Genomic DNA, 72,089 nt, shown 5'->3' on the forward strand with positions numbered 1-72,089 from the left:
TTTTGTTTACATAATAAAGTTGAGAGAGAGAAGTAAAAAGTTAAGGTTTTGTCAAAGGCCAACATGTCCAAAAATTTATTTTTACAATAGCCCCAAAACTATGTGAGGTATAAAGTTAAAACTTTTACAGTTTATAAATTTTTCATTGATTAACAGATACAAAGTATCACTTGATAAAAAAAATACTTGGAAAAAATATTAATTAAGAAAAATTCTTCTTAAAATGCATATATTTTCAAAAAAATAACCTAATTAATTCATAGATCTTAGTGAAAAGCATTATTGCAGAAACAAAATATGTTTATCAATGAAGGGCAAGTTGGACTTGGATAGCCTCTGGAAAGTTGTTTTCCCTGTTTATTTTGTCCAAATGTTAAGACTTGAAAGTGAAAGTACAATGCAAATGGCAGATTTTATAGGGGTCTTGTCTTTATACTTGTCATGCTTTCAATAACAGCCTTTCAGAGACCATTCAAGTCCAACTTGCCCTTCAATGATAAACACATATTATTTTTTCAATGATGGTTTTCACAAAAAAGACAGAATAAAGCAGGTGCATTTTTCTTAAAATATGCACATTTCCTGATACAATTTTTCTCAAAAAATATCTTTTTAAAAATATTTGTCATCAAGTGATACTTTCTATCTATTAATCAATGATATATTTAAAAACTGTAAAGGTTTTAACTTTATACCACACATAGTTTTGGAGCTATTGTAAAAATGATTTTTTAGACATGTTGACCTTTGACGAAACCTTAAGGTTGGAAGAGTATAATTATGTTTATGGTTAAAATGGATTATCGAGTAAAACTTAACCATTCATTTATTAGATAGAGGGTAGGATGAATTAATTAAGATTTTTTCGACATGAAAATATATAAACTTAAACTGAGAATATAATACAAGTTAAGAACATATATGAGCTCTTTTCGAAACTTTTCACCTTAACACAGATATCTTATTACAAGTACATATAGAGACGATCGATCGATTGATTGTTAACTTGTAGTTTAATGTTCAGAGGCCTCTGGAGAATATTTCACTCATATGGAGACGCCACTACTTGCCGATGGAGAGCTGGAAATTTTGCCCTATGCTCGGCACTTATCCAGGGTCATTGAGCAATGAGGTAATTTTTTTTTCGTGTCTACTACGACGCGGGAACTCGGTTTATAAGGTCTCATCTGAAGAACCTGTCTCCACGTCCCACAGTGGGATTCGAATCCGCGACGCAAAGATCAATTCCTTACTACGCGACTCTATAGAGCATAATGCTCTGTCTAACCACTGCAATACGCTGCTAAGTGTCAATTTCTTAGAAAATATATAAAATGCGTGTCTTAATAAGGATTTAAGTTTTGCAGATGCTTTCTTGGAGAATTTTTATTTATTTATTCAATTTGACAAAATCCACATGTGGCGCAAGTCATACATACAGTAAACAAATATAAAATATATATTCACATAGATGTTCTTATATTACAAGCATCACGTATGAAATTACAAATATTTCTTGTAGGTGTAACATCTGCTGGATTAAGAATTTCATATTAAGATTTGATTTACATGTACAGAGGCGTAGTCACAAACTTAAAAGTTGGGGGGGGGCTCAACTTCAGAAATTCTTTGACAAGCAAAAAAAAAACAAAAAAACAAAACAAAACAAAATTGAAAGTTTTCCAACTCGAAAATCCTATTTCGTAGGTGGGAGGGGGGGGTCAGTGGCCAACTTTTTTCAAAGGCAAGTTACTTTCAATTCCAATTTTCCAACAATTCTTCGATATCACTATACTATGGTCTAAAAATGGGGGGGGGGGGGGCAACTATCCCTTTAATGAACATCTCCTATAATAAAGGTTATGTTGGGGAAAAAAGTGGGGGGGGGGAGGTCTTGACGATTTAATTACTATATTACATTACTATATTATACAACTATTACTTCAAGAGAAATGCTTACTCAGTTGTTGAACTTTTAAAAAATGCCATAAAATGAGGCTTAATATTATTTCAAAGTAGCTGTGATTTTGTTCTTCATTAAAAAGTGGGGGGGGCACAGACATACTCTTGCCCCCCCCCCCCCCCCCGATCTGAAAGTGGGGGGCTAATGCCCCCGCTCCCCCCCCCCCCCCTGTGACTACTGACTATGCCTATGATGTATTATCAAAAAGTATACAAAATTCACTTCTTAGTTGTTTATAGAGAGGACATACAAATAAAGAATTATGTTCATCTTCAACGACATTTTGACAATTATTATTAATACAATATCTTTCATCTCTTTGGATAGACATAAGGATAGCATAGCATAGACATAAGGCGCTATAGGTCTATGCTTGGACCACATGCATACTTTGTGATTCTTGACAATAAAAATGTATCTTTACATTTTCTATCCTCTGCCCTTTTGTTATTACGATAAAATGTAAGTATATATTGCTTACGCTTCAAAGGCCTATAGATCTATTTTAATATAAAAAAAAATGTTACACCCCCATTGTGACGTCATTATTTTTAAAAATGACGTACTTGCATTTCTAAAATATTTTATCGATAAGGCTTTATAGACAAAGACATTGCAACTAAATGTATAAAATAACATTGACTTGATATTCATAATATTGATGTGAAGAATTCATCCTATAAAATTACGATTTTTCAGCGATAACTGGCGAGTAATATTTCGTCTTATAGCACCATTCCGTCTTATTCATGTGTGTTGGTGGTTTAAAAATTTACACATTTTTAAAAAATAAACATAGTCCGCAAAATAACACCATCGTAATTTTTTGTATAAAGAATGCTTTTAAATCAATATTTCATCTGAGAAAATTTCAAAGTGGTGTTATGATGCGGACCTATTGAAAAATGCTTTTAAGTAGTTGATTTTTAACGATTTTTCCGGAAATACGTATTCCATGCATGTTTTGACCGCCATTAAATTGTTAAATGGGGACACATTCTAAAAATTTTGGTTTATATTTTAAGCAAGCATATATCCAACATTTATTTCCACTATAAAGTTTTGATTCATATGAAACTTAAATTTTTGAAAATTCTCATGGCCAAATATAATAAGAAGTGAATTTTGTTCTTTACAGCACATCTGCAGCCAAACACTTTTCAGTGTTGACTTTCCTTTCTCTTTCTTAAAAAAGAAAACATTTTTGCTATGTAAAAATGAAACATATACCTGTACCATTGTTTTAGAACCCTGCTCCCACTGCTGGACATGAGAGTGACAGTAATGGCATTGACTGGAATGAGGTCGTAATAGTGGACAAACCCGATTCTGCAGGTACAAAATCTCAGTAAAATTGTTAAAACTGGTGAACTACATGTATATTAAAAATATTATTGTTATTCAATTATGGTGAGGAGATTTGAATAGTTTGGTATTATTAATGATTATTTATCTTTTTAGAAGGTGTTGCCAAAGGAGAAGATGCCATGTCATTATTGGACAATCCACGTACAAGGACATTGTTTATTGATGATCTTATGGAGGTAAGCTTTTTACTTTCAGTGATCAAAAACCAGTCCATTATTGCAGAGTTCTTGAAATCTTTTTTCCACTGTCAGTCATTTGGACTGACTGCCACAGCAAGTTTGTCGGTCCAGACAGATTTCTATCAGTCCATTAAAATAATAAAACATAATTTTAAAAAGATTAAAACTGAATTTGAATTTTATTATCAATACATTTGGCACCCTCCGTCAATACACACTGCATACTTCATGCGAATTTGATCATCGTATAACAAATTTCGTTGAATTCCCGTGGGAGGTCGATTTTCTTAATAGGTTTTTAAGGGGGCCGACTATAGTTTCCATTGCGCAATATTTCGCGCATCATAGTAAAATGAAGCGTATTTACTGTTTTAATGTAACTTTTTTCGCTTAATTATCAAAATTAAACAAAATTAAGATTTTATAGGTATAAAAATGTAATTGCATTTTGATATAACTGATTTTTTAACCGATTTTGCAAATGATAGGTAGGTTGACGTTGTCGCAGTGTGTTTTTGATGTTATGATAATCTGTAGCTCTTAAAGAGAGGGGTAATAAAAGTATCATTTAAGAAAAAGTAATAAACATACGCTCTTGAAATTTAAAACATAGAGATTTGAGAATATCTCCAATATTTCTATTATGTTTTCATGTGAATACATTGTGTACGTCATATTTTGTAATACTCTATAAAAATAGTAAAATTTACTAATTTTTTGCATTTTGAGATGCCCCCTCTGGTAACAAGACGGTAGAATTTTGTGTCTCTTACATAAATTGTATAATATAGTATTACTCATCAAATATTATAGTTTGAACAAAATGTCTATTGTAGTATTTGTATAATTTGCTTTCAAATGCTAAAAATTGGCATTTTCCTATATAACCCTATGGAAAATGTACCTGTATTTTGAGACGGTCCTTAAGAAATACCTAGACGGTAGATTTCCCCTAAACTTTGCATGTACACTCAAGTTAATATAAGTTATATATGGTATAAAAATGAAGAGTTTCGCTATTGTAGTTTTCACACAATAAAACTATAGTCGGCCCCCTTAATTTTCTCACCTGGCTAATGCCTTATCGGCGTCAAAAACTTGTTAAAACAATTAATCAATCATAGTTTGGTACTTGCGTTCATCGAAGAAGCCATTACGAGATACTGAAAAACGTTTAACAGATTACAATTGGTCGGTTATAGGGAATTCGTACGAAATTTAGTCGGATTTTCGTAAGTTGCGCTCTCAACATCTACTGGTCATTTGGACTGACACAGAACGTAAAGTTATCAGTCCTTGGTTGTTTTTATCGGTCTTGCCGACAAGACCGAAAGATTTCAAGAACTCTGTTATTGTTGATTAATATATCATATCCAGATAAAAAAAAATGTTTTTAGATGTACATCTACATGTAAAAAGGATAATGATTGATGATAATGATTGATGAATAATTTTTAAATACATGTACCGTATATACTCGCCTATAAGTCGGTCCGTCTATAAGTCGGTTGTATTTAATAAGCTTATATATCAGAGGGACTGGCCTCATATAATACCATTCATTTAATAGCTCGCCTAAAAGTCGGACATAGAGTTTTGGACCAGAGATTAAGTCCCAAAAATCCGACTGATAGGCGAGTATATACGGTATAATATTATAATAAAATTAAGTGGATTAGAAAATGCTTTTCAGTTTTTCAACAATTATTTGTAAGACTAAATTCATTGAAAAAAATATAATAAATCTCAATTTATTGCTTTAAACAGTGTTATTGGTGAATTAATGATGGCATGATTATAAACCTACATGTACATAATGATTCATCATCTTGTAACAGTAGGAATGTTTAACTACAATATAACAATGGTAAGACTGCACTAATTACTTTGGAATCTTTTGTAGTTGGAGGCGTTCTTGTCCCAGCGGTTGTTTGAGCTGGAGTCGGACTCTGTGGGTGGAGATGTCCTGGTCAGCGGTCAGATGCAGGACGCCCCTCCCTCCATACAGCTCCACCAGGACACAGTGACCAGTATGATCGGTCAGGTCAGGGATGTTATAGCGGCATTCAGCACGGTCAAGATGCATCACCTTCTGTCCATCAGGAACTCTCCCAGGTGTGTGTAGTGATGGTCTTAACAAAGACTTCTTTATATAGTGGATCCTCATTTATATGGACGCTTTGGTCCCAGTTAATTTGTCCGGATATGTGAAGCATCCGGATACCTGAATCACCAGTTAAATAAGACATAACAACGTTAGAAAATTCTGTTCCAGTGAAAAATTGCCCGGATACTGAAGCATCCAGGTATCTGGTATCCGGATATCTGAAGGTCCACTGTACATGTGAATCTAATATCACATGTTCAAATTCAAATGTTTTTAGCTCTACTGGTCAGAGACCAGAAGAGCTTATGCGATAGTAATGCGTCCGGCGTCCGTCCGTCTGTCTGTCTGTCTGTCTGTCTGTCCGTCTGTCTGTCCGTCTGTCTGTAAACAATTTTTCAAAACGCTACTCCTCCTACAATTTTAGTCTGATTTCAATATAACTTGGCACACAAGTAGACTACACTAAGATACATAGAATAGTGCATGGGTTTTTAATTTCGATGAACGGTGTTGCCATGGTTACTAAAAATAGAATTTTCTGTGAAATTCCTTTAAAACGCTACTCCTTCCACAGTTTTGGTCTGATTTCAATATAACTTGGCACACAAGTAGACTACACTAAGATACATAGAATAGTGCATCGGTTTTTGATTTCGATGAACGGTGTTGCCATGGTTACTAAAAATAGAATTTTCTGTGAAATTCCTTTAAAACGCTACTCCTTCCACAGTTTTGGTCTGATTTCAATATAACTTGGCACACAAGTAGACTACACTAAGATACATAGAATAGTGCATCGGTTTTTAATTTCGATGAACGGTGTTGCCATGGTTACTAAAAATAGAATTTTCTGTGAAATTCCTTTAAAACGCTACTCCTTCCACAGTTTTGGTCTGATTTCAATATAACTTGGCACACAAGTAGACTACACTAAGATACATAGAATAGTGCATCGGTTTTTAATTTCGATGAACGATGTTGCCATGGTTACTAAAAATAGAATTTTCTGTGAAATTCCTTAAAAACGCTACTTCTTCTACAGTTTTGGTCTGATTTCAATATAACTTGGCACACAAGTAGACTACACTAAGATACATAGAATAGTGCATCGGTTTTTGATTTCAATGAACGGTGTTGCCATGGTTACTAAAAATAGAATTTTCTGTGAAATTCTTTAAAAACGCTACTCCTTCTACAGTTTTGGTCTGATTTCAGTATAACTTGGCACACAAGTAGACTACCCTAAGATACATAGAATAGTGCATCGGTTTCTGATTTCGATGAACGGTTTTACCATGGTTACTAAAAATAGAATTTTCTGTGAAATTCCTTAAAAACGGTACTCCTTCTACAGTTCTAGTTTGATTTCAAAATAAGTTGGCACACAAGTAGACTACACAAAGATACATAAAATAGTGCAATGGTTTTTGATAAGTACATACCAGTAGAGCTACAGTCTCGACAGAGACTTCTGGTTTATATAAATTTTCAGCCCTTTTGCAAGAAAAGTTAGACATTTGTTTACTATTTTTCGATGTATAGATAAGTGTAGTGTCATACCTCCTTATCTCAAACTCAATGCAACCTAGAAAAAAATTCAAGATGTTTAAGGATTTGAAATATGGAGTGTAAATAATTGATAAGGAGTTCCAATTCACTCTGACATATCCATGGTATTTGAGATATCATTGTTGGAGATATCAAGGTTCAACTGTTCAACTTTATAATTATATTAAGGTAGAATTTATAAAATTTACTTAAAAGTTTTTAGAAGTACATCAGTTTAATTTTAAAGCAAAAATTAATAAAGAATTGAAAAATTTTAGGTATGTGGAACGTTTAAAGGACACATTAAAACAGATGTTAAACTTGGCTGACAAGATGGTGTTCCTGGAGAAAGAGATGGTCGTCAAACATAAGGATGCTGAGACTGAGCAGTCAGAAACACAGCCTAAACTAGAACTAGTCATCAAACGCACCAAAGAACTGCAAAAACAGGTATGTATGCATTAGTCATCAATCTTGCCAAAGAACAGCAAAAACAGGTACACCATACATCAAATGTACCAAAGAACTGCAAAACAGGTATACAATACAGTAGACATTAAACACACCAAAGAAGTAAGACAAGTCATCATTATGTCATTAGATTTGTAAAAACAGGTTATACACTTGACATCAAATGCAGCAAAGAACTACTATAATGGGTATACATTAGATAAGAACTGCAGAATCAAGTAAAACTTGTCATCAAATGCTCCAAAGAACTGCAAAATAGTAAATCTAGTCATCAGTAGGGGTGGGACGATATACCGATACACCGATACATATCGATATTTTCCTCTAAGATACGGTTTACGATACAAGCATTCAAATATCGGTACGAAACGATACACGAACGACCTATCCAAAATTGAAAATGAAAGTACATTTCTTGGAAAATGGCGGCTTGTACGAAGCGAAAAGATGATGCTGATTATTGAAAACACACTTTAGAACTAATAAGTCGTTGTTTAATAGGGGTAAAATGTTTTCACTTTTAAGCAGCCTCGTAAGATGGGCAAGAAAAGTTCAGTATGTAATGCGTGCTATACACAGAAAGCATCGTTTCCAGAGCATTTGATATTATTAAATGTTAGTCCATCTCGTATTTTTTTGTAATCTCAGCTTTGCTACAGACTTTCAGCAATTAATAAAAATGTAAATGTGATGTTTTTAAACGAATTTTAGTCTGTGTTCTCTGATGAACTACACAAGTATTAATTTGTAAACAACTTCTTAAATTAAAGTACATGTAGTTTGGTATGTACATGTATTATTGTTTTTGTAAAGTTTTAGTGAATGATATTGATGAACTTCACGTATTAATTTCAAAGCACACAAGATTTGATGTAGAATAATTGTCAAGGCAAAAAATGAAATAAAATACTAATTCTTTTGAATAGTTTTGCAATTTATCATGTTGATTTAATGACAAGACAAGAAATGAAATAAAATACTAATTTTTTAAAATAGTTTTATAATTTATAAAAATATCGAGATACGTATAGTAAGGTGCCAGTATATCGAGATACGTATCGTATCGCAAGATCTGTGTATCGTCCCACCCCTAGTCATCAGATGCAGTAAAAGACCAAAGACCTACATATAAAACAGGCAACACTAGTCATTCAACACTCGGAACTGTATTAAAGATACATGTGTAACATTAGTCGTCAAACGCACCAAAGATCTGCATAACCAGTTGGACCAGTAGATAAAAGTTTAGTTAGGATTGTCCTGGGCTGTGTTCTCGATCATAGTGGCTAACATAGCAGCTACACGTAAGTGTTAGATATCTATCTATAAATATCTATTTCTATTGAATGGACAGCTAGTTTAGCCGCTAAGTGTCAGATTTTGGATAAAACTACTGCATATATGAAAAACCTTATTTTTGGAACAAAAGGAGTTTATTTCAAGCAAAAAAATATATGCAAAACATTTAATTCCCTCAGATGAATAGAAAATAATACACTATTTTGTTAACATCATGTGTTCTGAGTTGTAACTAAGAAGGCCATCTTAGATTTGGTACTTACAAAAAAATGTAGCATCAAATACTTATGCTGGCTCTCCCTACATAGCGGCTAACTTAGCTTTCGGTTCAAAAGCAAAGCTTTATGTATAGCATAGCAATTAATGCTGTTGAACACACCCCTGTTATCACAGAAGAAGCTTACCCCAAACACGATTCTATATGGTACTCAGTGAAATTTTAAGAAATAAAGTAACTGTTAGAATGAAGCACATTTTAAGATCTTTAATCAGTTTTCAAATTGCATTCAATGGGATTTATTCCAAGACTTGAAAGTTCTGGGTTCTTTTTTGAAAATTACATTAAGAACATTTGAACAGGAACATTCTGTTTTTGGTGTTAAATTTCAAGTATTCAACCTTTTTCGAAACATAGACTTATCACATGACCAATAGATGTGATTTTGGGGATTGTTGTTTCTATACTCTTTAGCAAAAGTTCCAACTATTGTAGTATTGATGTTGATTATTAATTAAAACCGTTTTTGTTCACTTCAGATGGAAGCTGAAATATCGAAGCGATACAAGGACCGAGTGGTGAATATAATGGGAGAAATAAACACAATGTGATGATAGTCCTAGTTATAGACCACACACAATTGTGATAACTAAATCAGATGTGATTGAAGATGTCCATGGACCAAGTCAATAAAAAGTATCACATAATATCATAAATGTGTATACAAAGTGTAACAGGCACTCATAGAAAGAGGGAAGAGCAGGTTTATTAAATAAAGATCTTGTTTTCCATACTAGATTGAAAAAATTGTCTAGAGTGACAATTTAAAGCTGAGATGGAGTATATTGTTAACTTTTTCTGTAACATGTGATATTTATAATAAAATTATGGGAAGGCATTTCTACATTTGTCTTTGAAATGTGAAGTTTTTTCCAAGACTAAATACCGGAAGACATGTAGAAAGATTAAGAATTCCAATAAATTGTCATAGATGTTTTTATGGTAGACTTTCCACATTTTTATCCTCTCCAGAAACACAGAAGAATTATTGTATTCTAACTAGTTTATGATCTAAAGAGTCCATTTTTTACGCAATAAACACAGGTACTTGTTTCTGTAATAATATTTTGAATCCGTTGTATAAAATACTAAAGTTAGAAAATATTACAGAGACAAGTGCTTGTGATCAGAACCCCTCTCCCTGAGACCATGAATTTATAATTCTGGTAGAGGGTTCATTGATGCCGATAGTTTAAGTGATTAATGTCCAAAAGTCTCAGGGACAGGGGCAATGAAAATTTATATTTGTTTCCCTTATAGTAACCTAATACATAGTTGCTATATGCCAAGGTTGGTTGAAATTGGTTCATTTAGGTGCCTCGGTAGGACCATTTTCAAAAGTGTTATAGCGCGTTATTACCAAAGCATAATGTTCCACTTTTGCAATTGGCAACACGCTAGTACTTATTCACATCGCACTAACGCGTTATTCCTAACGCATTGTTGCATTTTTGCAAGTGACAACACACAAACGCAACATTACACAACATGCCGTCACGCTAACACACAGCAAGCAATCACGCTATACACAACGTATTGTGTGTTTAGATTGACGGCGTATTATGTGAAGTTGCGTTATAGCTTGTCAAAGTGTTGTGTATTAGTGCGATGGCGTGTTTCGTCAAGTAAGACTTTGCCGTGACCCACTGTGTCTAGAAAATTGCAAAAATATGTGGTAAAAAAATCACGCGAATGGAGAGAGAGAGGAAAAATCAGATCATGAAGAGAGTTCAGTTACTCAGGTGAACCTTGTGGCAAAAGGGGGTCTCTTGCTGATGTATATGGTTGTACCACTGTCATGTGATGTCTGAAGCAGACACGTAGGCCATGAGCTAAGGAGGCCTAATATGCATGCAAATCTCATGCGCATCTGTCTCTGTGTCTGACGCTAAGGAGGTCAAATATGCATGCAATTCTCGTGCTGCTGCCTTTGTGTTTGACGTCGGTGGTCGAGGACAATTGAAATTGGCAAATCTAAATCTATAATTTTATTTTACAGTGAAGTTGAAATATAAGGAATCACTGTCTAGTTAATATAGTATGCCAGGGACATCAACGATAGTGGGAAACATGGGATAATTTATGCATAACGGGCTTCGCGCGTTATGCAAATTATTCCATGTTTCCCACTATCATTTATGCCCTGGCATACTATACTAACTAAACAGTGATTCCTTAAATATTTATAGCATAAATATAATTTTTCAGTATTGTAATTAGGAATTTAAGGATGGGGAACTGTCCTTTTTTATGAACATTTTCAAATCAAACTAACTACTGTAAATCACTTTTTATTCGCCAGAACTTCATTTTCGCTTAATTACGCGAGACGGTATTCTCGCTAAAATTTCATTCTCGCATAAAATAGAATTCCTTAAAATTCGTGAAAATTTTGTCTCGCTAATAAAGACTAAATAACTATCTCGCGAAAATAAGTTGTCGCGAAAATTAAGTGATCTACAGTATTCATCTTGAAAAAAAAACCGGGGGGGGGGATCCCAGTATGTAGATGCAACGAAATGGTGTTACCGAGTTATTGTCCCCTGCTGAAGTGGGGGATATTAATTTTGGTCTGTCCGTCTGTATGTAACACTTTCGTTTCCACGCAATATCTCTAGAAGCCTTTGAGTCTTTGCAATGAAATTTTACAACTTCCTATGGCCTAAGAAATATTGTTTTGAGGTTAAAAGGTCAAGGTCATAAATTCAGTAATTATTTCTGTTTTAACACTTTCGTTTCGGGCGATATGTCAGAAACCTTTGAGCTTTTGTAATAACTTTTTATTCCACAAATCCCAATGGCCTAAGGAAGACACCGATTTATTTTGAGGTCAAAAGGTAAAGGTCGTAAATTCATGTATTCTGTGTACTTGTAAAACTTTCATTTCCGGACGATATCTCAAGAAGCTTTTGAGATTTTGCAATTATATTTAATATCATAACTCTCTTTGCGCGCGCCCCCCCCCCCCCCCGCCCCGCCCTTCTTTATGTGCTCCCTCGACACCCCCTCCCCTTCCGACCAGCGCATTCTATTCTTTATTTCTTTATTTAAGCGGGAGACACAGATTCTCTGAATTCGCATGTTTAAAATGTTATCTACATGATCAATGTGTATGCTATTGTCGTAAGTGAATGTGTCCTCGGAAAAGAGATAAGCCAAGATGAAATTTTCTGTACCAATATTCGCCATTTTTTGGTTTCTGGAATTCATAATAGGTAAGATGATTATGAAAGATGTTTCAAAACACATCTACACAATAAGCAAACAACTGGTTTATGTTTTTGCATTGAACCCTATGCATTGTAATTTCTGAACAGGATCTTGAAATCATATGTAAAATCGTTATCAAGTAACATAGACAAGAATCTACAAATGGAAAGTGCTCGGTATAAATTTTACCTTTTTCGTGACACACTAACCATCTTAAGTAAGAAATAAGACAAAGTGAGGTACTGATCATTTGCATATTGGAACATCGGTATACCAGTACGGTCACTACTTGTCTTGAATCTAGTTCATGTTCATTTTAATAAGTTACCAAATCAATGCTTTAGTAATAATGCTCGTTAATTTAACAGTCTTTGCTAGTGGACCTTAAATTCAGTAAATTATAAGAATAAAATTTAAAAAAAACCCAGCGTACTAAGTACTATATTTTGTGAAGGAAGGTTATTTTAGAAGAAAATGACATACTAAGACATTTATTTTTAAAATACTCCTATTTTTACATATAGTCTGCACACAGATTTATTTTATGCAGTGATAATATTTTATGTTGGCCCTAAAATATATTTTAAATTTTTAAAACTTATATAAATTCTATCATCATATTTTATTAATTAAGAGTGTTTCGGCAGTATTAATAGCACATGTCATTTCATAATTGTGATAAGGCCTGCCATCATCAGGGGTCCACCTTATGCATAAATCAATCAATTTCTTTGAACTTCATTTGATTTTCATTTAATTTAATAGGTCGAGGTAGTTCCAGATTAGAATTGTCTGCTAAATATGCTTTCTCGACAGAATGTAGCAATTCATCAAATCACATTTAAAAAAATCAAAGATGAAAAACAACAAAAAGGCTGTACCCAACGTTTTGGTCACCAAGTTTAACTCATGTATAAAGGGGTTAAGGAAACGACTTATGAAATATTGGGAATTATATACTAGATGACGATGTATGCAAAGAATTATTCACAACACCCCCTATGGTGGCATACAGCAAACACAAGAATATAGGCGATCTTATCATTAGATCCAAATTAAAATCAAATGAATTTCAAAGAAATTGATTGATTTATGCATAAGGTGAACCCCTGATGATGGCAGGCCTTATCACAATTATGAAATGACATGTGCTATTAATACTACCGAAACACTCTTAATTAATTTTTACAAATGAGCAACTGACCAAATGCTTTATTAAGAGTGTCGGATTCTAATAAGTTTAAGACATGTCTGGATGTTAGGATGCCGTCTTTTTTTGCACAAAAATGAGCTAAACATAGTTTCACAGTTGATAAACTAGGTTTATCGACTGTAAACTATAATTTACAAACCGTGAGCTATCAAGAAAAAATTCATTAACTATAGTTTTCATCTGTTAAACTATATTTAACGGTCGTTAACTATAGTTTACGAATGCTAATCTAAGTTTATCTGTCTGTAATAAAACGCTAACAATAGATTTTGTTGATAAACATAGATTCACGTCTGTAAACTATGATTTACAATCGTGAACTATAGTTAAGAGTTGTTAATCATAGTTTCACAAATCTTAAAACTATATTTATCAGATTGTTAACCATAGTTTACAAATCGTGAAACTGTATTTATCAGCTAATCTTTGTTTTGAAATCGCAAATGAATGTTTTCAGTGTTAAGTATAGTTTACGGTTCTGAAACATAGGTTATGGCGTTAACTCATTGTTTACATATGTAAAATGTAGATTAACGTTGTAAACTATAGTTTACAGTCCGTACACTATAGTTTGCAACCGATAAACCTAGTTTTTCGACTGTGAAATTATGTTTATCTCATATTTTTGAATTTGGCGTGCCATAATCTAGATTTTTCTTCCTTTGCCAACGATTAAGTATTTTTTGCAGATTGCTATGGCGCTATACCCTGTACAAATCATGATGATTGCGGAGGTATCCAGTGTCCTGCAGGATACGCGCCATACTGCGCTACCATTTTATTCAGCCAATGTAAATGCAGCCAATGTGAGTATTAAAAAATGTTCAGTTTAACTGTTTCTGCGCCCTACTACATGTATACATGCAACTTTACCTAATTAAGACATGTATTGTAGGCATTTTTTTTCTGTTTAAGTAAAAAAACCATTGAATGCTAAAATCTTTTTATTTTTAAAGCTGATGCAATTTGGTCGACGTGGACCGCATGGAGTCAGTGCAGCGTAACGTGTGGCGCTGCGTCGGGTTCGCGAACAAGGCAGCGGAATTGTGCAAAGAGCGGCACCACCAACGATTTTTGTGTCGGTAACCACCTCCAAGGAGAAGTGTGCCGTGCAAATTCATCACATTGTCCACGTGTGTATTGACCTCAAATCGGTTAACTTGCTCACTGCATGGCAATTACAAAACTTTAATATATTTTTCCATATCAATTAAATCATATACCGTATATATTAAACAGAAAGGATGTTGAGATCCCTAAAAAAAAATACTGGAAACAATATATTCTGCAATATAGGTTACCGTTATCTTTCTCTGCACAAAAAATCGCTAATGTTACTTCTCGCTAAATTATGCTGTGATTTTAAGGACATATCGCTAAATTTTCTTCTCGCTGAAATTTTCATTTAAAAACAGTACGTAAAATATATTAAGACAACGAACAGTATTCAATTTCAGAAGTCTATTCAAACAGTACAAATTAGAAGCAGAGCAAACACGGACCTCTAAAACATCTGAATTGGGATCAGTTGCAATGGAGGAGTGAATATCCCTTGATATATTTACCGTTATTTTTATTAATCTAAATGAGTGTATATTTAAAGGGGACGGTCACTGGGGACATTGGCTTGCCTGGTCTCCATGCAGTGTATCGTGTGGTAAAGGAACGAGACAGAGACTCCGGCAGTGTAACAACCCTCCCCCAGCCTATGGAGGATCCTACTGCTCGGGTTATGTCAGAGATAACCAGGCTTGCTCCCATTCTTGTACAAGTAAGACCATAGCAAAATACGACATGGTAACGTTGTCCTAAACATGCGGGTTTTTTTGGCCAAAAGCTAATCAAATCTGGTGATAGTTTATTTTATGTAGAGAAACATGTTAATTCCGCTTAGGTTATTAAGAAACTGAGTACTGAGTATTATTTCCCTTTTTGGTTTTAGCCACTTCCACAACATCAACAACAACCACTTCAGCTACCACTAATGTACCAGGTACTGATCTATTTCCTGAAAATATGCTTCTTTATACAGTAAATTAATGTTAAGTCAGCGGAATTACATACATTTATATACATTGTAACAAAATACCCTGTGCCCCTAATTTTGATTAGGTAAACCTTGTCCCTCATGCGATGAAAACCTGAACTGTGTTTGGAATCAGACCTGTTCAGCATCAGAATCATGCATGGTGAGGGCTGTAACAGGTCACGGATTTCAATTCACTGTACATTGTATCCTAGTAAGTAACTCTTTACTTAACGGTCATGGTCAAATTATATTATTTATGAATAAAGTCTGTTCTGTAGTAAATAATTTGCAATTTTTGAGATGAATAAACTTGTAATTTCATTACAGAGTCAAGACTGTCACTTCATGACCACATTTTTACACAACTCAGAAATCTACTGCTGTGATGATAGAGACTGTCTTAGAAAATATATTGGGATATAGAGTGTAGTTCTGTTGTTTCTGCTGTAGATATTAGATACGCAGGTCTTGGAAAAGAATAAAAATGCACTCTTTCACAAAATAAAATGTGAAGGTCAGAAATTCATACTTTCTGTGATTCCAGTTTGTAAAAGTTGTGCTTTTTGCAAAAGAAGTATGTATTACAGTTTGGACTTTTGCAAAGAAAGTACTAGTATGTTTTACAATGGACTCGTGCTAAGAAGGTATGTATCTCAATATGGGCCTTTGCAAAGACAGTATATATTACAATTTGGGCTTTTGCAAAGAAAGTCTAAATTACAATATGTATTTTTGCAAAGAAAGTATATTTTACAATTTGGGCTTTTGACAAGAGAGTATGCATTACAATTTGTGCTCTTGCAAAGAAAGTGACTGTATACATGTATTACAATTTGGGCTTTTCCAAAGAAAGTCTTTCAAATAACAGTTTGGACTTTTGCCAAGAAAGTGTATATTTAAATTTGTGCTCTTGCTAAGAAAGTATAGAATAAAATTTGTGATTTTGCAAAGAAAGTATAAATTACAATGTTGATTTTGCAAAGAAGGTATGTATTTCAATTTGGGCTTTTGCATCTAGTATTTGGAACTGGACAAGTGTTGACAAATGAGTTGATGAAACAAGCGTGAAAAGATGGAGATAACGAACAGTTATTCGTCTCTTAAAAATCTACAAGTAATTCAAATCCGTGAACAGACCAATAAAGCATGTGTTTTTGGAAAGCAGACAAAAAAATATATTTACATTTTGAACAAAATATGTGTTGAGGAAGATAGATCATGCCTTTCATTTTCATGAAACATATGGAGATAACGAACAGTATTCAAGATCAAAGGTCCATAAAACAATACAAAGTAGGAGCAGAGCAATCATGGACCTCCGAAACATCAGAGGTGGGATCAGGTGCTATGGAGGAGTGAGCATCCCCTGCCGACCGGTCACACCCGCCGTGTGTTCCTTGTCATGTTCGGGAAATAACGGAAAAAACCCGTAGTCAATTTAGTGTATAAATAATGGACTAACAATAAGTATGAAAAACGTCAGTCAGCATTTAACTCAATGATAAATTGTATTTGCTGACAAGGTCATTGTATCGACCATAGAAATTACGAAATGATGACTTTAAACGAGACAGCTGAAATTCTTGTTTCATCAACTTGTTTGTCAATAAATTACCTCGTTTTAAAAATTGTTCATAAGTAGGGCATGCTCTTCCGTATCGAATCAACTGAGATATATAAACTCCGTATGCAGATGAAGGTATATTGCTGCATAGGTAAGGGAAGTTGACGATAGAAAAGTTAAAGTCATCACGTTTATCACAGAGCATGGTTGTTAGATTACCATTAACGTTTTTTTTTCAAGTAAAATATCCATATATGAAACAAATGTGTCAGACTCTGTGGTATCTTTAATTTCATCTCAAGCTCACAAGGATATATCGTATCGACACAAGAATGGAAATGACCATTGTTAATTGACAGTACGTCGTCGATGTATCTAAATGTCGAGATGAAGGCCATAGCAAGTGTTACTTCTTTTCACGCATAAGATCTTGCACAAATTCTGCTTTATAGGAATATAAAAAAGTCTAATGACGGGGCGCAATTGGTATCCATGGGAATTCCAGTAGATTGTTGGAAGACCTGGTCTCAAAAAACGACATAGATATTGTCAATCAGAAACTCAAGCATCTATTTAATGTCAACTTCAGAGTACTTGTGTGTACAATCAGAATATTTTTAACAAAATAATTTTGCGAATGACCAATGACAAGGTAAGTAAATTTACGAGTTCCATTTTTATTGAAAAAGCAGCTGTCAATGAATATCAAAAAGCCTGGACTTTAATTTATCGTGGGGAATGGTTGTGTATAAAGTTGAAAAGTCGTAAGTTTTTAAGCTGTTGATTTTGATGAAATTTTGTAATTTCACATTGTCCAAAAGTTCCTTGGAATTTTTAAGTATCCACCTCTGATTAAAACCACTTCTTGAATATATTGGTGCACAGTACTATTGAAGTTTCTCCCTCACTACTGCTAATATCTTGGTGAGGAGTAAAGAAAGAGGTGAAGAATTTCTTCCTTGGAAAGGGAACTATAAGTATAAGTTGGATTACCACTTGTACAATTAAATCCAAGTTCTTCTAAAATACAATTTATATAATGAGCCTTACAAACGAAGACAATGTTGTTACCTGCTTTGTCAGCAGGGACCAGTACATATTAATTTATCTTTTTTTTTGTATATTTTTGTATAAAAAGGCTTACAATATTTCTAGAACAATTTAACTATTGAAACTCTTTGAATAATTTTATTATTTATTTGAACTATTTAGATTTAACAATCATAAACTATCTATTAATCAGCCATTTTAGCCAAACCTTACCGGTATTTAAAAAGTTCTCTTTTTCAGGTCATCTCGTTGGAAAATAAAATCGGGATTCAATTTCAATGGATGAGATACATTAAAATATTTAAATTTCTAATTGTTGTCTCTGTGATGTCCATGAAAGTGAGGTGAGTTGGTTTAAAATATATTCATATTAATGAACTGGATTGAACAGCAGGCATAAATCTCTTATATTGTCCTCTCCATAAAGTAACTGATTTCTGGATAATATGCACCTGAATGTTAATTCCACCAGGTGAAAGTCATGATGCAATGAAATTCTCAATTTTGGAAGAGGTGCCCATGTTCATCATAACTGGATTTAGTTTGTTTGGTTAATACACACGAGGAAAGGAGAAGAAGAATTTTTTTTATAGAATTGATGCATTTTTAATATCTAATCAACAGAGCCCCGCCTTTTCATCAGAACCCCAGGGGGCATGGAATATACAATTGTGGAGGAGGCACCCTTCCTCATCAGAAATATGTATTAAATATGATTGTTTAATATCCAGGAGCAGAGGAGAAGATTATTTTAATAACTTTTCACTAAATATTCAATGGATCCTTAGCACCAGAACCTCTGACCCTGAGACCATGAATTTCGGATGCGGGCTCAATGATTATTACATTCATGCCAACAGTTTGAATTCTTGATTTTTTTTTTTGCACTTATTTTGAAGGATTTAGCTCGACCCCTCAAGCTCCAAGGGGGAACGCGCCATGAATTTCACATGCTATATGCCACAAGGATTAAACTGGTTAACTGGTTTCAGAAGCTGAAAATGTACAAAAGTTAAAATGTTCCCTTAATGCCATTCCATGTTCTTTCTATGAGTGTTTGTATCAATGAGCTATCTTTCGATGAGTTGTCAAAGACTCTGTACAAAGGTAGAAGAAGTTCAAAATCAGAAGTGGGCATATTAACATGATTAAGCCACTAGTAACACTCCGAGTCAATAAATCACTCTTTGCTGCCATATCCAAGTCAATCGAGGTGGGAGTCCTCTAAGATTTTGAATGAAAGACAATCCCATAAATTCACATTCAAAGTCATGTGAGTTGCGATACAAACTTCCATGTATTAAAACACAGAAGAGGAGACATATCTGTCGACCATTTTTGATGCTATTTACAATTGAAAGTATTGGAAAAGTAAAATGCAAATGATGCGGTCTCAAATATATTTTAAAAGCTTAGTATTCATTTGATATATTTACAAGAACGATATCCTATATTAGTGTAAGAGTTATAGATCATAATTATATGAAGCATTCGTGAATAACTATATATTATGCAATTGGTTGTTGGTGCTATGATCAAGCTGCAGTTTTAGATCCAAATCAGAATTTCTAGATAATCATAAAGTTCTAATCTAGAATAAAGTTTTAAATATAATTCAATTTTGATCTCTTCTGTATTGTCTAGATTCAAATGCATTATTGGGATAAATATTAATCACTTGAGTGGCTGCAATTGATTTCAAGATTGCTTGATTCTGGACCCAGGTAAAGGAGAGCATTGCTTATTCTTTACGTATTTACACTTATCTTTCATTGCTAGAAAATGGCAATAATTATGACACAATAAGAGGAATTTTCACCTTGATAACACTTTGATAAGAAGACGATCACTGAGGAATATACATACGTCCAATCATGAACAAATATGTTATATTCCTTGTTGTTATAAGTCTCTTGGATACTTTCTCAGGTAACAATTAAGAATACTTAAAGATTAGGAAATATGAAGATATGGAAAACAGTAGTAAAGGTCAAAAGTCTATAAAAGCTATATAAATCTGGAGTAGAGCAAACACGGACTTCTAAGAACTTCATAAGTGGAATAGATGCCGTAGAGAGGTAAGCTTTCTTTGTCAACATGTACGTACTCTTTATCGTAATCGGGTAAACGGAACACAAATCCACGGACAATCGAGTGTAAATAATGGTCCAACAGATGGTGTGAAAAACGTAAGTCTTTATCGACTTAATGCTAGATTGTATTTACTGACAGGATTATATCGACCACAAAACTGTAAATATCTTATGTTTCATCAACATATTTATCAATAGTTAGCATTGTTTAGAGGCTGTTTTAAAAACAAGGTAAGTTATTGATAAGCATATTGCTGAAGCAAGAACATCAGCAGTCTGAGGGCAATAATATTTAGGGAGAGGGCTAAAATAGGCATTTCCTGCTGCTCAATCCCATTCACTTCGTGAATAAAATTTTATATAAATAAAAAACATCAGCAGTCTCGTTTTAACTCATCATTTCGTTTGTCCTATGGTCGATGCAATTTGTCAACAAATACTGTTTATCATTTACTTAAATTTTTACTGAAGGTTTTCATACTAATTGTTAGGTCATTTCATACGCATTGAATTGTTGACGGATTTTCCCGTTATTTCCCGATCATGCCAAGGAGCACACGGCGGGTGTGACCGGTGTGTAGGGTATTCTCACTCCTCCATGGCACCTGATCCCACCTCTGATATTTTGGAAGTCCGTGTGTGCTATGCTCCTATATTGTATTGTTTTATGGACTTTTGAGCTTGAATACTGTTTGTTATCTCCATATATACGAGTATTTTCCATTTTTAAAAAATATTTTTTTTGTACTGATATTATGAAAGCTACTCTAGCATAGGCTGTACAGTGGTATTTTTAAATATCTTATAATCTTAAATTAAATTGGCCAACAGAAAAAATGTAATTAATACGTTTTTTTTCTCTAAGCTACTGCAAAATCAATTGATTTATAGAGAACTAATGTTTGGGGTCATAACTTTCAAAAAACATACAATCAGCATTGTTCACCGAAACTTCTGTATATTCTTCATGTTCCCTTGAATTTGTATCATATTCACAAACTGATCCTCGTGGATGGAAATGATTCTAAGTACATGTATAATAGTCGCCTGCGTCGCCAAGTAGTTGGAACGTTTCACTCATTTATAGTGTCATGGTATTAACACCATGAGACATAGAGAGCAGTTGTTTGGTTGAAGCCGCGTTTATAATACCGGTGTTCCATATCATAGAACGAAAAAGACCCCCCTCCCGCTTCAACATTGTACTGGCCTCTACATAAAGCAAACCTATGATCAATGCATGCTAAAAATCAAATTAATGCCGATGACCTTCTTTGAAGATTCAACCAGATTCAAAGCAATATCATGTAAATTTCAAAAAAATTATTTTGATGTCCAAAATATAATTTTGAAGATTTTTGAATAATTTATACTTTTTTATTCTTTTTATTTTATTTACAGCTGTTGCTGGTATAATATGTATGTCCCACGCACGTTGTATAAACATGATGCACGTGGCGAGTGACGAGGAAGCTTACTGTCAATTCAACGCATTTCATGTTGGTTGCTGTCATGTCAGAAAAAGTACGGATTCTTATTTAGTTTTAATACATCTTAAGCTCACTTGAGCCCAAGCCTCAAGAGAGCTTTTCTGATAGAATGTTTGGTGACTGTCCATCCACCCGTCTGTCGTCGGTATTTTTTTCACATCTTCGATTTTTCCAGAATCCCTGGTCTATTGTTGCTAATCGATTTTGCCTCAAAGTATCCTTGGATGAAATCTTCCAAAGGAACAATAAAGCAATTATGAAACATATTACATTGTAATGTGGAAACATCCTCAGGTAGAGCAGATTCAGTTGTTTATACATATCATGATACCCGGTCTTGGACAGAACAACAATAAGAATTCGTTTTGCATAGGAATATAAAGGAAGAAAACTTCGAAACTTAAAAATCTTCGGAAGAACAGACATGATTAGTCATTTAGTATCTATATTTATCCTCAGGTGGCGTAGATTTAATTATGTTCACGGTATGATCCGATGGTTAGAGGCAACATATAATATCATATTTTAAAAATCTTAAATTCAACAAAGTCATGAAAATTATATTGATAAAGGAGCATCCTCAGGTAGCATATATTCAGGTTTGTTCAAATCATTGCCTCTGAGGATGAACAGTAAAACCATTGATAGTCATACTAGAATTCAACTCTCCTTCGTATAAATTCAAATCATTTTAGATTAGGGACTTTGGATTAGTTTGGGTTACAATAAACGGAGAAGAGAACTATCAAAGAACGACGACAAGAGACAAAACTGAATCATATTAATTAAGAAATACATACGTTACCTTAGTTAAATCATTTTTTTTTTTTACAAAGTATGCAATGTTGAGATTTAATGTTTAGCCGAAAATGTATGGGGAACAATATATCCGGAATAACATTTGGCGAGTTTAATGTTTCTTTCCAATGGTTATAGGAAAGAGCCATGTGTTACCCAACCTGAATAAATGCAAGAGAAGAGATAAATTTCGTTTTGGCTACTATATCTATTTTAGCAATCCATAATTATCATTTATTTTTAATAAAGAGAAAATAAATGAACATTAATAAATTTATACGTTATCCAAAAAAAAAAAAAAAAATAAAAAATAAAAAAAAAAAAAAAGAATACGGAAAAGTACTTTATTTAATTACCTGTATAAATGCTAAACAGTTACTACCTTCTCTAGAGCCTTCTTTTTGGGGACAGTGGAGTACTTGGGGTTCTTGTAGTGTGACTTGTGGATCAGGTGGAACAAGGACTTCTACAAGGAGGTGTATGGGGTCAGGGTCATGTCAGGGGTCATCTTCGAGGACAGAAGCCTGTAGCCAAACACAACCTTGTCCAAGTATAATAATTTTGGTTTTACGGAAAAAATGTAACATAGAAATTTCCTGATAAGATCTTTTGTTAAATTTTACTTACGTGATAACCAGATCTGTTCTTTTTATAAGTTTTATATGAATATCAATGGTAAATTATAATGGTAATAGTAATGGCAGTAATGACAGTGTGCTGTACAAATGAAAAAAATAAGAAAAACATGACATTACTCTCAAATGTAAATTCACATGAATGTAATGATGCATTACTAAAAAATAAATACTGTATACAGGGTTATTTTCGCCCCGTGTTATTTTCGCCCTTTTGCACTTGCAAACAGTTTGCCCCGTTTTAAATTCGCCCTGTCATAGTTCTGTTTAAGAAATTATACTGTGTAATTTGAATTCGCCGCGTTTTAAATTCGTCCAATCAAGAAGAGGGCGAAAGGGGCGAAAATAAAACTGGGGCGAAAATTGTACCTCTAATTATAGTTGTAAACAATAGCAAAAGTATATCTCGTAAAATAAATTCAAACTTCTTCATAACAAAAGCCTATTAAACATCACTAAAAATAAAATGAATAGTCAATATTATATGGAACGTTTATCAACAAAACATGCTGAACTTATTCTATTAAAATAAATATTTTCAGACTTTACAAGTATTAAAATAACCCTTCCAAAGCATACTTTACTATTATGAGCAAAGCTATATTAAAAAAAAATGTAAACTTACAGTTGGTACACCTAGCTAGAAATGATTCAGCTTCAACAATGTTCAACACACAGCCTTCCTAGCGCGAAACATTTCGTGCAAAATCATAAACTATGAAGTCACGTGATCACAGGAAGTGATGTTGAAATTATCAAAATATTAAACAATACATTTAAATAAAAACTAATGTGTATTTTCCATGATTATTTGAAAAAATGACAATGACAAAAATCATTTTAAATGAAAATCTTAAATACTTTAGCTGAACAGAATTTCTGTTACTAAAAATAGATGTGGAAATTACCTTCAATGACAAACAGTGTATGAAAACAAAGAGAGATAACTCTACTGTGAAAATCACCACATCACACTTAAATTATTAAATTATTTATGTTATTTTTTATTGTTAAAGAATCAGTCTATTGCTAAAGTCTTTTTCTTAAGTTGATGGTGTTTTGAGTGACTGGAATGGCTGGACTTCCTGTAGCCAGACATGTGGTTGGGGTCAAAAGACAAGGTCACGTGTCTGTCATCAACCACAGCATGGAGGCTTACAATGCAACGGAGATGTGAGAGAAAGCGAATCATGTCATGATAATTACTGCCCAGGTAAATATCTAGTATACTATTTTCGAATCATTTCTTTATTTTTTATCATGTATAACATTGTGTAGTCAAATTCACTGTTCAACAATGGCCTCACAGTTGGTATGAAGCACGCTTGTTAAATAAAACCTAATGATAATTTATATTTGCCATCAAAGTCATTTTAAATACTGAGTACCATACAAAATGCTGAATTTAAACGAGGTTTTAGAAATCCCTGTAACTTCAACTTACCTACCAGTTGTCTGTTTTGGTTTAATGATTGATCTCGCGGTATACCGTTATCTTTATTTGCATATGGTATTTACGTCTCCCAACTAAATCTATAATCAGGAGCATTCTCTGAGTATCCTGAGTATCAACGCCAAAATGGAAGGTTGATGATAGAAAAGCTGTCATCATTTGTTACACAATTAAGTTATTAGCCTTTATCGTCCATAGTCAGTAAAACATCGGAATATGAAACAGATGTGACAGACTCGTATGGATTATATAAAGTTATCTAATAAAATTATAATGTTTTTTCAGTTATTAAGAATGAATTAAAAGTACAAGTTTCACAGAAATGTAATTGTTCCTCAGTCGCGAAAATCAATCGTGGCGGCTTGATTCCAAACTGAATGATCGCGAATAACAGTTGGTTTATAGTAATTGCTTTATTTTTAGTGAATGGTTGGACTGGTGATTGGAGCAGCTGGAGTTCCTGCAGCGTGACTTGTGGTGACGGTCACATGACTAGATCACGTGTCTGTCATCCTCCACGATTTGATGGTTCTCCGTGTCCAACCAATTTATCAGAGTCTAAAAAGTGTACTAATTCACCTTGCGGTAAGGAACTCTTCGATACATAGAAAAATGTAAGCAAAAAATTAATGAAAAGAAATATGTGCTCATTTAGCAGCCACGTAGCATCGTTTTCGAAAGTGGGGGGGGGGGGCAGCCAGAGAAAAAAAGAATTGACTTACCTTTTTTCAATGCCAACTTCTTTTCAATACTGGCTATGTTCGCTTACTGTCGGTTAATTTAAATAAAATGGTTTTTCAGCTGCTTTCGAAATTTTGTTCAGCCTAAAGCTTACATGTATTTCTAAAAATATAAAATTCACCTCTCTTAAAAAACTATTATTTGTTGTCCATATGTAACAATATATCTTTCAGTGAGTAATTATGAAAAACATTTTGTATACATTTCAAAAGTCGAAAAACGCTCAATACACACCAATGATACTAGTACACGTTGCTATTTAACTACATGTAATTCTTAAACAAAAATGCTTAAAAAGAATACAGAAAACAATACATTTTAAGAAGTTTTTGAAGTCTAAGGGCCGTGCATAACTCAGTCAAAAATGGAAAATTATTATACAACTTGAACTTTACTTTGAAACACATGCCGCAACATTTTATAGCGGGGGCATAAAATGAGAGTTTGTAGGAAATACCTGCATACTGTAAAATCACATATTTTCGGGGGTGAAATTTTCGTGGTTTGAGGAAAAAATGTCGGTTCGTTGGGATTTGATTTCGTGAATGAAGAACTCTTTAGTAGTAGTGCATATAAAATTTACATTTCGTGGTGGGCATGAATTAGTGGGTCTTTTTATACCATGAAAACAACAAAAATTAACCCCCCACGAAAATTAGTGATTTCACAATATTATTACCGGCCGCCAGGAGGTGGTCGGTTATTTGATAAGAAAGTTTGAAGTCGTCGTGCGTTTCTGCGGAGTTAAAGCAATTTAAATAAAAATATTGCACATTCATATAATAGAATATTAAAACAGATCGAGTGTTTAAATGATTAACAAAATACGCACAATAATCATAAAATTAAAATTTTGTAAATATGGGGTAAATGTTTCATCCAATCCTGATTAACAAACTCAGACATAATTGGGGTACGGAGACGTGTTGGGCATAGTCTAAAGCAAAGACCACGTTATACAGTATACAAGTACATGTATAAACAATTTTACTTTCTCTATTTAAACAGGATTTGTTGAATATATTTTAAAATGCCGTGTATATATACATTTCCGAAAGATTGATTGATTGATTGTATATTGTTTAACGTCCCTCTCGAGAATTTTTCACTCATATGGAGACGTCACCATATGCCGGTGAAGGCCTTCAAATTTTGACCTTTGCTCGGCACTCAGGGCCATTGATCAGTGAGGGATCTTTATCGTGCCAACGCCTGCCGCTGGCACGGGAACTCGGTTTATAAGGTCTCATCTCCAAATGATTGAATGACAAGTTATTATCAGACAGAATATTACGAGATTTTGCTCCAACAGACAAGGATAAAACGCGTTTTACAGTATGCCAAGTCTTTTCCCGCCACATCTCACACAAAAGAGGAGAAATGTAGCGGCGGATCTAGAGGGAGAGGGGGAAGGGGGTAACTTCCTCTGAGAGCGAGCGAAGAGCCCCACATATTTGTTGCGTTTTTATTAAAGCAAAACTATATGTCTCTATGGATAAGATAAGTTTAAACTTTAGTTCTAACCTTTAAATGTAGAAACTACTTTAAAAACAAAAACATCAAACTTCGACAGATCGAGTTGGTTTGTAACAAACTATGCAGAGGACTATGAGTAGTTTGCTTATACATGTATTAATGTATATGTATTATGTATTGAAGAAAATCCTGTAAAGTTGCAAACAAATGCACAATGTCACAGGGATATATTAATTAACAGATAAATATAAGATATTTTAAGAACAGATCAAGCATTCCAGTTTCTAATTGCTTCATTGAAAGGACCAATTGGTTTGCGACCGATTTTTGACGCTCGCGTCAATAAAATTAATGTTTCTTGTGTAATTGCTGTTTTGGCTTTTTGTTTAGGCATACCTTGTCCGTCATGCGATGATAACCTTAACTGTGTCTGGAACAACACATGTTCTGCATCGGAATGTTGCATGGCAAGGTCCCCAGACCACGGATTTCGATTCACAGTACACTGTGTTCAAGTAAATTAAATAATGAAATTTACAATCTACGCGTCATACTTCAAAAGCCTTATTATTCGTGTACAAAAATTGACATGCATGTTATTTATTATTCCTAGTCAGTATGCTTTACTAATGTGTATCTCTGTTGTTACAGAGTGAAGATTGTCGTTACATGAAAACAATTTCAGGAAATGCTGAAATCTACTGCTGTGATGACAGAGAGTGCCTCAGGAAGTATGTTGGAATATAAATGTTGTAATTCTCTTGCTGACGTTATAAATAAAGGAAAATAATAAAAATAAAAAAGGTACATTTTCATTCACAAGAGAGAGAGAGAGAGAGAGAGAGAGAGAGAGAGAGAGAGAGAGATCAAATTAAAGTGTTTAACTTATGAACAATAGGTTCAAAAGACAAAAAATAATCAATTAAAATACTCGTAACTTTCTTTCTGAAATAATTTAAAATAATTAAGATGTAAAATGATTAAAATGTAAAATGCAGCATAACGAAATCATTATTCAGCTGAGTTTTACCAGTTCTTAACAAACAGCTGCAGAAACCCTAGAATGATATAAGAAATGTAAATTAACAAAAACTTTCTGAAGACCTAATTGGTAGCAAATAATATTGACTTGCACTCTCCGTAATTAAAAGATTTCATGTTTTAATCAAACCACATGCTAGTTAATAATATAAAATAATATAAGACTCCTCTTACTGAGTTGCACAACGTAAAAGTACAGCGCAAAGATATGGGGGGGGGGGGGTAAACCAAAAAATTATTTTCTTCTCTTCTGTAAACTAAAAAAGTTCAAAATCTTTGAGGTATGAAGATTATATTTGTACAGTCTGACACTGATATCATGGAGTCCTTGCTCCATGACCATGAAACAGAATAAGACTTAAGTCAAATTTTCAATCGCCTTGAAAATATTTATTAATTATTTAATCAGTCTTTAAATTTACAGATAACAACATTTTCGTATTAAAAAAATATTTAAAAAAATAATTCTAAACTCCTTGACTAAAAATTATTTTTTTATTTTAGACTTTGACTTGAGCTTAAGATATTTCGTGATCATGGGGTCTGGCCCGAAACAATAAATTAATTGAATTGAAAGTTTGAAAAATTCATAATTGAAAATTGACACGCTTAACTTCTATTTAACAAGCATAATTGAAAAGTTTCAGGTTTTCATTCAAATACAAACCCACGATTAAAATTTTGTTTTACATGTATATTGTATATTTAACATTATTTGAAAAGTTACATTAATTTGAAATTTTGACATTAAGTCTATTCTCAGTTTATGCCCTATAGACCTGATCAAGCAATACCATAAAATATAAGTTTAAAATAATAATCCGCTTCATGGAATCTAAGAGAATATCATAAAATAAACTAGAGGTACTGTAAGCATTGAGCTTACTTAATGATACCCATGTCTATCATTTTATTATAATGGGGAAGTCCATTTTTTGCTCTTAGAGACAAAAAGGTGCACAATTAATGACATTATGTTGTAGAGAATCCGTAAAAGTATCATTTAATTTTATAAAGTGGTATAGGGGGAGTTGAGGATAAGAGATGGGTACCCTTCAATATTATAGAAAGAATGGCAGTTTGGGAATATAATAAAAGATAGTTATTGTACCCTTTCAGTGAGAGATCGTACAAAATGCAGACCACTTACAAAGCATTTTGAGAGAATTTTACAAATATTAAAATAATCATGGCAATAACATTCATCGATACTTTAAAAACTAAAGGTACTGTGAGCACTTAGCTCAGTAAATACCGGCAATGCCTCTCACAGGATTAAAATGGCAAAATTAATTTTTTTGCTCTTGGAGACCCATATAAGAGGTGCACAATGACAGTATGTTATGAAGAATCTGTGAAAGTATATCAAATTTTATTCAGTTGTGTAGGAGGAGTTACTGATAAGAAATGGGTACCCTTTGATATTAAAGAGAGAATGATAGTGTCAATGGTTTGCTTTGGGAAACCAGAAAGATGTGTCAGATAAAATACTGTAGTAAAATAAAGTAGAAAAAGAGGCACACAATGGCAATATGTAATAAAGGCTTTGTGAAAGTCGTTTAATTTCATTTAGTGGTATGAGAGGAGTTGCGGAAATTTTTGTACTCCAAAGCGTAACGGACGGACGGACATTCCGATCATTATATACCCCCCCTCCCCCCCACCCCCACATACACACACTTTTCAAGAGTGGGGTATAACAATGAAACTACAGGTACTATGAGCACTGAGCTCACGAAATGATACCTTCGCCTCCCATATGATTATTATGGCATATAAAGTTCATGTTCTGTTCTGAGAGACCCGAGATAAGTGTCAGATCAAAAAGTAAATTTGGATTTGCATAATTGTTTGTAATATGAAGAATTTGCAACAATGTAGCATTACATTTTATTCAGAGGTATAGGAGAAGTTGCGGATAAGAGATGGGTACCCTTCAATATTAGAAAAAGAATGGCAGCGTCCATGTTTTGCTGTTTGTAACCCAAAATATGTGTCGGATCATGTAACAAAGACTCAGTTGATTTCATTCAGTGATATAAAAAGAGTTGCGGATGAGAGATGGACACCCCAAAGCTTAATTGTTCACGGACGGGCAATAGGCGCTTTATATTATTGACATAGAAACTCCTCTTGTTTCTGATCAATTGAAATAAAGAAACAAGTGAAAACATTTACAACTGTATATTAAAAACTACGAACAATATAAAAAATGTGATAAGAATTTATTACACGGATCCTTGGAATTCCAGACGAGATGTTGAATCGGGTATATTAGAAAAAAAAACATTCCCTGTTGACCAGTGTTAATCAGGTACGCAGAAAATTAGAAAGCTTAAAACCTATCAATTGGTTTGAAATATGTATCACTCAAAAATATGACAGAAAAAATATGAATCAATGAATATTACTATCAATGTTATTACTCATTGCTAGAGAATATGTAATAATAGCACATGTAAAGGACTTCTCACCAAGGTAAAACTGATAAGAAGAGGACCACCGAGGAATACACGTGCGTGCAAGCATGTACAAATATTGTGTACTCCTGGCCGTAATAGGCATTTTGGAGACTTTCACAGGTAACAAAACCTAGATCATGTTATATAAAAACAAAAAAATCATTCTGAAATGCCTAAGTAACGTTAGATATTTGGTATATAAATGTTAGATGTAGAAAGAAGATGGTAATCAAGGATAAACTGAAGCATGTTTTTTTTTTATACTTTTACAGCAGTTGCTGGTACGATATGTACGTCTGACGAACAATGCAAACATTCATATCACGTGGGAAGCAACCAGGAGGCTTATTGTCATTTCACTGTTCTTCAAATCGGCTGCTGCCAAATCAGAAGAAGTATGAATTAACTAATTGTGATTTTTACTGACTTAATATTCCCCATATTCTGAAATAAAAACCAGTGTCAAGAGGCGATGAAAAGTAATTTATTGCTCCCTCTCATTAGAGACTGCTCACTGGACACAGTGGAGTACTTGGGGTCCTTGTAGTGTGAATTGTGGAGCAGGGGGCTCCAGGACCTCTACCAGAAGATGTAAAGGGACAGGGTCATGTCAGGGCTCTTCTTCAAGGACAGAGACATGCAGCCCAAAGCAACAATGCCCAAGTATGCGATGGGGAATTGGGGATATAATTCTATAAATGTGTTAATTTTATTTTTATTGTCAAAGTTTGATCGTCACATTTATAAAATAAAAATAGCGAAGTCAGTATTTGTAATCATTTTTTTATTTTCAAGTTGATGGTTTTCTCAGCGACTGGAGTAGCTGGACTACCTGCAGTCAAACATGTGGACGAGGCCAACAGACGAGGTCACGTGTCTGCCATCAACCAAAACATGGAGGTGCACAGTGCAAAGGAGATTTAATGGAGAGCAAAGCATGTCTTGTTAAACACTGCCCAGGTAAACATTTATAAAATTATTTTAAAAATATTTTTAAAGGTCATGAAAATAATTTGACGTTTTATTCATAATTCTAAAACAGAGAAAATACAAGATTATTTTAATTTTTGAAATGCATCAAAGAACTTGAGTCTTCAAATATTGTCACATGTAGAACACGAACATATCAAGAAAAATATGCAAGTAATGTTTGACGTCAATTTTACTCCAGCACTTTGCCTGATAAATATATATTTCTCATCTTACTCGATTTAGCAATATGGCGTAATTTTAAGATCATCACATGTCGATTAGACAACTATGAGAACGTAGGAGGAGCGTTAGCATTTTTGTCTAGCGTGTACTCCTGGAATGTTCCATTAAAATTAAATATTTTATATTATCGAATGTGTTATTTATTACATAATTATGAAATCATCTTGCCTAATCGAGTTGGATTCACAAAACACTACAACCTTATTTTAACAACTTACTCTGAAAAAGATTCTGTATTTTTGTGGCACTGATTGAAGTTCAGTCAGTATTCTCCAAGTTGTAAAATTAAGTAAAAGAAAAAAAAAAGGCACATGTAACCTAAATATTCATGAATGCTGTATTCGATTTATTTTTAGTTAATGGATGGACTGGTGATTGGAGTAGCTGGAGTTCCTGTAGCGTGTCTTGTGGTGACGGTCACATGACTAGATCACGTGTTTGTCATCCTCCTCTGTTTGGTGGTTATCCTTGTTCGAGCAATTTATCAGAAACAAGGAATTGTAGTCAAACGCCCTGCGCAGGTAATTTTTTTTTTTTTAAAACGTGATGACTTTAACTTTTCTATCGTCAACTTCCCTTACTTATGCAGCAATATACCTTCATCACCTGCATACGGCGTTTATATATCTCAGTTTATTCAATACGCAAGAGCATGCTCTACGTATGAACAATATCTAAAACGAGGTAAATTATTGACAAACAAGTTGATGAAACAAGAATATCAGCAGTCTCGTTTAAAGTAATCATTTCGTAAGTTCTCTGGTCGATACAATGACCTTGTCAGCAAATACAATTTATCATTGAGTTAAATACTGACTGACGTTTTTCATACTTATTGTTAGTCCATTATTTATACACTGAATTGACGACGGATTTTCCCGTTATTTCCCGATCATGACAAGGAGCACACGGCGGGTATGACCGGTCAGCAGGGGATGCTCACTCCTCCATGGTACCTGATCCCACCTCTGATGTTTTAGAGGTCCGTGTTTGCTCTGCTCCTACTTTGTATTGTTTTATGGACTTGAATTTGATATTGAATAATGTTTGTTCTCGCTATATCCTTCATTTAAGGGAAAAACTTATTATAAGTTATCTCCAATTGATAATGACATAGCTCTCCACTCGAACAAAGGTAATTTTCTTCATTCAATGATGCTTGTAGAAAGTTGTCCATTTTGTTGAAGCAGTTCTTGAGAAGTCGAAAATTGGAAAATACTTTAAGACAGACAGACGGAGGACAGTCAAAATATGATCAGTTCTAAACGCTTGCTAGAGCTTTCAGTCCAGGTGAACTGAAAAAAAAGAGAGAAAATGTTACAAAAACTTTTTAAAAACAATTATCTCAAATATTCTTAGTAATTGTAGTACCCTTTCTATTGGGGAAAAGTGTTAATCAAACCTGATCCCTAGGGATTCTGTATCTAGAACAATAACAATTTCATCCCAGATATTTTATTGAATTGTTCAATAAATGAAACATATGGAGATAACGAACAGTATTCAAGATCAGAAGTCCATAAAACAGTACAAAATAGGAGCAGAGCAAACACGGAGCTCCAAAACATCAGAGGTGGAATCAGGTGCCATGGAGGAATGAGCATATATATTATATAACCTCCGTGTGCAGGTGTTGAAGGTATATTGCTGCTAAGTAAGGGAAGTTGACAATTGAAAAGTTAAATTCATCACTTTTATTATAGAGCGTGGTTGTTAGATTACTATTAACGTCTTTATTGTAAAATATCCAAATACTAATATGAAACAGTTGTTTCAGACTCTGTGGTATGTTTTATCTCGAGCTCACCAGGATATATCGTATCGACTTAAAATGAAAACTGTTAATTGACAATACGTCGTCGATATATCTAAATGTCGATTTGAAGGCCACAGCAAGTGTTTTCTTCTTTTCACGTTTAAGATTTTGCACAAATTCTCTTCATATGAATACAATAATAGGTCTGCTGATAACAGGGCGCAATTGGTACTCATGGAAATTCCAAAAGATCGTTGGAAGACCTGGTCTCCAAATCCACATAGATATTGTCAATCAGAAACTCCTAGCATCTTTTTGATGTCAACTTCAGAGTACTTGTGTGTAATCAGAATGTTTTTAAGAAAATACTTTTGTATCAAATAGCCTGGACTTTAATTTGGAATGGTTTTGTATAACGTTGAAAAATCGTAGGCTTTTAAGCTATTGATTTGGTAAAATCTTGTGATTTCAAATTGTCCAAAAGTTCCTATGAATGTTTAAGTATCCACATCTGATTTACACCACCTCTTGAATATATTGTTGCACAGTTCTCTTGAAGTTTCTCCTTCACTACGGTTAATATCTTAGTGATGAGTAAAAAAAGAGGCTTGGTTGAGCATTTACTGCAACCCGCTATGTATCTCTGTAAGGATTTTTGTAAAGTTTTGGAATGCAATATTGATATGGTGGTTCAAATTCATTTTGGTTCCTTTGGATCTTCAAAATATTCGGAACTGACGTATGATTTTGAAGAATTTCTTCTTTTGAAAGGGAACTATGAGTATAAGTTGGATTACCACTTGCAGAATTAAATCCAAGTTCTTCTAAAATACAATTTATATAATGAGCCTTACAAATGAAGACAATGTTGTTACCTGCTTTGTCAGCAGGGACCAGACATACTGATCATGTAATCTATCTAATTCTTTTTTCACCTCTGGATTGTTGAATACATAAGGATAGATGGTTTTCATTTTGCCCCTCCATCTTTTAATTAATACGCGATCGTAACATAGATCTGACACATTTAATCCATTCTGACAAAGTCTTCACGTCTTCTTTTTCATATCTGGCCCATCGCCTAAACTAATTAAACCTAAGCAATCAAAAATACATGTATTTTTAAGTTGATGGCCTTTTGGGTAACTGGGGAACTTGGAGTCACTGCACTGCGACATGTGAAGGAATAAGAAGGCGTACTCGGACCTGTATTCCTCCTCAACATGGCGGCGCACCTTGTCATGGAAGTACTTTATCAACGAAACGCTGTGGAGCAAGGTATTGTCCAGGTACCAGTTAAAACTTTATCGTGTTTCTCTCTAAAGATCCTTCAAAATATATTCGATCTCCTGCATATTTGCTTAATTGTAACGTTTTATCACATAAACAATATATCTTATATATTAATATTTATCTCGAGCTATCTTTCCTATATTATGTATCTTTCCGGTCACGAAAGGATCAAATCCTTACTCCACAGCTCTCAAGCAAAGGTTCTAACCACTGCACCCGATAAGTCATTGATTCATTAGTTCATTTGAAGTGCACAATACATTTCCTCTGATTCAAATATTCTGGTGTGGTGAATAATTAGCAATTTTATCTTTAATCTGAATTCGGTATGTATATAGAAATATGAATCATATTTATCAATTATCATGCTTTTTTTCTTGGTTTAATCATATTTATAAAGAAAAACTTTCCGCAAATTTAGCTGGCAACAAGTGACAGGGAAACTTTGAGTCACAGGTATAAATTATAACAGTATGATTTTCTGTAAATATTCGACACAATAAACAGCATAATGATGGATATAGTCTGACTCTGAATAACATTTAATTATATAAGAGCATAAAGACTCTTGAATTAAGAGTTCATTTGCTCTGAATTACAGTGGACGGTATTTTAACCACCTGGGGGAGTTGGACACCATGTAGTGCCACGTGTGGGGGTGGATCGCGAGTAAGGTCGCGGGCGTGTATCAATCCTCACCATGGTGGCAGGAAATGCATCGGACCATTATATGAAATGAACAACTGCAAAATGGCTACATGTCCAGGTAAGCGTTGATACATATCCTACAGTTGTGATACTTAAGGGGACAAAGTATATCATGTTGATATCAATTTTCCTCCATTTTTTCCCTTTTGGTTTTATTGATAGTTATATTTTCTTGGCTACAAATCATTTTATTGTCTTAAGCTTCGAATACAGCCCCTCCAACCACAAAGCAAACAACAACTTCCACAACAGCTCATCAAAATACATCACCCGCGGGTAAGGTATTCAATAGTATTCAAATAAAACTGAATTCAATTAGACATATTCCATCTTTCGGCAGCTCCAATGCTGGAATAACATTACAGGCTTTAAAAAAAAGAAGTTAATTTTGGTGTAAGACATAAAAGGATGCTTAAAATATAACGGGAACTGAATCATGTCAAGTGCGAATGTTATGAGGCATATTAAATAAACCAGAGGTACATGTATGACTCGCAAACTTCAATCAAAGAAGCTCACTTTCAAGAGCAGCAATTTTCTCAGATAAGCAACAAGAAAAAAAAAGCAATTTTTACTCCACACCAGGGTTACCTTGTCCGACGTGTGATGATCAGATGCGATGTACCTGGAATACTGTGTGTGACAGTTCTGAGAGCTGTATGATCCGCTCCTTAACTGGATTCCGATTTTCTACACATTGTCTTCTGGTAAGGGGAAATAATCGTGATAAGTTGATATAAGTGCGTTATGGGTAATAAAGTAACATTCTAATTTCAACATGTACACACAGATTGAAAACTTAATAGTGCATTGCCACTGGGGTCTTTCTTTGAGAGAACATACTATTTCTAATTTTCAAAAAATACCGACATAAATAAATAATGGATGGAATATAAATTTGAAAAGAAATTTTCGTTTTCCAAAACCTCTGACCAGGAATTTGGGGGGAAAATGCTTTTGATTTTCTTTTAATATTTTAATCGTTGATTTGGTTCCTGTTGGGGAAATGAAGGAATAAATAAATAAAATAAATGAAATAAATTATGCGTATAGTTTATATCATTATTTTTTATTTGTTTTTATCAGAGAGATGACTGTGTTATAATGAAGACACTAGTTAAATCAAATGGAGAGATATACTGTTGCGACAGTCGGAGCTGCCTGCGTAATTACCTAGGAGTTTGATTGTTAATTATGAATAAATCAAATAAGCCCATGCCTTTATACATTCTACTTAGAGTTAGAAGGTAAAAATAGAATATTAGTGAGATGAAGTCACAATTGTATGTAATAATAAGATTATTCGATTGCTTGTTGTTTAACGTCCTATTCGAGAATTTTCACTCATAAAAACGTCACTGTATACCGATGAAGGCCTTCAAATTCAGACCTATACTCGGAACTCTGAGCCATTAAGTAGTGACAGTAGGTTTGATGCAGTAAGCGGGAATTGAACCAGGGTCTCCCGATCAAAATACGAACCCATACCACTAGGCTACCGTGATCAAATGTAAAGAAAGTCATTGCATGGCATTTAAGGTGTGTCAAGCATTTGCACAATAAAACTGCTATGAAAGAACAAAAAAAAAATATTATAGGAATCAGCAATCGCCAATATATGCAACTTTATTCTTAAAAACAATAATGTACGACTAAACTATATAGATCTTGAAAAGTCTTTTGTTCCAAAGATTTTAATTAATGCCATAACTGGTTTTAAACGTGGTAAAATGTCAACCACTAACTTACTTCATGATAACGTGATGACCTTGAACAACTTTTCTCTTGTCGACTTCCCCTATTTATGTAACAATATACCATTACACATCTAGGATGATTCAATACCCAAGAGCATGTTTTTCGTGTGAACAATTTCCAAAATGAGACAGGCTTCCGGCAAACAATGCAAATTGATGATTGGTGGCAGAAAATTTGTTCGGAGTCATAATTTTACGTTCAATACTACGATACGGTTTGCAAAATTAATTAATACAATCTGTCGGTCGACTGCATGATGACGTAATCTTTAATATTAGGGATGGCAATAGAATACAGAATTGCTAATCGGTTAACCGCAAGACGTTCCGACCGATTAACCGGTTAACCGTATCAAATACGCATTTTCTTGATGTATAGAAACAGCTTTTAGTAGCTCCATTCATATATACAAGAAGACTGGTAAAGTCTAGATGTTTGAAATTTTTATTTTTCTTGATTCTTGCGTTAAAAACCCACATTCTTAAATACTTTATTTACAAAGTTTGTTTAGTAATTTATTCGATTAGATAACTGCAAAAAAAAATTAAACAAACATACTAATTCGCAGTTCTCAATAGTGATTTAAATATCATTAAAGAAATACAGGACAATCAGGGTAACGAAATGGTGTTTATACAATAATTAAGTATTAACACTTCAAACACAAAATGACAAATTACCCAGAGATCTCAACCAAGAGAACCATAATTACATCCAAAATATTTCTTTTTTTCAAAAATGAATTTTAGAAAAATTAGGTACAAATTTAAATATATTTTATTTTTACCGACTAACCTATTACAGATTTGCTAACGATTGCCAGATATTTAAATTAAGTTAGCTACCAGTAACTGGCTACTAGTAGCTGGCTACGACAAGTGGGGAAAGTTGGCTACTAGTAGCTGGCTACGAGAAGTAAGTAAAGTTGGCTACTAGTAACTGGCTACTAGTAGCTGGCTACGACAAGTAAGTAAAGTTGGCTACTAGTAACTGGCTACTAGTAAATGACCTGAACCTTCTAGTACCTTTTGTGTAAAATTATGCAAACGGGATACAAATGTTGATTTTCTTGAAGTAGCTGGATTTTTACACCGCTGATATCCACTGATATTGTTGATAAAAACAATCTCTGAGCTTTTCCACATGATATGGCACTGCAGTTACCAAGATATCTCTAGTAATAAACTCAGCTACTGGTTCCTTTTGTGTAAAATGCTATTTTGCGAGACAAATCTTGATCTTCTTGAACTAGCTGGATTTTTACATCACTGATATCAGCTGATATTGTTGTTGATAAAAACAAACTCTGAGTTTTTCCACATGATCTGGCATTAAAGTTACCAAGATATCGTTAGTAATAAACTCAGCTACTAGTACCTTTTGTGTAAAATTATGCTATTTTGAAGACAAATCTTGATATTCTTGAAGTAGCTGGATTTTTACACCGCTGATATCCACTGAATTAGTTGATAAAACAATCTTTGAGCTTTTCCACATGATCTGTCAATAAAGTTACCAAGATATTGTTACTAATAAACTCAGCTACTAGTACCTTTTGTGTAAAATTATACTATTTTGGGAGACAAATCTTGATATTCTTGAAGTAGCTGGATTTTTACATCGCTGATATCAACTGATATTGCTGATAAAACAATCTCGTAAGTTTTTCTACATGATCTGGCACTAAAGTTACCAAGATATCGTTAGTAATAAACTCACCTTCTAGTACCTTGTTTAAAATTGTGCAATTTTGGGATACAAATGTTGATATTCTTGAGGTAGCTGAATTTTTACACCGCGGACATCCACTGATATTGTTGATAAAAACAATCTCTGAGGTTTTCCAAATAATCAGGCACTGAAGTTACCAAGATATCTGTACTAGTTAATAGACTCAGCTACTAGCACTTTTTGTGTGATATAATGCACTTTTGGGAAACAAATGTTAGCACCATTGAAGTTAAAGAATTTTTATATAGCTGATACATTTTTATCTTCCAATATTAGTGATAAAAAGAACATCTCAGGTTCTCCACATGATCGGAATCTGAAGTTACCAAGATATCTGTACTAATTATTTAACTCAGCCACTTGTACTTGTAATGCAATTGGGATATTAATTTAGCTGATATCTACTAATATTGCTGATGTAAATTTTTTCCTAGCTTCTCCAAGGATCTTACACTTGAAAGACCTAGATATTTGAAGTTATATAATCAGCTGTTAGTTGTTTTTTGTGTGTAATAAAAAGCAACCTTTGGATATAAATATCGACAACATTTAACAAACTTGATTCTTGCAAGCAGATATTTTTTTATATTGCTGATCTGAACTTTCTCATAGCTTCTCCACTTAATTTTGCACCGAAGTCACCTCGATATCTGCAGTTATATCTTTTGCTACTAGTGCATTTTGTGAAATATATATTTTTGTTGACATCTTTCAAATAGCTGGGTATTTAGAGAGCAGGTATTTTCTGACACGGCTAATCAGAAATTTCTCTTCGCATAACACATTACAGACGATTTAAGTTGACGACTTACGTTTATCTTTACAGATCCTAATATATTTTTTGAGGCATTGAAGTAACGGGATTCTTACTAAGCTGATATTCACTTGTATAGCTGATGAAGTCATTCTGTTAGCTTCTCCACATGACCTGGCACTGAAATTTCAAGATATCTGTACAGTGATATACTCATCTATTAGTACTTTTTGTAATACATGTATAATTAAGTTTGCGATATAAATGTCGATTTCTTTGAAGTATTTAGTTTCTTACATATTTGATATCTACTAATATTTCTGAAGTTAATATCCCATTAGCTTCTCTATATGATAAAAAGACGCTAATGGTAATCTAACAATCAAGCTCTATGATAAACGTGTTAACTTAAACTTTTCAATTGTCAACTTCCCGTATGCTGCAACATACCTTCATCATCTGCATACGAGGTTTATATCTCTCAGTTGATTCGATACGCATGCTCTTCTTATAAACTATTTCTAAGTTCTATGGTCAATACAATGACCTTGTCAGCAAATACAATTAGTCACTAAGTCAAATGCTAATTGACGTTTTTTCGTACTTATTGTTAGACCATTATTTTCATAATGAATTAACGACTGGTTTTTTTCCCGTTATTTCCCAATCAAGATTATAGGCACACGGTGGGAGTGACCGGTCAGTAGGGGATGACCACTCCTCCATGACACCTGATCCCACCTCTGATGTTTAGTAGGTCCGTTTTTGCTCTGCTCCTATTTTGTATTTAAATGGATTATTTAGCTTGAAGACTGTTCGTTATCTCAATATATCTTACGCATACCATTTAACCTACCGTCATATATATATATGTATCTCATTGTTATATCAAAACGTCATTTAATAGTCAATGTCAAGAACACCTCAACCAATACCATGTACATGTACTATTCATCTGATCGTTTACATGCTCAGTTGCTCCGACTTTTTACATATATAAGATTGGTAACTGTTTCATTTGACCTACATCTGAAACGTTCAAGTTTTTCAAATCTATTTTTATTCCGAAGACCATCATAACTATGCCATGGGCCATCGAATTTAGACCTCACCAACAAACGGAAATGACCATGCCGATTCAAAGTTGCTCCATACAACTCGTACTGCTGGCTAACAATGATGATGGGATCTATTAAAGAATCAGTTACTAGTCTGCCTTCAGCAGATGCCAGGTCAACTATAACAAATAGTAAAACAGAAGTGGATTCAAAGCGGCGTGTTGTTGTTAGTTGTTGTTGTTTTGCCACCACATCTTAAAGGGCAACGAGATGAAGTTCCATGATCCCAGTCAAATAGAAGGTCATGAATAGTGTTTTGATTGTGACTTCCTAGCCCTAATTCGATGAGTTCCTTTCGATAAGACTTCTTCTTCAAACACTGAGTGCATTCCGTTAGAGTTATGTAACTTTGAGATTTAACAAGGTGTTTTACCGTCATTTCAAATTCAGAACCAAACAAATCTATGTGGAAAAGCTAAGAGATTGTTTTTATTAGCAAAATCAGTTGATATCAATGATGTAAAAATCCAGCTACTTCAAGAATATCAAGATTTGTATCCTAAGTATGTATAATTTTACACAAAAGGTACTAGTAGATGAGTTTATTACTGACGATATCTTGGTAACTTTAGTGCCAGATCATGTGGAAAAGGTAAGAGATTGTTTTTATCAACAATATCAGTGGATATCAGCGGTGTAAAAGTCCAGCTACTTCAAGAAAATCAACATTTGTATCCCAAATTGCACATTTTTAAACAAAAGGTACTAGTAGTTGAGTTTATTACTAACGATATCTTGGTAACTTTAGTGACAGATCATGTGGAAAAGCTCAGAGATTGTTTTTATCAACAATATCAGTGGATATCAGCGGTGTAAAAATCCAGCTACATCAAGAATATCAACATTTGTATCCCAAAATTGCACAATTTTAAACAAAAGGTACTAGTAGTTGAGTTTATTACTAACGATATCTTGGTAACTTTAGTGCCAGATCATGTGGAAAAGCTAAGAGATTGTTTTTATCAACAATATCAGTGGATATCAGCGGTGTAAAAATCCAGCTACTTCAAGAATATCAACATTTGTATCCCAAGGTTGCATATTTTTACACAAAAGGTACTAGAAGGTTCAAGTCATTTACTAGTAGCCAGTTACTAGTAGCCAACTTTACTTACTTCTCGTAGCCAGCTACTAGTAGCCAACTTTACCCACTTGTCGTAGCCAGCTACTAGTAGCCAGTTACTGGTAGCTAACTTTACATATCTACGATTGCCATTGTTCCGACAGAGTAATCGGTTAATCGGTTACAAATTGCCATCCCTATTTAATATACATATTGTTATTAAGCCATTATTTCCATAGCAAACTAGCCAAAGATGACACAAAGCATGCGGTGGGTTTGGTCGACCGGATGGCGCAGTGGTTAGAATGTTTGCTCCAGAGTAGCGGATTAACGAGTTGATCCTTACGTCGCGGATTCAAAACCCCACTAAGGGGCGTGAAGACCGGGTCTTGGGAAGAAAACGTATAAAATGAGATCACGTGCCAAAGAAGGTGGTCTGCACGAAAAAATCCTTCACTGCTCAATTGCCTGGGGTGCCAAGTTTAATTCAAAATTTTGTAGCGAACCGCCAAGTAGTGGCGTCTCAATATGAGTGAAAAAAGTCTTGAAAGGGACGTTAAACAAACAAAGATAAAAATGAATGTAATCAACGGGATAACCAACCGGTTACTTTTCCATGGAATCTGAACCATAACTTTGATTTTTTTAAAGGTCTTTGTTGGTTCTGCTTAGAATATATATTGTTTTAATGGCTTTTTGAGCTTGAACTCTGTTCCTTCGCAAATTTCAAACATTTTTGAAAACAAAATTATTTTAGGGATCCTGGTGTGTTCTCAATTTTCTACAGACACGTTTGCTCAGTCGGTAGAGCACTCGCTCCGTGATCAGCATTCGTGAGATTCAAACGCGGTCGGGACTGACCCAAGTCGAGAAAAAAGGACGCAATTGTTCCTTTCATAACAGCTCGGCAATTTGGAGTGAAAGTTGCGGATCTTTCAAATAAGACATCAAAAACCGAGGCCCTATATCACGATATGTGTTGGCATGAAAACAAACTCGTTCTGCTCAATTGCTCTAAGTGACAGTTAATTTCTAATTTTGAATCCCTGCATCGGTATATTGGGACTATATAAGTGAAAAAATTCTCAAACGGTATGTAATAACATACAATCAATCAATCATTCAGTTTTCTTCAAGTGTTTCTTCTTCTTCCTATGAAGTGAAGGGCCGCTGCTGCGCTGCTGCTGCTGCGTTTGCTCGCTTCCTTGAATTGTACAAAATAACGTTTTAAAATCGTGAAGATATAACCCGGAGATAGAATTTGTTTTACAAAAACTTATCAAAATTGAAAATCTTTGTACGATATGTCTCAGTTAGCCATACTTCATATTTTCACTGGAACGCGACACATGAAAAAATGCCGATCGAATGCGACTTTTTTTTTTTTTACTTTGACGTCACTGAATACAGTTTTGCCTGTGCATGGATTTTGAAAATCCCATCATTATTTCCTTATTTTCAACTTTCTGAATAAAAAAATGAAGTGCAACTCCATTTCAAAGCACACCATATTTTATTAATTTTTTTTACAATAGAAAATGACATAGGTTTAAACAAGTTGATTTTTAAAAGGGATGCTTGCTAATACTTAGTTTCTGATCGTATATAACCTATATTTTCAGACCAGTGCGTCACAGAACTGCATTTAAGTTAAAGCTTCAACATTTAAAAAAATATTTTGAAATGGTTCTTTTGATCCTATAAATCTGTATTAAAAAGAAACAAAAATATCAAACATCAACCTTTGAATAAAATTTATTCCAATTTCAGAAAGAAACATGGTTCGTATCTAGTGTTCAAATCCTCGACAAACAAAACTTGAATGCCTCCTTTCTCTGGGGGAAAATTAAAACATCGCGTTTTGTTAAATTGGATATTTATTCTAACGCGTATGTATATACAAAAAACAATATGTAAATGGGTCCAAATGGCATTGATGTGAAACTGAAGTGAAAGATTGTCTAGCTATAAAAATTCTCCCAGGAGAGAGAACAGTCAATTTCCGTCACATTTTGATTCATTTTTTGAAATTTCTTTGATAAATATTGATGTATTTCTGAATTTGATGTACACCTCGAATAAATCTTTGATTCACGGCTTTGGAGCTTAACCTTGTTGTTGTTGTTGTTGCATTTGTTGCATAAATGCGTCGACTCCAACTGAAACATAAAAAAATGTTTGTGAAACACTGATGCCTTGGTATGGAAGCTTATGGCAAAAGGTTAAAATTTCTGAAATGTAAGTGACATTGCAAGGCCTAAAATTGAAAAAAAAATCGTTACCCAAAAGAAGGACTTGTTATCTAGAATATACGTATGTCCTATCTTATGAAAAACATGTACACGGGTGAAATATTAAAGCCCTAGCATCAACTCTTCCCAAGTCATATGGCGAAAGTTAGTTTTTCTAAAATACCGTAGGTCAAGCTTCAACATCAAATTCAATTGGTAAAATTTGTACTATTCAAAGGAAGGTCCTGTCACAAGAAATGCACTTGAAAGCCCTTGTACAAACTGTTTAAAAGTTAAGACCAAAGTTAATGTTTTTAAAAAGAATGTTAAAGTCAATGTCAAAAATATTTTACTCATGGAATGCCTTTGTCATAATAAATACACAAGTGATGCATGGAAGCCCTAGCATCAACTGTTCAAAAGTTATGACCAAGGGTTACAGTTTGGTAATTTTTTTGCAAAAGTTTATCAAACTTTATGGTTAAGGTAAGTAGGTAAGCAGACAGAAAAACAAAATTATAACCCTCAAACCTTCGTTTACTGTGGCATTTAAATATTCATAAAAATTCCGAAATTAAGATCTTTTTAAGACTTCTGAAAAAGCATTATAACTATATACCTTGTTGGTTAAACGTCATAGCATTGAACCCAGCACCTCCTAAAAAAGTAAAATCAATTTATTTTTAAAATAAAACAAAATACTATAACATTTAAGTTGATTGGGTTTCATAATAATAAATAAAGCATGTACCCGTGGATGATGCGCCACTCATCATGTTCTGCATAGCCTGCATCAGAGCTTGAGGACCTTGTAACATTAACTGATAAAAGTTTGATCCACTTGAAGATGAGGATCCCCCTGAGGTTCCACCGGAAGTGGAAGATGATCCACCGGAAGATGATCCTCCAGACCCACCCAAATTGATATTAAGTCCACCTGATAATCCAGATCCAGACCCACCATTCAAATTCCCGCTTATTCCTATGCCTCCAATATTGGTCGACCCACTGAGGCTTCCACTTACTGAACCAGAACCAGCGTTAATATTACCACTGAGTGATCCTGATCCAGTGTTCAAGGTTCCACTAGCAGTGCCGCTGACACCCCCATTACCGGCATTTATGTTGCCACTGAGGGAACCAGATCCAGTATTTAGAGTACCGCTGGCTCCACCACTAACACCATTAGGACCTGCATTGATATTGCCACTGAGAGAACCAGATCCAGTGTTCACGGTTCCACTAGCACTGCCGCTAACACCACTAGGACCTGCATTGATATTGCCACTGAGAGAACCTGATCCAGTATTTAGAGTACCGCTGGCTCCACCACTAACACCATTTGGACCTGCATTGATATTGCCACTGAGAGAACCAGATCCAGTGTTCACGGTTCCACTAGCACTGCCGCTAACACCACTAGGACCTGCATTGATATTGCCACTGAGAGAACCTGATCCAGTGTTAAATAAGGGTCCCACTAGCTCCACCACTTACACCATTCGGACCGATAGTAACACGTCCACTTAAACTACCCAAACCACCACTGACAGATCCGCCCACACCACCACTTACGCCCCCGGGACCAGCATTGATATTCCCATTCAGTGAACCCGATCCTGTATTCAAGGTTCCACTTGCGCCACCACTAACTCCGCTGGGACCTGCATTGATGTTGCCATTCAGCGAGCCCGATCCTGTATTAAGAGATCCACTGGCGCTACCACTCACCCCGTCAGGCCCAATCGTTACCCCACCACTTAAGCTACCGGAGCCAGTGTTCAAAGAGCCACCTACTCCTCCACTGACGCCACTAGGTCCTGCATTTATGTTTCCATTCAATGTACCAGCTGATCCTAAATTAAGGGTGCCACTGGAGGAGCCACTCACACCATCTGTTCCAACGTTAAGGTTTCCACTAAGGGAACCAGATCCTGTATTTACATTTCCATTGACGCTTCCACTTACGCCATTTGAACCAGCGTTGAAATTACCACCAACAGACCCTTTTCCTAAATCTACGTTTGCATTCCCAGACACTCCACTTTGATCAACACTTAAACTTCCAACTGGTGTGTCAATAGAAACCCCATCCAACAAGAGTCTTTTCTTCACTATAAGAAAATATTTTTAAGAAGTAACAAAATGACACTATGCCTTGATTTCAATTTTAAGAAAGAAAGGAAGCTGTAAAGTAAAGCACGCTTAAAGCATATGCATTCATATTGTATGTGGCGCTTTCAGCAAGGTAATTTTCATGCCCCTTGGCTATAAAATTTATTAAAAATTGAACGGATAAATGTAAAATAAAATGCTTTGTTTCTGACAATCAAACTTCACGGATATTACGAATAAAGTTTGTAACGAAAAAAATACTCCGTCTTTGACACTTTGCTGCAAGCCGTTTTCCTGTATTTACGTTTTCTTTTTGTTTGTTGTTTGTTTGGTTGTTTGGTTTTGTTTTGTTTTTGTTTTTTGCATATTGTCCGTTTTACTATATATGTATTCTAGTCATGTGTTAAGGTAAAGTTTTGACTTGCATTTATTAGCATTTTTTTTTATTCCGCTAAGAATTTTTTTGAGAGTTAAGAGATATTTAGTAATGAAAGCAACTTTAATTACATTTCAAACTAAATAAGAATGAATTGGAAAACAAAGTATTTTTGTAATATTTGATTGTAGGTTCTCGCTTATAAAGTGTAGATGACTACTTTTCGAAAATAAGATTTAGCGAAAATATAGAGATCTAGAGTATGTTCAAATTCATAAGTACATTCATGTGTTATTCGTACTTGTTATAATAAGCCTTAATTTTTCTTATATCTATTTCTCTTGTACATTAATAATACTGAAACCGATTAAAAAAAAGCATCAATATAAGTTATTAAGATTAATTTTCAATACCATATATGGATGCACATTATTTATATATGTATGTGCTTATTGAAAATTATATAAATTCTATTTTTTTTTTCAAATTAAAAATAGTTGACTTACAGTACTGAACACTGCTAGCACTGTGCTCTGACTCGATTCCCACTACAACCACAGAAATTAAGAGGAAAAGTGATACTTTCATATTTTTTCCTCTTATATTGTTGGTCATAAGGTCGGTATTGGGAGAGAGATAAGATGAGTGAGGAACTGTTCTTATCATTATTATCATTATATAACCATCAGGGACAGACAAGGTCATGTAAAGTTTAGAAATGGATGATGCTTATACCAGGTATATGTGATTTGAAATCAACTCGTTAATAATATAATTGGTCATCTGTGACAATTGAAAACACATCTATAAAATAAAACCTGGCTTAATTTTGTGCAATTTATTTTGGAAATATAAGAAAAAGTTCAGATAATGTTACATTTGCAGGTTATATATAAAACAATCCTCAAGCTCTGAAAACAGGCATTTAATAATTGAAAATGCTCATAAAAATTTTTCTGAATCATCAAAGTATGTGTATTTAACCACAGTAATTCTTAAAATTTTATTTTTGAAGTTATTCAAATTATATATGGGAAATTAGAAAATCTCCGATACGTTTTCAGGAAATGCTTAAAAATACACGTACTAGCATATGCACTAAGGGTACTTAACACAAACAAAAACTTGATGCTTGGATTGATATATATTTTTGGCCTGATTTTGATTTGAAATTGCATGTAAAAAAATTCCCAGAAATATAAAAAAATCGTAGGTTTTCCTTGGTGCTTAGATATGAGACTTTGTTTTGCTTTCCATATAATTCAAAACAAAATTTTGCACCAATTTTTAACCTTTTGACAAAATCTTATAAAATTCTCCCACTATACTTCGTAAAAATTATTCAGGTTACCAATTTAAAAGCAAATCTATGAGACGTTTTGCTTATATTGGAAAAAAGTTTGTGTTATTTATCCTTAAATTAAAAATTGACTAACAAAGTAATTTTAGGACGAAAAATTATACGTACATGTATTCAGGCCTTTGAAGAAAATTTCATGATTTTATACTTAAATGGTTCTTTTGCTTCTTCTATTTACTCAATCAATTTTAATGCATTCAGTGTTTTCTATCAGTGCAAAATACCATAAATAACTCTAATTTCATACCTTGCTAATCAACATTGGTATCTATCGTTGGATTTAAGGAAATTCGATTTATTTTTCTTTAAATACGTATTTTTAAAATTACTTTTGGGGATAAAATTTATACATGTATCAACATTTTATAAAATCGTTTCTGCGAACTTAAAAAAAAATAAATCACATTGGGACACATAAAATGAACATTGTTGCATCAAAAGATGTCAATTTTAAGCTTAATTTTGATACTTTTTGAATAAAATTATAATTCAAAGAGTTATTTTTCCTGACTATCACCTGCTTATAATGGTTATGTCTCACAAATCATCCCCAACTCAGGAGCTTGCTTTTTTTTAATGCGATTTATGTTATTCACTGATAAGATAATATGCTATAGGGATTTCAACAACCATCTTCTAGAATCGGCATTTCGTTTGTTGTTTTTTTTTTATTTGTTTAATGTTCCTCTTGAGAATATTTCACTGACATATGAACACGCCATCACTTGCCAGTGGAGAGCTGTACTCGAGATTCAGATTCATTGAGCAGTGAGGGATCCTTTAAGCACCAACATTTACTGAAACACGAGACCTCGGTTTATACGGCCCTATCCGAAGGACCTGTCACTACATTCCATAATGGATTCAAGTTCGCAACGCAGGGATCAGCTCCTTACTCCAAGACTCTAGAACAGATATGTGCAGTCTAACCACTGCGCCACTAGGGCGTCTTGGCATTTCGTAAATTTTATGGTCATTTTAATGATTTTGTCATTTGCCACTAGGGCGTCTTGGCATTTCGTACATTTTATGGTCATTATAATGACTTTGTTAGAAAATATTAACTATCACTGAGTTGTACTTTGGCTGACTTCTTTCATAAAATTGTTCAGCCATTTTTGATACTGAATTGACTACAAAATCTTTGCTTTACCTGATCAATACATAGAGTTCACGGTGTGTGTGACAGGTCACCAGAGGATGCTTACCCCTTCTAGGCACCTGATCCCATCTCTGAAATTTCCAGGGGCCTTGTATTATGCCCTCTTCACATACATGTATTTGTATTGTTTATAGATTTTATGAGACTGATCATTGTGTTTAAAATTTCTTGTGGTTCAAATCATCAATGTTCGATTTGTATTACACCTTTGTATTCACAAAGGAAACATTCAGTGTATTTTGATCAATAATCTCCAAAATAAAGACGTGCATATAATGAATACTGTTGAATACTGACAGGATATCATCTGAAAAAGAAAACATATTCATACTCTAGATCTGTAGTAATTCGAGGCATTAAATTGATGCCATCCAAAAATTTAATCAAAATCTAACATTGATAAACAGAGGAAATGTATTTCATTTCCTATTACATTACACTTTTTTGCATTTATTCAATCAATCTGAAGAAATTGGTATAAATTTCCTTTATATATTCATTGATAGATATTATACTGTTTAGATAAAAGACCTACCACAACATAAACATTTATCCTAGCTTTGCCATTTCTTGAAGGAAAGCTTCGGTACCAACTACAACAATTAAACGTAGATGATAAATGTAATATATCTCTTTTTCATTTGTTAAGTTCTAAAATACGGAGTAAGTATTGAGATTAAAACGTATGAAAATAAGTATGAGTTCAGAATACCTTGCTGATTAAAGGTCATTGGATTAAAACCTGTGGGACCTAAAATTTTTACAAATTGGTTAGTGTTAAAAAATTTCAATCAGATATTTTTTTTCATTTTTTAACAATTTTCAATGGTTGCTATTAACAGAAATGTTTAAACTCACTGCCTTGTACGTTTTGCATGTTCTGCATCATCTGCATGAAACCATTAGGTCCACTTAACATTGCTTGATTGAATGACGACGAGAAGGACATAGGATTTCCACTTGAAAAAGAACTGGAGCTACCAGAACCAGATCCACTTGAAGAGGAGCCTGGATTAGAACCACTACTTGTTCCGGAAGCAATTCCAGAACTAGGGGAACCGCTCATGCTTCCAGATACGCCACCATTGCCACCGCTCACTTGTCCACTTAGTGATCCGATTCCAGTGTTGAGCGTAGCAGTTCCTCCTCCTGTAATCCCACTAGATCCAGCGTTAATATTTCCTGAAAGGCTACTTCCACCAACATTAAGATTCCCACTGGCGCCACCAGAAACTCCACTTGAGTCAACGTTTAGAGTGCCATCAATATTCCCTAGAGAACCTAAGCTTGCACCTCCTGTTGCTGACCCCGTTACTTTACCATTCTGATCCACGGAGACTTGTCCACCTACGCTGAGAGGACCGATTCCGGCATGACCCTCTACTCCAGTTGATACATGACCACTTGAATCTACATCAACCCCAACTGACGCATGAGCAAGAGGACCTAGATTCAGCCCAACACTTCCGCCACCACTGACCTTTCCGTCTTTATCAACATTTACATGACCTCCAACTTCAACTCCATCGATCGTCACTGAGCCTCCTCCACCTCCACTGACTTTTCCATGGTCAACATCAATATTACCGTTAACACTTGCAACCATTGGAACGTCAACATTGCCGCTAGCGCTGACGTGACCGTCAGTTCCAACTGATGCGCTAGCACCACCTAGTGGCGTGTCAATATTGGCTGATACCCCATCTTTTCCTATACTAGCCGCACCAGCAACAGTATCTACAGAGACACCATCAGGTCCTACTTTTGCGCCACCAACCACAGTGTCAACTCCTACACCATCTTTTCCCGCACTGACGCTTCCTACTACAGTGTCAACTTTCAGGCCATCTGATCCAATGTTTACGTCAAGCACGTGAGGTATGAGGAATCTTTTATCGAAGCTGGACTCTATTCACAAAGAAAGCTTGAACCCTTAGAATTTAACGACTTTTTACAGAAGCAAAATGTCGCCGAAATATGTCTAGAAAATTGCCGACTCGGCGTTAAAGAATAATAATTAATTAATCAATCAGCAGAAGAAAGTGTGAAAAATAATATGCTCTTTTAGATGTAGGTGTATAGAATTAGGCACTCAAAACAATGGTGCAAAAAGGTTCAAGAACTGATTTGACAAAATGCCAAATTTAAATAGTTTGTATCAACCTTTCAGTGAGAACAAACAGTCGTTTCCAAATCGCCACTCAACATCTTCCCATGAGTACCCGTGTAAAATATGCTCATCTAATCTGTTACACTCGTCGATGCTAAATTGCTCTGTCAAAAAAATTACAGCATCTATAATGACTTACATTAATTAAAAAATGTCTAAAAATCCTTCTTTCTAATACTCAGTATCTTCTCATGTAAGGCATTGTTATGTCATCTGCATTATGACATCACAGTAATGAATACCAGCTGCAGTAACTGTTTTTAGAAACATCCAGTCCATAAAGACTTGTGACGTCAGCACTATTGTTGCTTGACAGAAGAACGTTTCCAATTTTAGAAACAGCAGGTTTATAAATTTTAAAAATAGAAATATCCAGTCTGTAACACTTTTTATACTTGATCATGTGATCCAGTTTGAGCCAATCAGATATTAGGAACAATATAGAAAAATAATAAAACATTTTGTTTTCATTTCTCGACCAGAGATTGTTTCATTTTCACGCCATATTGTGTCTATTATATTTAATTTCAGTTATCTTTGTTACAAGATTTTCTCTTTTTTCAGCTAATTTGCCTATATTCCATAATCATGATATTATCTACAACTAAACTAACCGTTTGGTTCTATTTTACCTGTTTTCAGTTCTTTGCAAACACAAACAACATCAGCTTCAACAAGGCACAGAAAATGCAGCAAAAACAATAACAAGGGTCCCAACATGGCTGTTTCTCCAACAATGTCTCCTAGTCACAGAGTTGTGACTTTTAAGACAGAACAAATGTAGGTCAGCAGGAAACAAAAGCCTGCATTATCTCTCTGCAAGGCCAAAGACGTTTATGATAACATAAAGGAAAGAAAAGAAACACCTTTTGTAAAGATTACAGTAGCTTTCGATACAAATTATTTGTAACTTTAACTTCCTTGTAAATATGAATTCAAGAATACTGTGAAATTATAAATTTTCGTGGGGGGTTAATTTTCGTTGTTTTCGAGGTATGAGGAGACCCACGAATTCATGTCCACCACGAAATGTAAAATGTTACATACATAAGTAATAATTAATTCTTGATCCACAGAATTAAATCCACACGAACCAAGAGATTTTTTTTTCAAACCACGAAAATTTGACCCCATGAAAATATGTGATTTTACAGTATTCTCGATTTACTAAATATTTATGTGTTACTTACATAATGAACTGAAACGGATCACATAGCCCAGTTTTGAATTTGCTTTGGACGCAAAGGGATCAATTTGCTGATTGCCTTCTCCTTCCTCTCAGAGGACTTGTGCTTCCACATGAGACCGAGTCTGCAATCGTTAGTTCCATAAATATCAAACTAAAATACATGTACAAATTCTCTTTAAAAATATGCAACACAGTGAAAAACGAGCCTCGGATGTAGTTTTTTTCAGGTTGTTTATAGAAATGATTGGTCATCTTAAACAGAAAAAAATGGCTAAAAAAACTGCAGTTATGTTCTAAAGCTCTAATATATCTGATAGAGGACTAGGTTAAGGTGTAAAGAAACGAGTCTCGATCTGGTTTCTGACTCAACTTGTTTGATACTCAAAGCATTTTGTCAACGTAGGTATTGTCCTAAGACGATACTGTTGACAGGAACCATTCTAGATATATACTGAAAGGAAAAAGAAACGCAGGGTAAACTTTTGAGGTGAATTCAATTTAATTTTTTTTTTAATTTTCAGTATTCCTATCTAACTTTCAAAATCATCTTTAAAGAAAATGTAACCAAAATCCCATTTCATTTGACGATACCCCCCTAAAAGTGAAAATCGAAAACTCATTATCTTCAATTTCTGCCCCGACGCATCTGTCACAGCCTTGATTCTCTTTGCATGGAATTCATCAGAGTATTTTTCTTTCAAACACTGGCAATATTTGGCATGGAAACCAAGCCGAAAAATTAGTCAATGGACGCGCGCATGCGCTAGTGAGAGGAACACAAACATAGAGTTGAGCGACTCAAAAACCCAAATCGCGCAATTCGTTTCTTTCAATTTTGGAGCGAATGTAATGATTATGAAAGTCAAGTGTAACAATAGCAGTTTTATGGTTGTAAAGTGGCGATTAAACAGGTAGCAGGACGAATAACCCGATCTTAAAGTGGCTCTGTTACGCGTCAACGTCATCGTCACAGTTGGTTGGAAATCATTCCAGGCCCTCTCTGACAACGGGTAACACGTTCTATGGGGGAAATTTTTACAAGAAACTGCTCAGTAACCCATGATTGCCTTTGTCCTTACTTAGGCAATTTGAAAACCAGACCCCTATGGAACTTCCGTCAGCTGTACCAAGAATGCAAGAAATTCATATTGTCTGTAAATATCGAAAAACAATGTGTAAACCTCAGGTACATCAAATGGTACAACAAGATTTGTTGACAAACTTGTCGTCATCAATTTGCACGTTTTTTGGGCTTTTTAGCGTTTCCACTACGTGACATCATACATTTTACGGTTGAGTAATTCTGAACACGGATTTTGGTGCATGGTAACTAACATTCTCTCCTGATCAATTTTCGTAGTTTTCGGTCATGCGGTCAAAAAAATTTTGAACACTATCCTACCCTGCGTTTCTTTTTCCTTTCAGTATATGATGATGACTAAAATTGTCCAAAATTTTTCATCTATTGAAGGAAATACATGTATCCTTATTGAACCCCAATTATATTTTATTTATCGTTTTGGCAAACCTACACATAAGAAAACGAGCTAAGCACATAATGGCATTAACCGATTCTGAGACAATTGTGAATGATCCCCTTTTTCAACAGATGAAGATTATGAGTGACCAGTAGCAAAGTGTTTCAGGAAAGCATCATTTTATGAATTAAATTCATTTAGAAATGAATATGTAAGTTTTATACGGGCGATATTTTCAGATCGAATGTAAACATGCATGTGAATTTACATGAATTTGGAATGAAACATATGGAGATAACGAACAGTATTCAAGATCGAAATGGTTTTCGAAAATATATTTAGCGTAATTCCATTTCGGTGATCTGCAGTAGGAATTCATGGACATTTAAAACATCAGAGGTTGGGTCTAGAGCCTTGGAGGAGAATGCATCCCCTACCGATAGATGGCACCCGCTGTGTGCTCCTTGTCATGATCGGGCAAACGATAAAAATCCTTATATAATTCAGTGCAAATAATGTTCTAGCAAACATCAGTCAGCATTCGATTTAATGATAGATTGTACTTGCTGACAACTTCTTTGTATCGAACATAGAACCTACGAAATGATGATTTTAAAGGAGACATTTAATATCCTTGATTTATCAACTTGTTATAAGTGACAGGTAAAATATGATTATTGCTTCGATTATATAGATTGCCCTTGAATGTCAAATAAACTGAGAGATAACTACATGTACCCCATATGCAGGTGAACAGTACAATTAACTTGGCCTCCAAAATCGGCCGTGTGGCACAGAAGTGGTTAATTGTGACATTAAGATTAATCATTTTGACCTTATGTGTTATATTACTGTGTTACTTCATTTTAAAATATATTTTTGTATCAAGCTTTTTATGACTTAGTTTAAAATTATGAAAGAAAAAATGAGTCAGTGATGAAAATAAATTTTGAAATATGGTCAATGTATATGTACGAAACTTTCTGGTGAAAATGTAAATTTTATATTGTCTTCAATAAATTTTCATTTCTGAACAATATATTATTGAATGTAAAAAAAATTCTTAAAATATAAAATTAAACCTTTATTTAATATTATCACCATATCATAATGAAAAGAATTCTGTAGATTTAAAAACAATTCTCTTAAACATCTTTACACCAAAGGTGATAGTCCCGAATAAATTTTGTTTTTAACTTTTTAACGATTTTTTAAGCAATTTCTAAATCAAATATTGTATAATATGCGTTGCTAAATTCAATTATGTTATAAAAACATAGACTTATGTAGTCTATTCTCAAAATATGGTTTTGGAAACTTTTCAAAAGTTCAAGAGAGCAAATACTTGCTCAATATTAAAAACTGTACCTTTTGTGTATTAACGTGTCTGAATTTGTTTATAATCGCTGGATATATTCCATATTGACTTTAAACACTCCGCGTCGGGCTGTTCTGACCTACAATTAATTATCTGATACCAAGTTCTAAATTCCTTAATTACTCAATGTTTAGTTACAGATATGTATGAATTCTGTGTTAAATCTATTTTTGGAGTTTCATACAAGGTAATGACCTCTTGACGAAAAGGTACACGCTGTTTGTTACACTCTTAGCACCAGAAAGTGATTGATAGTTTTCGGACTTCGAACAACCATGACCAGATTAATTTAATAATTATAATGAATAATTCTTCCTGCATTTATTCATATACTTTTATAGCTTTAGTTTTACACTTAACTTTAAGGTTAGTAACAATATTTCTCGACATGAGAGGAAAAAATTCACTGAAATGCTGAAATAAATGTTTAAATGTAACACTAAAATTTTACCCCCCGCTTGAAAAGCAAAACATGGCTCCAAGGCCATGAACTGAGAATAGACTTAAGTCAAAAGTTAGATTTTTAATATTTCAATTATTATTAAATGAACATGCCTAAAAACTTTCAAGTGTGTTAGATATTTGAATACAAATATCCTTGAACATTTTGTTTCATTTTGAAATTTATTTTAAAAGTTACACTGATTTGAAATTTTGTCTTAAGTCTTTTCTCAGTTTATTTTCTTGGGGCATGGACACTGCCATTATATTCATATGGGAGGCGGGGTTACCATTTAGTGAGCTCATTGCTCACAGTACCTCTAGTTTACATTAAGTTCAAAACTCCAGTAACGTTAATTGCTTTCAAAATTCCATAAATATTTCTGAAACATGTTTACACAAACATAAATAAAAGCATAATAATTATAAATCATAAATGTGATAGAAATCTTTTTTCTCGGCTCTCCATTCAACATCAACCTATCAGTAAGTTCTTGGTCATCTAAATATAATATGCACTGGTTTTCCTACATATTCTACGTTTTTAGTATGATGTAGAGCAAATGATAAGATAAAAGAAATTTGGGTATCATTTACAAACTTTGATTGCAGTATGACCTGTTTTGTCAAAGTAAATATACAATGTATGTAATAATCGAATTAAAATTCGAAAATTAGGAACATAAAGAAGAACAGCTGATTTAGCAAACATGAGAAACACTATATATTTGCTTTGATTTTTTCTTTCCTTCAGCCAAATAAGTAAATAATATAAAATAATAACACAACCAATTATAACTGTGAATTTAGAACTGCCGATTCTCAAATAGTAAGTAAGTAAATATTTTATTATAGTGACATTTGTATAGACAACAAATAGATGCAATATAAACGTATATACATTACACCCGGCCCATTGGACCTATATGTCACTTTTATATATGTATTACTATAAGCATTTAAAGATAACGCGCATGATGGAACATTAATTTGATTGATATAAATATTTTTGTTTTTTAGTGAAAAGCAAAAATTAAAAAAATTGGCAGTTTGTCTCTGATGATTTTTCATTAAAGTGTTTTAACATTATGAAAAAAAGTTTCTCTGATATTTTCGTAGATTTTACAATGAAATAAAAAATGTTTTTCATTTCATGTTCATGTAGTTCGAATAAGTAATCATTTATATTCTAAATGTGTTGTTCAAATTCAAATTAGATAATTTCTTTCTAATTTAAAATAAATAGCTTATCAATGATAATAATGTTTGTGAGCAATGAGCTCACTAAATCAAAGCCCCGCTTCCCATATGGTTATAATGGTAAAGTCTATTATGTTTTGATATGGGAAACCCGAAATAAGTGTCAAATCAAAAAGTAAAATAAGAGGTGCACAATGGCATTACGTAATAAAGAACCTTTGAAAGTATCATTAAATTTTATTCATTGGTATTGGAGGAGTTGCGGATAAGAGATGGGTACCCTTCAGTATTATAGAAAAAATGGCCGTGTCCATGTTTTTCTTTGGAATCCAAAATGTGTGTCGGATCAAAAAGTTAAACAGGAGGTGCACAATGGCACTTTGTAACAAAGATCTGTGAAATTTTCCTTATATTTCATTAAATCGTAAAGGAGGAATTGCGGATAACAGACGGACCGACTGACACACCGATCAGTATATAATCTCCCCCTTTTCAAGCGGAGGTGTAATAACTTTGACCCACGGTGCAGTCAACATATATGCGACATTTTATGCAATTTAAGATGTGGGGTAACAACAATTCACATTTATTTTATTTTTAAAGAATTGTTTAAGAAAATATTGTTTGATTTTATCGCCCCCTTAATCGAAGATTCGGAGTATATAGTTTTTGCTCAGTCAGTCTGTCTGTCTAGCCGCTTTTCTGTCTGTTAGTTTGTTTGTCCGCAAAAACAATAACCTTGTACATAACTTTTGATTGGTTAGGACTAGGGCTTTCATATCCCGGGCATGTATTCCTTGTGATAGAACCTTCCTTTGGATACGAACATATCTGACCTTTTAATCTAGGAGTTTTCCCTATATTTGCTAAAATATACCCAACTTTAATATTGGCAATAACTTGTAAAAACGTTGGTGCTATATAGCTAGGTACATCATATTTATAACCCGCTATAGTAATCGGGATACCCGTCCGTCCGTCTGTTACGCTTTGGAGTACCCATCTCTTATCCGCAACTCCTCATATACCACTGAATGAAATTTAATGATTTTCACAGAATCTTTGTCTCATGATGCCATTGTACACCTCCTATTTCACTTTTTGATCGGACACAAATTTTGAGTTTACAAAAGCAAAACATGGACACAGTCATTTTTTCTATAATTTTGAAACAGACCCATCTCTTATCCGCAACTCCTCCTATACCACTGAATGAAATTGAATAAGATTTTTAAAGAATCTTTGTTACATGGTGATATTGTACACCTCATATTTTACTTTTTCATTGTACACATATTTTGAATTCACAAAGCGAAACATGGACACAGTCATTCTTTCTGTAATCTGGAGTACCAATCTCTTATCCACAACTCCTCTAACCCACTGAATGAAAATTTATGATACTTTTACAGATTCTTTGTTACATAATGTTATTGTGCACTTCCTATTTTACTTTTTGATGAAACATGGACTTGGCCATTATAACCATATAGGATGCAGGGGTATCATGAAGTGATTTCACTGCTCACAGTACCTCTAGTTCACTTGTTTATTCATATTGAAAGACTGTTTCATGGGTGTAAATAATTTTGACCTTGACCTTGGAGTTTGAACTACTTAAAAGAAACTTTAATCTCGCCCATGACTTCTGAATAGTAGGAAGTATATTCCTTGTGACAAGACTTTCAATTTTGACCTTTTCACTCTGAAGTTTAACTTGTATTTGAGAAACTTAAACCTTAGCCATAAGCTACCAAACGGGGGCCCAGGTTTCACAAAATCTTACCTTTATAGACTCAAAACAAATGTCTCAATATATCCGAAAAGCCTTTGTATATGTATCATTTTATATTTACAATAATGCGTTCAAAAGCAACAGATCATGTTATTATACATAAAAATTGCTACAATTGCTTTTAAATCAAAATGTTAATTATACAAATGGCCAGCCCCCTTTATGTACAAACTATAATTAACAAACTCAGTCTTAGCTTATACTGTCCATAAACGCACACTTGAATAAAAGGTACTTATCTAATTTGGTCAAATTAGGATAACTACTGAAACACTGCTGCCTGAAGGAATTCTATGCAATGTCTCAACCTTATCATAATTAGATAGAAACAAGAATATCAGCGGTCTCGTTTAAAGTCGTCATTTCATAAGTTCTATGGTGGATACAATGACCTTTTCAGCAAATACAATTTATCATTGAGTCAAATGCTGACTGACGTTTTTCATACTTATTGTTAGTCCAAAATTTATTTATACACTGAATTGACGACGGATTTTTCCGTTATTTCCCGAACATGACAAGGAGCACACGGCGGGTGTAACCGGTCGACAGGGGATGCTCACCCCACAATGGCACCTGATTTCACCTGTTTCGGAGGTCCGTGTTTGCTCTGCTCCTATTTTGTATTTTTTTTATAGGCCTTTGACCTTGAATACAGTTCGTTATCTCCATATGTTTCATTAGAGGATATCATATAAAAATGGGCAAATTTTTAAAAAAGTAATTAAACTCATTTTGTTTGTTTTTTATTTATTGTACATGTAAAGTGAGTCATTAATATATTGTAGGACTCCAAAGTGCGATGGGACTCCAAAGTCCGATGGTCACGCCAAAGTCCGATGGTCTGCGCCAATCCTCGATGGTTTGGCACGCCAAACCCCGATGGTGCGGAGAAACAATTAACGTTTATGATGTCATAGTACTAATGCGCCAAACTAAAATGCTGCACCATGCCAAGGTTTTAAATAAGACAGAATTAATAATTATCACTATGCGAAAACTAACCCCTATCTCTCGGATAGGTGCGAAACTAACCCTAATCACTCGAAAAATGTGTAGGTCTAACAACTACATAGATATCTTGATATCATGGGTAAGTGCGATACTTACCCTTATAACTTGACTAGTGTGCGAGGACTAAATCTAAATCAAAGCAATTATAAAAGGGCTAACCCTTATCAGTTGAGTGGTGTGCGAGAACTAATCCTAATATCTCTGAAACATGTAAGCAATTCACCAAAAAAAAAAAAATAAAATAAAAGCGTATGCAAGGATAAATTCGGAAATTAGGCATTTGAATGCATGAAAAGGGCGTCAAGGATTGACGTCGAATTATTGTTACGTCATAAACGTCAATTGTTTCTCCACACTATCGGACTTTGGCGTGTCAGACCATCGCACTTTAGCGCAGCGTGTCTCATAGGAAACGAGCCATCGGACTTTGGCGTGACCATCGGACTTTGGCGTCCGTACCGACAACAAACCATCGGGGTTTGGCACAGACCGTCGGGGTTTGGCGAGACCATCGGACCTTGGAGTCTTACATATGTCTACGAGAGTTGAACCAAAAATGTCATAACTGCTATAAAAAATAATTATCGGGCCCCAGGATCAGGAAACAGACTTAGACTTAAGTCAATTTTCAATCGCCTGTTAAATGTTTAATAATCACTGAATTTATCTCAAAATTTGTAAATAAGAACACTTAAATGAATCAATGTTGAAGCATATTTCAATTTTATTTTGATCTGCTTGACTTTAACATTTAAATACAACATGCAGATTTTGACTAAAGCTTAAAATGCTTCATGATCCTGGGGCCTGGAGTTTTTAACAAAATTCCTCGTACTGATCATTTTTATGTTGAATTTTGCCCAAAAAAAATCATTGAGATACTAGCAGTAAATAAAGGCTTATCAATTTATATGAAATGCGTCACGGTGTAGTCGACTTTATATCAAAATGATAGTGTGCGATAGGGTACATAAGCCAGCCAGCTCATTTGACTCTTCAGATTTCATTTGATCCAGAATCGCACAAATCCTTACTTTAGAGCCTCATTATGATTCGCTACATAATACTCACGATATGTTTCGTTGGAACTCTAGCTGATCACCCTGGATGGAATTTGTTGTTTGGAACCGACGTTTTAAATGAAACTCACAAAGAACCATTAACATTCGATAACCCTGTTCCCAAATGGATCAAAGGGTCTTTGGTAAGAATTTTTTTTTTCAATCCTTTAAATGCATAGAAATACATATAACTTGATTTTTTTTCAATTTGAGGTTTCTTGTTTTCCTAGGTTAGAAATGGGCCTGCACGATATGGAATGGGAAAACATTCATTTCTTAACGTATTTGATGGGTATGCAAAATTATATTCATGGCAATTCCCAGGAAATGGATCCGCTTTCTTCTCTGCCAAGTTTGTCCAGAGCAAGTCTTATAAAGAATCACTCAGCATAAATGACGTCGCCAGTTACCAGACATTCGATAATCTTGTCCCACCCCGTACTCTTATGGAACAGGAAATGTCGGTAGCTCATGGTATGGACAATATGAACGTTAACATTTACAACTATTCAGGAGACTGTGTTATTTTAACGGATGCGTGGAAATTGTATGTAATCAACTGCTATACACTAGAAACAATACGAGAATGCAATCCAACGATACCAAATGTTAACACTGGTTTCCCTTTCGTTAGTTTGTTGTCTGTGGCACATCCGGTAAAAGAGTTCGGCACAAACCATCACCTAACCTTTCTCCAAAGTAACAGCATTGTACCCACAGTACCCAGTAAATTTACCCTTGTCCGAACAAAGTCTGCAGATATTCGCGAAAAGATTGCAGAGTGGGAAGTGAAGAAAATGCCATATTTACACTCTTTTTCAGTCACCGAAAGATACGCTATAATCTTAGCTTGTCCTTTTTACGTAGACATTGAGAAAATATTGTCAGGTCATCTCCCTGTAAATAGCATGTTTTTTCACAAAGATGAGCCTACACTTACATATATAGTTAACATTAAAACAGGAAAGGTGACGACGATACAAACAGATAACGTCTTTACGATGCATCATATAAATGCTTATGAAATGGACGAAGACACCATTTTGATGGATGTTGCATCCTATCCAGATGCTACAGTTGCGTCAATCTTTGAAATGAATGTTGTTATGAATTCGACACGACGCAATGCCTATCCATATAAACCCTCTTTGAAAAGATTTAAGATAGACTTGAAAGCAGAAAAAATAACTCCACATTCTTTTGATGTTAACCCCAAAGTCCCCCACGTCAACATGTTGGATATGCCAACCATTAACGAACTTTATAGATCAAAACACTACTGCTATATCTACGGTCCTGTTTTTAAAAGCGACTTTAAGACCTGGGGTAATTTTTCTATTGTCAAAAAGGATCTTTGCAACACTACTGGTGACCTGTCTTGGTCTCTTCCGGGCCATTATCCAATGGAAGGCTGGTTCGTTCCGGATCCAAACGGATCAGCAGAGGATGATGGGGTCCTCATGCTGCCGGTTCTGGACGGAAATCAAGCCAAAAGTTATCTTTTGATACTTGATCCAAAAACAATGAAACCCATCGCCAAATCCTACACGCCTTTTAATACTCCTTTCCACTTCCATGGACGATTTATCGAGAATTTGTTTTAGGATAGTTCTGGTTTTTGTTTTGCAACTTGCTTTGATCGATGTCTTTCATTTTGAATGATTTTGAAGAAATAGAAATATATTGTCTTTGACCGGAATATCCGGTATGTATGGCCATGGCTATGTTAAACACAACACAGATATACTCCATTGTGAACTTTACTGAAAATTTTCTACAAGTAGCATTTAAGAATTATTGTCATATTCAAATATTTCTTTTATATATTTGTTATGTCACAGTTCCTTAAATTTGCACTGCACTATGCACCTGATTTCTGTGAAATAATAAAAAAAAAATTGTGAATTGTGAATTTTGAAAATCCTTATTATGATAACGAATGTGTTCACTATTTGTGAATTTCTGTTTCACATAAATAAAATTTTCATGGAAAATGTGTTTGTTTGTTTCTTTTTTTTTTAACCCAGAAGTCTTCCATCTTTACTTTATATTTATTATATATTTTGTTTTCAACAAATATTCCAAAGAATACATAAAGGTCGTCTGATCCGCAGATCCTGAAATCTACAGTTTGGGAATTTGGGCCTCGAAGCCCCGAGGAAACCACACTGACTTGTGAATACCTACCTATAAATAAATAAAAACAGGATTTTGCCTGTATCATACTTTAATATAGTTATGCCTCCGTTTGAAAAACGGGAGGGTATATAAAAATCGGGATGTTCGTCCGTCCGTCTGTTAAGCTTTGGGGCACCCATCTCTTATCCGCAACCCCTCTCATATTACTGTGTGAAATTTAATGAAACGCTCACGGAATCTTAATTACATATTGCCATTGTGCACCTCCTATTTTACATTTTGATCCCACACATATTTTGGGTTTCCCATAGCAAAACATGGACACTGCCATTATATTCATATGGGAGGCCGGGGTATCATTTAGTGAGCTCATTGCTCACAGTACCTCTAGTTCAATTTCTATTTGTTTTCTCTGCGATAAATCTTTGAAAGTTAAAGGGACAGTTTAAACGGATTTTTAAAAAAATAATTTTAATGTTTACAAATCCTAATGAAAGTAATTCAAATGATCAGCAGAAATTGAACATCATTTGTTGATTTACAAAGGAGATACAGTACTTAAAATTCTTCATATTAATCTAAACAAGGCTTGTGATTTGTTTTTATAATTTACCAATAGAAAATATATTTATAACAAAAAAGATTCAGAAAATCACTAGAAAGTGTCTAATCGTATTAAGAATTAACTTTTAAAAATCTGCTTTGAATGAATAAATAGTAGTATTTTTAACTTATGAAAATAAAATCATGGCACAGGCCTTGTTAAATAAAACAAAAGTTTGGAGGTCTTTTTCTGTCTTGTATCTCGACAACTGAAATTCAATTTTTTAAAAATCATAAAAATATCTTAGTTAAGTTATTGTAAACATTAAAAAATGGAAAAAATAATTTAAAATTTAAGTTTTTTTTTAGCTTGTCCCTTTAAGTGAGTTGATTTTTTTATATCTCATTCTGAATGTAAATTTCACCATTCGAAAGGTCATGAGCTATATGAAGGCACAATGAAATTTAAATGTATGGAATCACTGTCTACTTTATCGGGTATACCAGGGACATACCGATATCAATGATAGTTGGAAACGTGGGATAATTTATGCATAACGGGTTTCGCTGTTCTAAGACATTAGTAAAACTTTCCTATGTAGTTGATCGCCAAATTTATGAATTTAAGCATGCAAAATGTTTATTGCGAATCATTTCGGTTATTTCCCGGTCATGACAAGGAGCGCACTGCTGGTGTAACCGGTCAGCAGGGGATGCTCACTCCTCCATGGCACCTGATCCCACCTCTGATGTTCATATCCTTCTTCTATGTATTTTATACACATGTATTTTTTTTTGATTTTGCATATTTGGTATTCCATACATTTAAGGTATTTCTCTCATCATTTTGTTTTAGAAAAATTCATTCAGAACCTCTTACTTTAAAACCATTTATTATACCCTCCACTTGAAAAGCGGAATGGTATATAGTAATCGGTATGTCCGTCCGTCCGTCTGTCTGTACGTCCGTCCGCCTGTCTATTACGCTTTGGGGTGCCCATCTCTTATCCGCAAATCCTCTTACACCACTGAATGAAACTTGATGAGCCTTTCAAAGATTTTTTTGATACAATGCCATTGTGACCTCCTATTTCACTTTTTGATCGGACACACATATTTTGGGTTTTCCAAAGTGAAACATTGACACTGCCACTTTTTCTATAGTATTGAAGGGTACCCATCTCTTATCCTCAACTCCTCCTATACCAATGGACAAATTTAATGATACTTTCACAGATTCTTTTTTACATGATGCCATTGTGCACCTTCTATTTTACTTTTTGATCTGACATTTATTTCGGGTCTCCAAGAGCAGAACAGGGACTTTGTCATTATAATCATATGGGAACGGGGTGAATCATTTAGTGAGCTCATTGCTCACAGTACCTCTAGTTACAATTCAATTTTTTTAACATATTTTGAAAATATTAAACGATGCAAATTATTCAGCATTCAATACAATACTGCTAAAAATTCAAAAAAGAAGCAAGATGTATAAAGAATTATTTCTTGTGGCGGAAAGACATTTAAAAGAAAATCCTTCAAGTCTACACATTTATAAAATTTAATATATTTGAACTTTAGCCCTACATACTTTTACGCAAAGATGTTTCCCGTTCCGATATGCTTAGAATACTCAACCTCGAATACAGTATACGAGGGGCGTTCAATAAATAATGTCATTGGGACTCGGAAAGAAACAAATAAAAACGCTTTTCTATCATTAAGTCTGAATGATTTAACAAAAATATTCTCTTTTAATTAAAACACGTGTCCGTAACATTTTTATTCAATTTCTAATTGTTTAAGAACTCATTTTTGAGTATGAACCTTCGTATACGGGAATTTGGCATGTCCTATGATTTGCTGTACTTGTTTTTTTTTCTTTCTGATAGAATGTTTACCTAAGTTTGGGAAATGAAAATAAGTCAAAGGTTGAAAGATCTGGCAAATTTTGTTGGTGTGACAAAACATTAACTTTCTGTTTATCCCCAAAACTCCTCTACTCTTCATGGCCTTTGGATTTGGACGCTGTCATAAAGAAATTTAATGTAGTGAATTCCTCATTCTGTTTTCTTCCTTTCATAATCCTTTCAATTTAAAAAAAAAATTGTTTTCCAGACTCCTCTGGAAATTGAATTCCTCCCCGAATATGAATTTTAACAATAAGACTGCTAACATTTAAGAAAATAGTATATAAAACTGTTTCTGTGCTCTTGCAATTCTTTGCTCGTTTTAGGCCTTTGCAGTTTTGTCAAGTGCATCTTATTGTAAATTTGTTTTGAGGGTTTAAAACAAAATGAATTCCAAGTTTCATTATCCGTTTGAATTTTAGACAAACGTGGATAAGTGTTGAATTTTTGCAAATATGCATTGGTTGTTGTAAGTCCTTGTTGCCAAGGACGGTACCCATTTTTGACGCCCATTATATATTTTTGTTTACTGAAATCCACCTGTTGACGTGTCTGTAAAACAGACATTGGTTGCTGTAAATTTCACATATTTCAGTTAATATATTTTGGGGGTTTTAACAAGTTTTACAGCTGCTTTAATGAAGCGTTTAATTTTACTTTAGTTTACTGATTCTTGACTATTCATTTTTAATGCAGTGTCTCAAATAGCCCTTGTTTTCCAGCTTCCTACAATGAAAAAATGCGATGGAAAGTGGTCACGTAAACTGTTTTCCATTCATTAAAGATTCAATAATGAGAGAAAGCCAAGCATAATGTCATATGATTTCTATGTTGTATGCCATCGAGCTAATTGACATTATTTATTGAACGTCCCTCGTAGGTTTTAATTAAATTTTTTTTTTACAGAAAACATTATTCATTATTTTATTACAATTTAATTTTTATAACATATTTTGAAAATATTAAACGATGCAAATCATTCAGCATTCAATACAATACTGTTAAAAAAACTCAAGAAGCAAGATTTATAAGGAGCTATTTCTTGTGGTGAAAAGATATTTAAAAGAAAATCATTATAATCATATAGGAGGCGGGGTGTATCATTTAGTGAGTTCATTGATCTAGTCAGCTCAATCTACACATTTATAAAATGTAACATATTTGAACTTCAGCCCTACATACTTTTACGCAAAGATTTTCCCGTTCTGATATGCTTAGAATACTCAACATTGAATACAGTATAGGTTTTATATTTATGTACAAAAACATTTATTACAATTTAATTTTTATAACTAAAATATTAAATGATGCAAATTATTCAGTATTCAATACAATACTGCTAAAAACACAAAAAACAAGCAAGATTTATAGGGAATTATTTCTTGTGGTGGAAAGATATTTAAAAGAAAATCCTTCATTTCCCCGCTAAAAATTGCATATTTTGACCAATAATCCGACTTAACTCAATATGAGTTAAGTCCCGTTATGGAGACAAATAGAGATAAAAAGTTCAGGGGAGATAACTCTCACTCAAATGCACTGACTTCATTTAGTCACATCCATTACGCATGTGCATTTGCTCTTCCTTTCCATCTTCCGTCAGCCATTGAAACTCAGCATCGAGTTTAGTCTCAACAATATTCATCTTCATCTTGTGTTCCTTTGACCATCCAACGTCGGAAATATGAACTTAATCAGGGCAAATAGATCCTGGACTATCCATATTACCCGATGTGTGAATATTATCATAGCATATCTAAAGTATCAACATCCCCAACGACGATATTAACCACGTCAGGCACGTGTACAGCAACCCCGCAGTAGATGAACTCTTGTTTGAGAACATGACCTCAGTCAGGCAGTGTATTAATACATTGGTGAAATCGAAACCAACTTTTCGTTGTTATTAAAACCAACGTTTACAAATGGTGCCCACATACATTGGACATTACCAATAGCCACCATGCAGTGATCACGTGCCTCTTGGATCCGCCACGACATAGATCAGTGTCACATATCATCGGGTTCGGACTGCAAAATATTCCATCCATCATGGATTCCGTGTAAACAAAGTGTCGGTAAAATTGTTTTAATTTTTAAGTGCAGCGAGGAACTTGGCTGTGAATGAACCTTAAGAAAGACATTTTCTGCGAATTCAACCATAGTGGCATTTATCACTTTAGCTTTGTTAATTTAAATGCTAATATTTACTTGCCATTTAATTGAATCATTTGTGCATCAATCAGCTATCTCTTGACAGTCTTGTTGAAACACTTGTGCTTGTCTTGATATATGCCATTTTTTCAATGTTTATTTATTTATTTTTGCATTGACATCACATCGATCATCACCACCATTGTTTGTGCATCCATGTTGTACACTGGTTGAGAAATATCTTTGAAGAAAGAGTCACAGATCTGACAGGGAGTGTGAGAGTTGAGGGTAAGCTATGGCTAATTGAGAAGGGAACCATCTACAGATCACGTTCATATACCATAGATTTGGTAAGATTGTGCTTAGCAAGTTTGTGTATATTGTGATGTCTATTTGTGTTGTAAATAGAATTTCATTTGGAAACTAGGAATTGAAATGTTTATAGCGAAAAGTAAAGTATTTTATGATGATGAATTTGCATAATATAATGCATGAAATGTTATTTTACGATCTTAAAAGTTACGAGGAAAATGGAATGATTTCCTTGAGCAAAATATTCAGTGTCCAACATTTGTAAGTGCATGCTCCTTGGGTGTTCAAATACATCTTCCTTTAGGAAAAATTTTCATCTATAAACTCCATTGGATTGTCAGTCAGTAGGTAACAAAAATAAATTAATAACTAAAAAGATAAAATAAGAAATAAATAAAATCTAATTAATGAATTAATAATAATGAAAAATAATAAATAAATAGTGTGGGAAACTACAACATTTCAAAAAACTTGTCAGGAAATAGGAATTCCAATTAACGCAGATTAAGATTGAAAGCCCAACCACTTATTTAAAATAAAATAAATTCCAAGGATTCCTTAGACTCTTAGAAACTACCTAAACATTTCAACAAAATTGCCAGGAAATAAAAAATTCCAATTAAATCAGTTTAAAATTGTAGACCACACATTGTATTTATAATTACATAAAATAGATAAACGAAAAAATAAGTTTCAAGGATTCCTTAGTGTGTTAGAAACTACATGTACCTAAACAATAACAAACTTGTCAGGAAATAAATATTTCAATCAATCCAGTTTTCAATCCCTTGTTTTAGATTACCGATAATTGATATACATACAAATGGAAACAAATAGGGAGGATTTAGATGCACAGGATTTAGATGCACGGGATTGACGCACCAGCTGTAAAGGGATAAAGGGATCGTATGGCATTGTTTACAAAACTTCTCTATTTTGTCATTGTTCAGATGTCACAATACATTTAAATATTTTTCTAAATAGTAAATAACAACTGCAGATAGACAACAATAATCATATATTATAATGCATTTAACCAGGACAGGAACAAAAATAAATTCAGGAAATAAAAAATTCCAATTTAATCAGTTTAAAATTGTAGGCCACATGTTGTATTTAACATAAAATAGATAAAACGAATAAATAAGTTTCAAGGATTCCTTAGTGTGTTAGAAACTACATGTACCTAAACACTAACAAACTTGTCAGGAAATAGAAATTTCAATTAATTCAGGTTATTTAAAATTGAAGGCCCAACCACTAATTTAACATTTCTTGATCAAGTTGAAAAATTCCACAAGCCAAGTGGAAGTTCAAGTTAAAGTTATTCACTCACACCGTATAAATGGTACATGACGTTCGACGGTATATGTACAATATATACAAAAAATAATATACAAGATACATGTGAAATGGAGGAATTAATTTTCGTATGAGTAACAAACATATAGTTATGCCAAAACATATTCATCCCAGAGCACATTTGTAAAAAGTAAAATTTGTTTAGCTGATTATTGTCAATTTCAATAAGCCCACCTTTCAAATGCAGTATTGTTCAATGCTGTGGCATTTGTCATTCAATTTTCGTTAAACAGTAAAGTTTTATCAGGAAGTGTGGCATGTAGCTGAAGATTTCACAATGCAGCTTTAGCCCATAATTTAAAAAATTATGTTTATAATATAATAATAAATAAATAGGCAATTATATATAAATAAATAAAGAAATAATTAATAGATTAAATAGATAAAATTAATTAATTGATTTAAAATGCAGCTTTAGCAAAAGCATAACTATACATGTATATATATCTTCCACATTTTGTCAAACCAAGAAACATCTTCATTCAAGAAACATCTTCAGTATTTAAAATACTTCACAGCTACTTGTCAATTAGACCGAACATTCCACGTTCAGTTTTTGCTTAATTTGGCGTGAAGCCTTCTCGTCATTCCATTACTTTAATGCTACAGAAATTTATTTCATTTCTTGGCTTTGACACTAAAACATTTAAGGGTAATAATCTTATAATTGGAGTGTGCTACACACTTGAATTTATCAGACTGGTCTGAAGATATAAAGATTAAAGGAAGATGGAAGTCCATGCATTTCAGACTTTCATTCAATTTTAGTCAGACACAGTCACACTTGTCAACACCTTTTTACTGTTTTTAAATTTATTCTAAGTTTGCAGGCACTTCTGTCATTGTATGGGTTATTGCATCATCTTTAATAGTATTATGCAAAAAATCACACATTCGTCATTTAGATAATGCGAATCGGACTTAGAACAATACAACATCCATATCAGATGGTTTGGTCAACAAGAAATGACCTGGAAAAAGGTCCCACCATTCAAATATTCGAACTCTGGTGTCATAATACAACAACCCACATGTCATAATGATACATTGTGGGTAATAGTATTGGTTCCATGTCCCTTTGCCATCTACAAAAGTTTATGAAATTGACTGTCTTGTTTTCAATTATGTTTAATACCAAGGTTAAAATTTATTGGGTCACAGATGCTGCCAAGAAATTATTTCAGGCCCATGTTGTCACACAAGGTTTGCATTAGGATATATAGCACATTATATTGGTTCATTGCCACAAGGGGTGGGGGTATAGTCACTACCCCAATATTCAACAGGGCTCATCAATCCAGAAGGTGTTCACCTTTCCCATGTAGCACATTCTACCATTATTCTCTATACCATTCAGTGTGACATAATCAAAATAATTTGTCAAAATTTGCAGTGCTACCTACCATTTCCATTTAGTTATTGAGCATTACATATATTATTGATCTTTGCAACTTTTGTTCTATTGAACTATTGAACAGTTATTGAACATTACATAATTGATCTTTGCAACTATTGATCTATTGAAAAGTTATTGATCATTACATATTTACATATATTATTTATCTTCTTAAAAAATTTCCCTAGTTCTACGATATACTGCATATATATCAAGCAGTTATTAATTTTACATAATTGTAATAAGTAGCAGTTTTGTCATGGTGTGGGCAAAATTTGCCGCATGTGGCGGATGTCTTCACATGCTGCGCTTTATTAGCTCCCATGTGAAGACATATGGCCGAATTTTGCTAGAAGCTCGCTGCTGATCCTGTTATCTTCCAGGGCCAGTGGCCAATAATTGAGCTTCCGTCATTGTGCCATTGCTATTGATTCTACGTCATATACTATTGATAAAGTCGACGTAGACCATTGTCTTTGTAATACATTGCTACCTGCTCATTGCAATTCATTTATCATTGAATATCATTGTATATCATTCAATATCATTGCATATTATTGCATAACATTGCACATCAATGCATATCATTGAATATCATTGTACCCATTGTGTAAATACATGTATACACTTTGCGTACATCATTGATTGAATATCATTGTTTATCATTGAATATCATTGTACCCATTGTGTATTAATTATTCAATATACACTTTGTGTACATCATTGAATTGATACTTTATGTACATCATTGTAGAGATACCTTGTGTACATCATTGTATTCATTGTATTGATGATTGATTTGACTATTGATTATATTGATGATTGATTTTGACTATTGATTGTATTGATGATTGATTTGACTATTAATCAATAAAGCCATGACAAAAACTGCCAACCATTCTTAATCTATTTTGTCGACATAATCCGACTTAACTCAATATGAGTTAAGTCCCGTTATGGAGACAAATAGAGATAAAAAGTTCAGGGGAGATAACTCTCACTCAAATGCACTGACTTCATTTAGTCACATCCATTACGCATGTGCATTTGCTCTTCCTTTCCATCTTCCGTCAGCCATTGAAACTCAGCATCCCACCCACCTCTCCCAATTTACAAGATTTTGATGAATTGTTCTCTTGTGTCAACAAAATGTTGCTGCTGTCTTTGATTTCCTTTTTCAGTTAACATCCATTCTCTTGGCTACCAGCAGAAGAATCCATCACATCCATTCCTTTGGGTACCAGCAGAAGAATCCATTATATCCATTCCCTTGTCCTCAAGCAGAAGAATCCATTTCCGCCGTCCTTGGCTACCAGCGATAGGACCCATAACCTCAGTTCCCTTGGATACCAAAAGGACCTATTAGCGTCATGGCTTTGTTACGTCTCATTGAAATGCAAAGTATATGGTCTTCTTACAGGCTGTTTTTTAATGCTG

The 72,089-nt window shown here is 34.0% G+C and overlaps 6 protein-coding genes and 1 long non-coding RNA gene across 7 annotated transcripts; 5 read left to right on the top strand and 2 right to left on the bottom strand.

Annotated features, from left to right (window-relative positions):
- Window positions 1-3,210: 3,210 nt before the first annotated feature.
- On the top strand, window positions 3,211-10,043 carry LOC134257767 (CDK5 regulatory subunit-associated protein 3-like; the record flags this gene model as incomplete). Its single annotated transcript, XM_062740361.1, has 5 exons — window positions 3,211-3,298; window positions 3,425-3,507; window positions 5,414-5,625; window positions 7,444-7,615; window positions 9,692-10,043. Coding segments are annotated over 5 exons (627 nt in total), but the record flags the coding sequence as incomplete, so codon positions are not given.
- Window positions 10,044-12,336: 2,293 nt separating this feature from the next.
- LOC134257772 (thrombospondin-1-like) lies at window positions 12,337-16,152 on the top strand. The gene is made up of 6 exons (XM_062740367.1): window positions 12,337-12,427; window positions 14,325-14,441; window positions 14,592-14,768; window positions 15,239-15,406; window positions 15,748-15,875; window positions 15,992-16,152. Exons 1-6 carry the CDS (start codon window positions 12,373-12,375, stop codon window positions 16,085-16,087), a joined length of 741 nt encoding a protein of 246 aa, XP_062596351.1. The 5' UTR covers window positions 12,337-12,372; the 3' UTR covers window positions 16,088-16,152.
- A 3,969-nt stretch (window positions 16,153-20,121) lies between these two features.
- On the top strand, window positions 20,122-36,637 carry LOC134257773 (adhesion G protein-coupled receptor B1-like). Its single transcript, XM_062740368.1, has 14 exons — window positions 20,122-20,207; window positions 21,773-21,895; window positions 23,051-23,209; window positions 24,343-24,507; window positions 25,171-25,332; window positions 27,355-27,479; window positions 27,616-27,695; window positions 31,279-31,427; window positions 32,039-32,203; window positions 34,566-34,727; window positions 35,333-35,497; window positions 35,641-35,715; window positions 36,025-36,146; window positions 36,526-36,637. The coding sequence occupies exons 1-14, from the start codon at window positions 20,153-20,155 to the stop codon at window positions 36,622-36,624; spliced, it is 1,806 nt and encodes a 601-aa protein (XP_062596352.1). The 5' UTR covers window positions 20,122-20,152; the 3' UTR covers window positions 36,625-36,637.
- LOC134257765 (uncharacterized) lies at window positions 30,442-31,124 on the top strand. The gene is made up of 3 exons (XR_009989994.1): window positions 30,442-30,587; window positions 30,740-30,862; window positions 30,972-31,124. It is a non-coding gene; the product is annotated as an uncharacterized LOC134257765 (long non-coding RNA).
- A 6,980-nt stretch (window positions 36,638-43,617) lies between the features above and the next one.
- On the bottom strand, window positions 43,618-47,173 carry LOC134257774 (uncharacterized transmembrane protein DDB_G0289901-like). The gene is made up of 5 exons (XM_062740369.1): window positions 47,092-47,173; window positions 45,630-46,208; window positions 44,846-45,586; window positions 44,714-44,752; window positions 43,618-44,022 (listed from the first exon to the last, which is right to left on the bottom strand). Exons 1-5 carry the CDS (start codon window positions 47,171-47,173, stop codon window positions 43,970-43,972), a joined length of 1,494 nt encoding a protein of 497 aa, XP_062596353.1. The 3' UTR covers window positions 43,618-43,969.
- A 2,117-nt stretch (window positions 47,174-49,290) lies between these two features.
- Window positions 49,291-52,083, bottom strand: LOC134257768 (uncharacterized transmembrane protein DDB_G0289901-like). The gene is made up of 6 exons (XM_062740362.1): window positions 51,910-52,083; window positions 51,271-51,381; window positions 49,966-51,015; window positions 49,820-49,858; window positions 49,643-49,700; window positions 49,291-49,414 (listed from the first exon to the last, which is right to left on the bottom strand). Exons 1-5 carry the CDS (start codon window positions 51,995-51,997, stop codon window positions 49,657-49,659), a joined length of 1,332 nt encoding a protein of 443 aa, XP_062596346.1. The 5' UTR covers window positions 51,998-52,083; the 3' UTR covers window positions 49,291-49,414; window positions 49,643-49,656.
- Window positions 52,084-60,820: 8,737 nt separating this feature from the next.
- LOC134257769 (beta,beta-carotene 15,15'-dioxygenase-like) lies at window positions 60,821-62,658 on the top strand. Its single transcript, XM_062740363.1, has 2 exons — window positions 60,821-60,976; window positions 61,064-62,658. Exons 1-2 carry the CDS (start codon window positions 60,821-60,823, stop codon window positions 62,435-62,437), a joined length of 1,530 nt encoding a protein of 509 aa, XP_062596347.1. The 3' UTR covers window positions 62,438-62,658.
- Window positions 62,659-72,089: the final 9,431 nt, after the last annotated feature.

This window comes from Saccostrea cucullata, unplaced genomic scaffold (assembly GCF_032062105.1).
Source record: "Saccostrea cucullata isolate Sc308-1 unplaced genomic scaffold, CSIRO_AGI_Scuc_v1 ctg1797, whole genome shotgun sequence".
NCBI classification, from domain to species: domain Eukaryota; kingdom Metazoa; phylum Mollusca; class Bivalvia; order Ostreida; family Ostreidae; genus Saccostrea; species Saccostrea cuccullata.

Bases quoted from the DNA above. Each gene is read 5' to 3' on its own strand.
- LOC134257774 (XM_062740369.1), bottom strand. From the start codon at position 47,173: ATGAAAGTATCACTTTTCCTCTTAATTTCTGTGGTTGTAGTGGGAATC. The intron at 46,209-47,091 runs GTAAGTCAACTA...ATTTTCTTATAG, and splicing joins TGCTAGCAGTGTTCAGTACT to TGAAGAAAAGACTCTTGTTG. The intron at 44,753-44,845 runs GTACATGCTTTA...TTACTTTTTTAG, and splicing joins GAGTGGCGCATCATCCACGG to GAGGTGCTGGGTTCAATGCT.
- LOC134257768 (XM_062740362.1), bottom strand. From the start codon at position 51,997: ATGTTGGGACCCTTGTTATTGTTTTTGCTGCATTTTCTGTGCCTTGTT. The intron at 51,016-51,270 runs GTTGATACAAAC...CTTTGTGAATAG, and splicing joins CTGTTTGTTCTCACTGAAAG to AGTCCAGCTTCGATAAAAGA. The intron at 49,701-49,819 runs GTATTCTGAACT...TAATTGTTGTAG, and splicing joins AATGACCTTTAATCAGCAAG to TTGGTACCGAAGCTTTCCTT.
- LOC134257773 (XM_062740368.1), top strand. From the start codon at position 20,153: ATGAACAAATATGTTATATTCCTTGTTGTTATAAGTCTCTTGGATACT. The intron at 32,204-34,565 runs GTAATTTTTTTT...TGTATTTTTAAG, and splicing joins TAGTCAAACGCCCTGCGCAG to TTGATGGCCTTTTGGGTAAC. The intron at 35,716-36,024 runs GTAAGGTATTCA...ACTCCACACCAG, and splicing joins TCAAAATACATCACCCGCGG to GGTTACCTTGTCCGACGTGT.
- LOC134257772 (XM_062740367.1), top strand. From the start codon at position 12,373: ATGAAATTTTCTGTACCAATATTCGCCATTTTTTGGTTTCTGGAATTC. The intron at 12,428-14,324 runs GTAAGATGATTA...TATTTTTTGCAG, and splicing joins GTTTCTGGAATTCATAATAG to ATTGCTATGGCGCTATACCC. The intron at 14,442-14,591 runs GTGAGTATTAAA...TTATTTTTAAAG, and splicing joins CCAATGTAAATGCAGCCAAT to CTGATGCAATTTGGTCGACG.
- LOC134257769 (XM_062740363.1), top strand. From the start codon at position 60,821: ATGATTCGCTACATAATACTCACGATATGTTTCGTTGGAACTCTAGCT. The intron at 60,977-61,063 runs GTAAGAATTTTT...TTGTTTTCCTAG, and splicing joins AATGGATCAAAGGGTCTTTG to GTTAGAAATGGGCCTGCACG.